Below are 72,089 nucleotides of genomic sequence, written 5' to 3' on the forward strand. Positions count from 1 at the left end.
GATAGTTTTTCTTTTGAGTGCACTCTGTTCTTATGAACAAGTTTATGCAAAACAACTTTGTATGCTTCAACAGGAGCCTCATAGTATAGTTTTTACCCTTTTCACAAAATTTATCATTTTTTAAAATTGAATCTCAAATTGTTTGGCTCAATCATTCCATATACCCCAGTAGGTTCCATCTGGTTTGTAAAAATACTCTAAATATTTCACACAAGGATCAGTCACCCCAAAACCCATGCTTTATAATCTGTCATCAATGTTAAGTGATATATGACTCTAATATATTCCATATATGTAATATTGAGATAATGTATGAAATGTTGAATCATTTGTAATTTGTATTATACTCCAGATATATGATTTATCACTTAAACATGAATTTGTGCCATTTGTCTGAATAATCTTGCACAAAAACTACTTCATGGATTTAGTAGAATTACTTTCTTATGGGGATTTATTTTTAAATCTTGTTTTTCACAGTGCTTGAATTTTGATTCCATTTGTTTCACATCTGTCTCATCTATCTCTAAGAATGCTAAGAACAAGACATGACTGAAAATATGATATTACATATTTACATTTACATTATCCATTATTCATTACTTCATGTGATCAATTTTACAGCAGTGACATAGACAAAGGAAAGGCAAAAAATATACTTCATCTTGCTTGAGTGTTGGATAGTCCTACAACAGACTGAAGTTATATACTTAAACTTTTATCTTTTTCTCTTGGAACATATAAAAAGAATACTTTTCTTAAAAAATATTTGGTCCAGGAATGTGGCCTAGTGGTAGAGTGCTTTCCTTAGCAAGCATGAAGACCCAGGTTTGATACCTCAGTACTACATACATAAAAAAGACAGAAGTGGTGCTGTGATTCAAGTGGTAGAATTCAAGCCTTGAGAAAACCCTAGGACAGTGCTCACGCCCTCAGTCAAGATATCACTGTCAAGTACACATACTTCAGGGATAGTGCAAAGAAATTGATGATTAACTACGTAAAATGGATCTTGATCAATGTCATTTCTTTCTACGTTCTTACCATCTCTCCCCTACCCACCCTGACCTTACTCTCCTGAATTATATAAGGAAACACTTTGACTTCTTCACTACATTCTTCCCCTCTTCTCATTTTCATTTATGTCCCACTCTCTTAACCTCACCCCATCCTCTTAGAGCCCAAACTCCCTGATGTTTATTTTATTGAACTTTGATTTAATCTTTCTAAGAGATTACAGTATTTCAGTTTTTCCTTGAGTTTAACATTTTTCTTGCATTTGCTGCATATTAAACGCAAGTCCTTGTACATGCTATGTAAATATTCTGCCACTTAGTTCCATCCTGCTCCTTCTGTTTTCTCACCATTTATTTTGGAATCATAATCTTCTTTTTACCCATATTAGAGCATATTTAACAACATGGTATCTTTTTTTATTATGGGGAGTGAAAACATTGATTGTATATGGATATTCTTTTAGAAAATGTGTTAAAGGGGAAATTCACTTTTCTTCTTACATTCACTTTTCCAGTTTTATGTGCAAATTAGACTGCATTGTCAAAAGCAAAATGTTACCTATGACTGTCATATGTAGACCAATACTGCAGTTCTGTTAGGTGTTTTCAAAAATTTCTTCCTTTATTTCTCTACCATTAACCGATTATACTGTATAGAGATGCTCTTTATGGAAATTTAACTTAGGGAATGAGTATTATTTCCAGTAAGTCAAGTGACTATTCATTAGTATGCACTCTTCTTTCAACTACAAAAACTATTACAGTATTTGTAAAGTTACCAAAACATTAAAATTTGGCATATCAAAATTTAAGATAATATTTTTAGTCCACTAGATATAACATAAAAAAGACTTAGCATGCTTGCATACACACACACACACACACACACACACACACACACACACGGAAAAACACAGTAGATTTTAAAAACAGTATTGAAAAATACTATTGAGTAATGTTTCATGTGGGCTCCTCAATCTCCACTCTGTTAAAGCATTGTGTGGGTTAGTTTGTTCTCTACATTATAGGATGCCAGAAGCCTTTCCAACTGCCCAATGGCAATAGGGAAACTTGTACCAAATATGCATTCATAAAGAGCCATATGTTCCTCAAAGAAAAATAACCATTTAGATATTGTTCAAAGCCAGTGATGAAAAATTAAATAGAAAAGAAAATAATTCTTCAAATATAAAGTAGATATAAGAAAAAAAGAAATAAAAGTTTTACATTGTGTGGCATGCAAGTTTATAGGATTGTTTTATTGTTATCCTTGTTGTTTGTTTTGTTTTGCTGACCCTTGGGCTTGAACTATGGGTATGGGCACTTTACCTGAGCTTTATTAATGTATTTATTTATGTATTTTTGTATGTATGTATGAATGTATGTATGTATGTATGTATGTATGTATGTATGTATGTATGTATTTATTTATTTGTCAGTCGCGGGCTGTAGCTCAAGGCCTGAGCATTGTCCTTGGATCTTCTCAATTCTAGTGCTCTACCACTTGAGCCACACAGCAATACTCCCTGCTTTTTCTATGTATGTGGTACTGAGAAATGGAACATGAGTCTTCCTCCACACTAGGTAAACACTTTACCACTAAGCCAAACCCCCAGCCCACCTGAGCTCCTTTTTTATCAAGGTTATAGCTATACCATTTGAGATACAATGGTATTAACTGAAAGGTAAAAGACACAAAGTTTATCACAATAAAACACCGGGAAGCAGATACTGGAAAGGGGTGGGTGGGGAAAAGGGAAGATAAATATGTAGGAGAAGGGGGGAGAAGGCAATCACAAAGCTAATGTATATCTTACACAGTGCTTAGGTGAGGATAGGGATGTGTAAGGGAGGGCTAGATGAAAATGTTGAAAGAGGTGACATTAAGTTGTTTGTATTCATATACTGCTTTGTTAATGGCAAAACTGTTATAAAACCGCTTAAAGATAATCATAAAAAATAAAAACGAAAGCTTAAAAGTTGCTATTCATAGTATTAAATTGATTAGTTCCATACTACTACTTTCCTCTGAAAAATAAATTCTCACCAAGCAGACATTTCTGGATGAATTATCAGGTAATAAGATTGTACTGTGCCAGGTCAGCTGGACTAAAACTATTTTTCCCCGAATATTACCATTTTAATTGTACATTAGCATTGTCTAATTGAAATACTTTGAAAGAAAAAAATTGAAAGCAAATATTTTAGTAGACACATTCATTTTACTCTCTGACATTCTTTTATATTGTTTCTAAGTGAACTGATTTTTTTAACAAAAATCTTAGAGAAAGAAAATGACAAGTGAAGGACATCAGTTTTCTAGCTCATATTTTAAAGTTTCTTTTTCGAACATAAAATAAACGTCATTTAATGAAAATCATACCTAAATTTGTAAGGTCTCAGGTAGCTGAATCACAATGCAAATTCAATTATCATGATTCCAGTATGACTTAGGATAAACCTAGAATATTAGTTGAAAAAGAGTAAGGCCCTAAATGAGAATAGTTGAATGCAGAGATATTCTAAAGAAAATATCTCCCTTGCAAAGTGTTGGTGGCCTCCTTCATATCTTCTTCCCAACAACTCTTCCTGCTCAAGCATCTGTAACCAGATTCCATTCCAACACCATCTCCAGGATAATGAAGGGAGAGACGTAATAAAGTATCATCTATAAAAAAAAATGCTACACATTAAGCCGGGTGAGGTGGCTAACACCTCTAATCCCAGCTACTCAGGAGGCTGAGATCTGAGGAACTTGACTCAAAGCCAGCCTGAGCACTAACATCCATGAGACTCTTATCTCCAAATATCCATTAGAAAACCAAAAGTGGTGCTGTGGCTCAAGTGGTATGGTGATAGCCTTATGCTGAAGAGCTCAGGGACAATGCCCAGGCCCAGAGTTCAAGGCCCACAACAGATTAAAAAAAAAAAAGCTACACATACCAAAAATAGCTCACAGTTTTAATGGTTTATATTGACAGAAATTTGTGTAAATGGAGGATTATACTAAGAGTGTAGGACTAAGAAGAAATACCGATTGATTTATACTCAATAGATGATATGCATTCACTCAACAAACATTTTGTAATCATTATACTAAATTTGGTACATGAAATTAGGTTTCAAATTTTTCTTTCCTATTGACTAAATTTTGAGTTATTCAATGGATTTTATTGAGGCAAATTGAAATGATACAGCTTTATTTTTGTTGGCCAGTTCGGGGCTTGAGCTGAGGGTCTGCATACTGTCCTTGGACTTTCTCAGGCCTAGAGCTCTACCACTTGGGCCTTAGCACCACTTCCGGCTTTTTTCTAGGTATGTGGTACTGAGGAATCGAACCTGGGTCTTGGTGCATGCTAGGCAAGCACTCTACAAGTAGGCCAAACTCCTGGCCCCAGCTTTCTTCTTTTTAAGTAAAAACTAACTTTATTATAAAAGTAACCACACTGAGTTCCTATAATTGGATGAGTAAAAGGCACCAAAATCTCAATTACTCAAGGATTTTGATAGAATTTCACATAGTTAAAATTCAAGAAGTTAACCAAATTATTCTTTTCTTTATGTCATAATAGAAAGCTAAGCTAAGTTAGATCAGAATGTTAAATTTATAATGTCAGACCTGTGTATTTATCTCTTTCTTGCACTACTCCTCAGGTAAGTCTAGAATGTACTGCCTTCACTCAGTGTAGAAAGAAAATATGTAAGTGGCACACCTAGTCTCTTTAATAAGTTTCCTTAACAATTACTTTTTATGGGCCTCATATGTAAACAGTTTCTCCAATACAACACCTTGACTTCCAAAACTGAATGCAGACAAGACAGCAGAATGCAGGTGTGAGCAGTGGAATTTGTTCCCAAGAGTAAAGGTGACTATTGGGAAGCTGGGCTGAAAGAGTTCTAAATATTCAGTGCTGAAAAATATCCTGGTTGATCCCTGGAACTGAATTTGAGGAACAATATTATTATATTCAATATGTAAAAGTTCCTAGATCTATTGAATAAATTCTGTGTTAGCTGATAATACATAGACCTACCTTGTTTATACTGAAGAGAAAGCTAAGGCTGAAAAACGACCCAGTGGTTTCCCCTCAAAAAATGGAAATATTCACTAATGTTGATAAACATTGGCATCCAATTTAACTTTACTATGAAAACCATCATGCCACATCTCTAACTCCTTGATAATTCGCAGAAACTAACTAATAATTTTGAAAAATTTGGCTTCTTAAATTGTATTATGTTTCTATGCAATTTTATTATGTAGTTGTACAACATGGTTTGAATTTATTCCATCAGTTTAGAGTACAATAAACCTTGATCAAACTTCATCACTTGCTTTTATATTAAAAACAACAATCTCAAGTAATTATCATTGATGATGAATGTGAAGGTTGCCTTTCCAAGATTGCTAGGCTAAGGGCTTGAACTCAGGAGCTGAGTGCTGTCCATGAGGCTTGGTTTTGCAAATGGCGATGGCAGACAAAGAAAAGCTCACAATAGTGGGTGGGTGAATAGAGAGTGCAACTTCTCCATGTTTCACTACACCCCAGCTGTCTCTGTGTGGGCAAACGCTGGGAGAGTTTCCCCTTTCATAGATTTATTTAGGGACAGGGTATGAGGAGGAGCCAAACCTGCTAGTAGATTGAAAACTACTTTAATGCTAACCTCTTTACAAACGTTTTTGTTTTTGTTTTTTTCTCTTTTTCCTCCATTAGAAAACAAATTGTTGCCTGATGTTGCTAGCTCACTCCTAGAATCCTCGCTGCTTAGGGGTATGATATCTAGGATTACAGTTTGAAGCAAATCCAGAAAGGAAAGCTCAGGAGACACTATTGTCTAATGAAGTTACAAATACAAAGGTGGGAGTGGAGCTGTGGCCCAAGTCTTAGAGTGAAAGTCTTCTGTGTCACCTTTTGAGTTTCAGAATGTATCATCTGATCACAGATGTTCATAAACTGAATTTCCATGTCCTTATTTCAATGACTCATGGAAAGGTGGTTGGTAGGAAAGCCACACAAAACATGGATACAAAATCAGTCCAACATTCTAAAAATCTGTAGAGATGAGTACCACACGCAACACTTAAAAGTGCTGGAAAAGTGATCACTCCTAGTTTGTCCAACTCATGTGTTTTGCCTGTGCAGAAGACTGGTGTAGATGGCAACTAGAAATTAGAAGATGGAGAATATAATCATGCAGTGATTCAGTTGTGTTTGGGCCACAAACATGATCTTACTGCTGCAAGCAATCCTCCTTAACTGATGGTCAGTATTGGGTTGTTTCCTTATATTGTTTAGAAAAAAAAAAGCACCAATTTCTTTCACTAGACAAGAACAAAAATATATTTGTGTGCCTCTTTCACAGTGTTATATTAACTGTGTAACGTTTTCTTTCCACACTTGAGGTTTTAATGACTTAGGATTTCTCTTATTTATGAAAAATGATATTTTTGTACAATATTGTGAACTTCAATTTATTGAACAAGTATAGCTTCAATAGAGATTCTCAAAAGAAACAAAAATCATACTCTCTGTGGTATTACAGACTAAGGTTTTGTCAACACATTAAGCACTATTTTTCATGAAATCAAAGTAGTTATTGACAATTTGAGAGCAATAAACACAACTGTAATCAATACTTGAGGTAGACTATTAGTGATTACAAAGTATAAGTCTATATTTGTAATTTCAAATTAAGCAGGAAATATGATTTCTGAATAAAGAAGCTATTGTCATGGAAATTTAGAAAATACATTTGTAGTTCATAAGAATTCTAATAATACAATAATTTCCAATATTAATGGGTACTGTATCAGATTTAATTATTGTTTTAAATGTTTTAATTATTAACATTGCATGGATCCAAGAATTTAGTAAATTAAACTCAAACCTCTCAACATAAGATATTAAGGACAGAAGGAAACATTGGAGACTTTTGCTCACTGTTTGCAACTCAGAATATATACAGGATATTTATCATTTGATTTATAAAGAATTAAAAAGGCATTGTGAAACAATGAGTTCTTCGTATTATGAATGTTCTATTTGTTTTTATTTTATTTTAGCATCTGATACTTTACTAAGTTACATTATTTTCCATTTTATTTATGTGAGACATAATCATGTTATGAAGAAAAAATCTCAGGAAATATATCTATCCTACAGTTAATTCATTGTGAAGTCATGCACTTAAGGCTGATTAAATTTGAGCAACCAGTATTATGTAAACAGACAAGTTTTACCCTCTGTATGACTGGTGATTTAGTAAAGACTTTTCATAGTAAGTCAAGAAAATTGTAGAATGATCACTTCACCATAAATGAAACAAGAGAATCCATTCTTTACACAGAAAATGGCTAATGTGGAAATTGGATTCTCTGACAACTCATTGAAAAAACAATCATGAGAACCACAATAAAATGTAATTTCCTTTATCTTAGATTCTTTCAAGTTAGCAGTTAAAGCTGGAGCCTTATATATGCCATTCTATATAGTTTACCTTTCCAGCAGATGATTTTATATGTCAAGTATCTGTAGTACAGATAATTCATGAGAAGAGGGTTTAGGGGTGAAGAAAGAAATGCAACATCATCCTGCAGCTTTGATTTTTTGCAGCAAAGTCATAACTGCCTAGTGCTATTTTTCCCAGTTTGTAAGCTCATATAGCAGCAGGAAAACATAATATAATCAAAGCAGCAGGGAGCTTCTCTCTTCAACAAGAAAGGATTTACATTTGACTATTCTGGAAATGATTCACCATTTTCTTACTTCCCTATTGGAAGAGGTGAAAGAGTAAATTTCCATATACACTTATGATAACATTTTCAAAAGTCTTTATGTAGTGAAGCTTTATTTTTTATTAATATGAAAATAGGTCACTCAAGTATTTCTTCAACAATAACAACAGATTTCTTGTTTTCCTCACATATCTTGTACAATCTTTAACTGTAAGGATACGTTTGTAAGATATTTTCTGTTTAACTTGAGATCACAATGACTAGAGATCGAATGGTGCCCATTAAGTGTTTTTTTTTAAAGTAATTTGAAGAGCCTTTCTTTTTTTTTTAAAAGGCATTATTTTAAGGTAAAAATATAATGCGTTTAACCATTTCTGTTTTCTGATATACTCCCTCAAAACTTGTAGAAATTTATCAAATAGAATGTAGCCAGACACAGTGTTTGAATTATTTCACTCTAGTTTCATTCTCATGTGATAGAGTTAATGTTTTAAAGATCAAGCATGAAACATTAATTTCAATCCCAAAAGAAGTTATAATTCTACTTAAAAATTATACTTTTCTATGTATTTCATTTAATTATCATTTTAAACTGAATGAATGCCATGTATTTTTATCCCTAAAATTCGGTTCTGTTTATAGCAGCTACACACATAGTCATTCACTCAGTCAGTCCAATTAATAACAGATGACAGGCAAGTTGTAAAAGTGTTCAAACCATTTATTTTCTATAGTATAGACACTTGGGGCAGTTTGGTATGGCACAGGTTTCCCAATAGTAAGCAAGTTTTTGTTGTATAGTGTTTTATTTTATTTTTCCCCCCTAAGTTTTGTTCAAATGAGAATCCAAGCAGAAAACTTCATTCTTCTTGCTGAATACTTCTCTCAATTATTCATCCACAATTGTTCCCGTAACCCTTACCTTTGTGTTGACAATGCTCAGATTCACAACCAGAGTTCTAAGTTTTGGTTCTCTTTTTTTCATATATTTTTATTGTAATTAATAGAAGGATTACATGATATTTGCCAGATAGATGGTGCATTAATTCCCATACATCGATACCCTTTCACATGTCTTGGTCCCCATTTCCCTCCCCCCCACCTCCACCCCTCATCTTGTTTTCCCCCATTTCCTATCCAATTTCAAGTAACCAAATACAAATATATCCGATATATCAGGTAACAAAGTGAGATACTGTAACAATATGAGATAACCAAGGGACAGCAAAAGAGATGAGAGATAACATAGTACCTTAAGAACAAAATCATTCATTATATGGCTTATGTTAAAAGCTCTGGAGAAACTAGGAATCCATGGAACATTCCTCAATGTAATAAAGGCTGTGTACGAGAAACATACTGCTAGTATTACACTTAATGGTGAAAATCTAAAGCCATTCCCTCTAAAATCAGGAACGAGACAAGGATGCCCACTCTCTCCACTCCTCTTTAACATAGTACTAGAATTCCTAGCCAGTGCAATAAGGCAAGAAGCAAGCATAAAGGGGATCCAAGTAGGGAAAGAGGAAATAAAACTATCCCTCTTTGCAGATGACATGATTCTGTATTTAAAGAATCCTATAGACTCTACTCCCAAGCTCCTTGAGCTGATTCAAAACTTTGGAAGAGTAGCAGGCTATAAAATCAACCCTCAAAAATCAACTGCCTTCCTTTACGCCAACAGTGAGAGGAAGGAGGCAATAATCAGGAAAGAAACTCCTTTCACAATAGCCTCAAAGAAAATAAAGTACCTAGGAATTAGCTTAACTAAGAATGTAAAGGACCTTTTTGCTGAAAACTTTAAAACCCTAAAAAAGGAAATTAAAGCAGAACTAAGGAAATGGAAAAACCTCCCATGTCACCTTGCACTAGAATTAACTCCAAATGGATCAAAGACCTGGAGGTAAAAGCTGACACACTGAAAACTTTACAGGAAGGAATAGGAGATACACTAGGCCTCCTTGGCACAGGTCGAAACTTTCTTAATAAGGACCAAGAATCACAACAAATCAGAGAAAGGCTGGATAAGTGGGACTGCATTAAACTGCAGAGCTTTTGTATGGCAAAGGACATAGCTAGTAAACTAATCAGGAAGCCTACAGAGTGGGAGAAGATCTTCACCAACCAAACAATGGACAAAGGCCTCATATCTATAATATATAAACAACTCAAAAAATTGAATCTTTCTTTATTTTAAAGACACAGACAAGAAGATATTTTGTCTTCTATGACTTTGCCTTCATGTCAAGACTTGAGAATTGTATATGAATTTTAAGTCACCTTGTAACAATTTGAAGAAAAATATAAGAAAATTTTCTTAATGTCTACATTCACTTTGTAAATTAATTTGAGTACTGTAATCTACAAAGAAGATGGGATATGTATAAATGTAGGAGGTCTTTATTTTTTTAATTTTATTTGTTTATTAGTCAATTGTGAGGCTTGAATTTGGAGCCTAGGCACTGTCTTTGAGCCTCTATGTGTTCAAAGCTACTGCTGTATCATTTGAGCCACAGAGCTAGTTCCAGACTTCGACTGCCAGGTAAGAGTCACTCAGGAACTTTTATGCCCAGGATGGCTTTCAACCGCAGTCCTTATATCTCAACCTGCTGAGTTGTTGGGATTATAGGCTTGAGCCATCAGTACCAGGCATAATTTTATCTTTGTTGTTTTACCATTAAAAATTTTCCAGTCTTAACTATTTATGGAGATTTTTGAATCTCCATACTTGAATCCACATTCTGTTGTTTCAATGCGCACTAATCTAGAAGAAGTTAAATAATTTCTTGCATTTGGATATCAGTTATCTGAATTTTAGTATACATGACATAGTTCATTGTTACTGGGTATGATTTCTATTTGCTGAAATTTCTGTTAGAGCCATTTTTCAAAGCTCAATGATATATTTTTACATCATTCAATCTTTGAATAATTTTCTATTTTCTTTCAATTACTTGCATATTGTTTGAATGGCTTTTTTGAGAATAATCTGCTTATACATGGAGAAATACTAGCTTTTTTTCATGGGTTTGGGGTGAAATTATTATCATGGATTGATAGTAAAGTTTAAGAAATATTTCTCTGCATCTTTTGAGATAGTTCTGTTTTGTGTCATATAATTTATTAATGTGGCATGTAGTATGTGTAGATTATATTACCTAATCAAGGATACATTAGGTTGATAAAGCATTCCTGGTTATAAAAATTAATTTTATATATTTCTTTCCTTCACTAATATTTTTAACTATTTATGACTTTTCAAAATGAAGAGTTAGCCAAGAATTCTTGTTTGTACTGAAGGTAAAATAGCGACCTGTCTATTGGGTATGACAAAAATTGTTTACTCAATATATAAACCTGTGTTTTCATGATAATATGCAGAGAGTATGAATACTTATGTTAATAGTGGAAAATTAATCCTTCTTATAAAGAATTTCTTTTGAATGGGGTAGTGGCATGCAATTTCTCTGTTAAGATGAACATTTAAGAGAAAAATTAGGCTTATTTTATGGTGCTTTGCAAAATGATTTGATTTCTTTCAATGTTGCTATTTTAAATCCTATTTATAGTGGCATTTATGCCTTCTATGTGGTTGGCCATAAACACTATTTAAAATATTCGAGGTTTTGCAATAGAGTATTATTTCTTAACCTCTCAACTAAACTTTGTAAGTACCTTTTTCTGGCATTGTGTACATTACAGTATAAATGAGCTAATGGTACAATATGAAGCCCTTACTATTACTGGTCATTAATGTTCACGAATTCTTTATGTTGGAGAAAATAAAAACCTTGACTATCACTAGATAGAAAACAGAAGCATGATTATCCCAGAAAATAGGGCAGTAAATGGTTCATTTGTTCTCTTTCCATTTTCAGAGATGTAATAAAAATGCCAAGTAGATTGATATTTAGGCAAACATCATATCGCAATAAAGTTAAGATTACTAGCAGAGATGCATTAATACAGAACATTCCTCTTTGCATTAGCTTTCTACTTCAATTTCTAGAGGATTTGACTATTTTAATTTTAGCTATACATGCACATTTAGCTTCTGATTCAAAGTAAATTCTCCTTTATAGAATAGAACTATGGAAACATCTAAGCTATCTTTAAAAAATTGTCTTGTTTCCTTTAGTTTATTACTGATACCAAATGTTACATTTGAAGAAGTCGAAGGAAGTCCTGTGAATCATGCAAAGTACTGGATGTCTCCCTGTTTACATCATATTATGTTTTAGCTGGTCCTGAGGCATGAGACATAGCACAATATATGGTGTTTATACTTCCATTTATTAATGAAAAGCTGAATTAGAAATCCCTCGCAACCAACTGGTGAAGTTGCTTAGCAAAGCTATAGCACATATTATGTGTCATTATTAAGTGCTACCTTTTTTTTTTCTTGTGAATAAAAGCATGACAGAATGATGAAAGGATGGTAATAAAGAAAAAATGTAAAGTACAAAAAAAGGAGGTGGGCGGAAGATGGCGGTGGATCAGAGTGACTCATTCTGAGCTCCCACCAAGATACCAGTTCTGGCAGCATAGGGGAAAGTTCACAACCAAAAAATTGATCCTAAGTGAGCTTTAGAGACACAGAGATTTCAGTCACAGAGGAAAAAGGCAAAAACCCGGCACAAAGAAGACAGCGTTGAGTGGTGCCAGCCAACCAGAGCGGCCACAGAGAATAAGCTTCTCTTCTCAATCCAAGCACACACCGCCTCATGGCAGCGCAGAAAGGCCAGCTGCAGACAGAGCCACACAGAGCCTGCTCGAGCCCAGAGCTGACACCCAGCAGTGCACAGACCTGCCAGATTCATGGAACCGGAGAATCCAGCAGTTTGTGAGTCCCTCCTAGGAGAAGTTTCCATTTCTACTCGGGGAATGGCATTGGGAGGGAGCCCCTCCACCACAAGCTGAGAGCAGCGCCATCTAGACTGCTGTCAAGGATCCAGCCAAAGCAATTGGAATGTGAGAGGTGGTGCTGGCAGCGCCATCATTCTAACAGGCAAAGGATTTCTCAGAGATCCCTTAGCCGGAAATCCGGCCCCAGAGCTGCTGAAGTCCGTCCCCTGTGCCAGTCACAGACCTGGTAAACAAAGCCGCCCGCAGTTCTTTCAGCTTTGTTTTCCCAATCAAGCAATCTGATCTAAAAAACCTCAAAGCCAAATCATAAGAGAAAAAGACTCTGTGAAGTGTTTGGATCCCGAATTTAGTGGAGACACGTTTCCTATCCAGCCCCCCCCCAAAAAAAAAAATCCCTGAAGAATATCCTTTTTTGTTGTTTTTTTTCTTTGTATTATTTTTCTTTTTTCTTCTACCCCTTTTCATTTGCATTTTTAGGTGTTCTTATTTCCTCTTTACCATTTTACCTATACCTTTTTTTTCAATGTTATGATTCTTTTCTTTTTTTGTTTTTTTCTCTTTCCTTTCCCGCATTCCTCTGTCACTGTGGTTGTTCCTGGAAACATAGTGACAGCTTTGGATACAGTCTGAATACAAACGATATCTATATTGATACAGTCACCTGCTTTTTAATCTCCTGGGTCACAACCCTAGTATTTCTTGGGTAAAAGCACACAATAATGAGGAATCTCCCTCCACCTTTTTCTTTTTCTTTTTTTTTTTTTTTGTTTTGTTTTTCTCTTTTTCGTTTTGTATTTTTTGGGGGTTATTTGTTGCTGTTTTTGTCTTGCTTTGCTTCTTTTTAAAATTTTGTATTGTTGAAATCTCCTATATCTACCTCCCTCTTTTCTCTATATATCCTTCTTATTACTCTTCTTACTTTCATAAGTTTTATGTAATCTTTTCTAAACACTGTACTCCAATATTCTATTTGCTTATCACCTTAGGTCAGTTATCCTTACGCTATACATCTTCCTCATTACTATAATAATCTTACACTCCTACGTTATTCTTTTCATAATTTGCAGGATATTTCACCAAGCAACAACACAATGTAAGTTTTTTCAGCAACACATGGAACATTTTCCAAAATAGACCACATTTTAGGGCATAAAACAAACCTGGGAAGATTCAGAAACACTGAAATCATTCCCTGCACTCTCTAAGACAACAAGCGCAGCAAATTGGAACTGAACACCAGACTCCACAAACAAAAACCCTGTAACTCATGGAGATTGAACTCTTGAATCACCAATGAGTCATCGATGAGATCAGAACAGAAATTCAACAGTCTATGAAATTCAACAAAAAGGAGCACACAAATACCAGCTCTTTGGGACACAGCAAAGGCAGTATTCAGAGGAAAATTTATAGCTCTGAGTGTCCACAATAACAAATTGGAAAAATTGCAAATGAACAATTTAACGTGTCACCTTAAGCTCCTGGAAGAAGAGCAACAAACCAACCCTAATCCCAGTAGAAGGAAGCAAATTATTAAAATCCAAGCAGAATTAAATGAATTGGAGTCCAAAAAACTATAGAAAGAATCAACAAAACAAGGAGTTGGTTCATTGAAAAAATTAACAAAGTTGACAGACCCACAGCAAATCTTACCAAAAAAAGAAAGGAACATACCGAAATAAACAAAATCACAGATGAGAAGTGTAATATCACAACAGAAATGACCAAAACCAGAGCATCATGAGGGAATACTTTTCAAACCTTTATGCCAACAAATTTGAGAATCTAGAAGAAATGGATGAATTTCTAGCCAATATTAACATACCCACACTGAACCAAGAAGAACTAACCCAACTAAACAGGCCTAATTCAAGCACTGAAATAGAAATGGCAATAAGAGAACTTCCACCTAAGAAAATCCCAGGGCCACGTGGATTCAGAGCTGAATTCTATAAGGTCTTCAAAGCAGAGCTCACACCAATACTCCTCAAGCTCTTCAATGAAATTGAAAATGAAGGCTCTTAGCCAAACTCATCCTACGAAGCCAGTATAACCCTCATCCCCAAACCAGACAGAGATTCATCAAAGAAAGACAACTATAGACACATTTCTTTGATGAATATTGATGCAAAACTTCTCAACAAAATACTGGCTAACCGTCTACAACAACCCATCAAAAAATTATACCCTATGATCAAACAGGATTCATCATAGGGAGGCAAAGCTGGTTCAACATATACAAATCAATTAATATATTTCAACACATCAACAGGAAAAAGGACAAAAATCACATGATTGTCTCAACAGATGCAGAAAAGGCATTTGACAAGATCCAACACCTCTTTATGTTAAAAGCTCTGGAGAAACTAGGAATCCATGGAACATTCCTCAATATAAAAAAGGCTGTGTATGACAAACCCATAGCTAGTATTATACTTAACGGCGAAAAGCTAAAGCCATTCCTTCTAAAATCAGGAACGAGACAAGGATGCCCACTCTCTCCACTCTTTAACATAGTGTTAGAATTCCTAGCCAGTGCAATACATCAAGAAGTAAGAATAAAGAGGATCCAAAGAGGGAAAGAGGAAGTAAAACTTTCCCTCTTTGCAGATGACATGATTCTGTATTTAAAGAATACGATAGACTCCACTCCTAAGCTCCTTGAGCTGATTCAAAGCTTTGGAAAAGTAGCAGGGTATAAAATTAACCCTCAAAAATCAACTGCCTTCCTCTATACCAACAGTGAGAGGAATGAGGCAACAATCAGGAAAGCAACTCCTTTTGCAATAGCCTCAAAGCAAATAAAATACCTAGGAATTATGTTAACTAAGAATGTAAAGGACCTTTTTGGTGAAAACTTTAAAACCCTGAAAAAGGAAATTAAAGCAGACCTGAGAAAATGGAAAAACTTCCCATGTTCCTGGATTGGAATAATCAACATCGTGAAAATGACAAACTTGCCAAGAGCTATCTACAAATTTAATACAATACCCATCAATATCCCAATGTCATCCTTTAAAGAAATAGAAGAGGCAATCCAAAATTTCATATGGAATAATAAAAGACCCCGTACAGCAAAAACACTTCTTAGCAGAAAGAACAGCGCAGGAGGAATTTCAATACCAAACTTTAGACTCTATTACAGAGCTATAATAATCAAAACAGCTTGGTACTGGCACAAGAACAGGCCTGAAGATCAGTGGAATAGAACTGAGGACCCAGATATTAAACCACAGACCTATGGCTACCTAGTCTTTGACAAGGGAGCAAAAGAAATAGAATGGAAGAAAGACAGCCTCTTCAACAAGTGGTGCTGGCAGAGCTGGTTAAGCACCTACAGAAAACTTCAGTTGGATCCTTCTTTGTCACCCTGCACTAGAATTAACTCAAATTGGATCAAAGACCTCGAGGTAAAACCCAACACACTGAAAACTTTACAAGAAGGAATAGGAGATACAGTAGGCTTCCTTTTCACAGGTTGAAACTTTCTCAACAAGGGCCAATAAACACAACAAATCAGAGAAAGGCTGGATAAATGGGACTACATTAAACTGCAGAGCTTCTGTATGGCAAAGGACATAGCTAGTAAATTCATTAAGAAGCCTACCAACCATACAACAGACAAGATCTTCACCAACCATACAACAGACAAAGGCCTCATATCTAAAATATATCAACAGCTCAAAAAATTGAATCGCTCCTAAACTAATCTCCAAAGAAACAACCATCCTATTAAAAGATGTGCCAAAGATTTAGAGTCTTCTCTCAAGAAGAAATAACAATGGCCTATAGACACATGAAGAAATGCTCAACATTTCTGGTCCTAAAAGAAATGCAAATTAAAACAACTTTAAGATTACACCTCATTCCAGTTAGACTGGCCAGGATCAAGAAAACTAATAACAACAGATGCTGGAGGGGATGTGGCCAGGAGGGATCACTACTACACTGTTGGTGGGAGTGCAACTCATTCAACCACTATGGAAAGCATTATGGCAGTTCCTCAAAAGACTAAACATAGAGCTCCCCTAAGACTCAGCAATTCCACTACTTGGCATTTACCCAAACATCCAGAAACAAGGGCATACTAAATCCACTAACACAATGATGTTCATTGCAGCACTATTTACCATATCAAAGATATGGAACCAACCCAGAAGTCCCTCAGTTGATGAGCGGATCAACAAGATGTGGTATTTGTACACAATGGAATTCTATGCTGCTGTCAGAAAAAACGACATTGCCCCATTTGTAAGGAAATGGAAAGACTTAGAAAAAATCATATTAAGTGAAGTAAGCCAGACTCAAAGGAACAGGGGCCCAATAGTCTCCCTCATTTGTAACAACTTTGGGCTCTCCTAGCAGAGATGTACAATTGAACAAAATCTAGAGACATTAGGCCAAGTAGTATGACACTAAATATAAGGAACTCCAGGATAAGGAAACAAAAATCATATAATGAGTGACTGTTGTCTTTAATGTACTATGTTATTGCTCATCTCTTTTGCCATCCCTTGGTTATCTCATATTATTACAATTTTTTAACTTGTTATCTGATATATGTGCTTAATTGGTTATTTGAAATTGTATAGGGAAGGGGGGAAATCAAGATAAGTGGGGGAGGGTGGAAGAGAAATGGGGACCATGTCATGAGAAAGGGTATCAATGTTTGTGAAGTTATGCACCTTCTATCTGGTGAATACAATGTAACCGTTCTATTATTCACAATAAAAAATCTGAAAAAATTTAAATAAAATCAATTACTGTGAAAAAAAAGAATTATAAAATGAAGAAAAAGAAGAAATGTAAATAAAAATATAATAGTTGTCTGTAAGTTTGGCCTAGTTGTAGAGTGCTTGCCAAGCATGTGCAAATACCAGGGTTTGATTCCTTGGTACCACATGCACAGAAAAGCCAGAAGTGATGCTGTGGCTCAAGTAGCCGTATCCTTGAGAAAAACCCAGGGCAATGCGCAAGCTCTGAGTTCAAGTCCCAGGACTGACCAAAAAAAAGGTTGTGGTTGCTAACCCACAACAGTAGCTTTTTAGCAGTTTCTTAAAAATTAAGAGTCATAAAAAGATACTGTTTTTTTTCTGATTTATTGATTGCAGGATGGAGAGTGCATGTGGCAACTAAAAAGATATCTCACTATTTAAGAGTCATGAAAATTTCAGATTAAAGATTAGTGAATATAATACATATAATATGTAATAGAATATATTTATACTAAGTAAAGTAAGCCAGATCCACAGAATCATAGGCTGCATTGTTTCCCTTATTTGTAATAATTAGAATGTACATAAATATTGACAAATAATCCAAATGGATAATAAAATAAAAATAACTACACCTGGACATGATTAAATAAATAGTAATCTAAACAGTCACACAGTGAGAATAAATGACTATATTTATAGGAGATAATCATAAGGTCTCAATAACTATGTGCAGGAGATATCATATAATGATTGATGCTTATCCAAATGAACTCCAAGAAATAAAAGTGGGGTTTTTAATCATACGGTTTGAAGTTCTTTTCTTTGCTTTTCTTCTTTCCCTTTGCCTTTGGTTAATTCCCTTCTGTCACTGTTTTTGATTTCTGTACAATTTGTACATTTTTCATTTAAAATATATTTTTGTAATCTATGAAAATATTTAAGGCCCTATAAAAAAACATATTTTACAATGCAACCCCGTACACTACTTAGGCATCACACATCACATGTGGTTTATTGAAACCACATTTTTATTTTATTCCTGGAAATCTTGAATTACATAAGTTCCCTTTCTTAGTAGATTAAGTATAATTTTCTAAATCATCATTGACAAAATAAAGATTTATTATTACATGACATTTTTGTAATTCTGAGTACTTCTAGAAATTAAATAGTACATGCATATTTAAGTGAAATGTGTTTATTACTAACAATGAAGAAAACTTTTTCATGGATGTAGATGTATTTTGAGTAATATTAAATATCCATTTTTAGAATATTTTTAAAAACATACAACTACCAACTATCTAACATTTTATGATTCTGAAACACAGGAATGTATTTCATTGATTAGATTTACTTTTTATAATTGTATTTTATTATTGGGGTGGTGTGTAGAGGGGTTACAGTTAAAGTCATCAGGTAGTGGGAACATTACTTCTTTTTTATTTGAATATTTTTTAAATTGTAATTAATAGAAGGGTTGCATTATATTCTCCAGATAGTCAGTGCGTTATTTCACAAACATTGATATCCCTTCTCATGTTTTTTCCCCATTTCCCTCCCTCTACCCCTTCCCCTCATCTTGTTTCCCTCCTTCCCTAGCCTACTTAAACTAAACAAATAAACATATATACAATATACCAGATAACAAGTTAAGATACTGTAACAATATGAGATAAGCAAGGGACAACAAGAGAGATGAGAGATAACATAATACATTAAGGGCAACAATCACACATTATATGGCTCTTGTTTTCATATCCTGGAGGTCCTTTCATTTAGCCTCATCCTATATGGCCTTATGTATATAGGTTTTTCCCTATTGTAAACCTCTTCTGTGCTGCCATCAGAAAGAATGACATTGCCCCATTTGTAAGGAAATGGAAAGACTTGGAAAAAATCATATTAATTGAAGTAAGCCAGGCTCAATGGTTTCCCTCATTTGTCATAATTAGTATAAACCTTGGACTCTCCAAGGAGAGGTACATTACTTCTTGAACACTGATACCCCTTTCCATATATTTCTCCCACTTTCTATTTCCCAAACCCCTCATTATCATCTTGATTTTCCCCTTGTATTGTATATAAAATGTATATACAATATACCAGGTACCAAAATCAGATCCAGTAGCAACATCAGACAAACCATAAGAGGAGAATAAATAGAAAAGATATAATTTCACATAACATTAAAAACAGCAATCACTAAGATAAACCTCTTGGTTCCATATCCTGGAATTCATTTTGCTTGGCTTCATTATTTGTGATCATATGTACATAACTTTTGAGCTATTGTGAATCTCTGCTAGGAGAATCGTAGACCTATACTAGTTATTACAGATGAGGGAAACAAGGGGCCTATGTTCATTTGGTTCTGGCTTAATTCACATAATATGATTTTTTCCAACTCTTTTCATTTCCTTATCATTCTTTCTGATGGCAAAATGGAATTACCTGTGTAAAAATACCATCTCTTCTTGATCCATTCATGTATTGAGGGGCATCTGGGTTGGTTTTATTTCTTAACTATGGTAAATAATGTTGCGAGGATCATAGTTGTGTTAGTAGCTTTAGTATGTCCTTGTTTATGGGCATATTTTTCAGTGTACCCTGTCACATGATTTCAGGATTCTGAATAGTTCAATGGGAAAATGTGGCAAAAAAGCTTTAATTAATTTCTTTCCAGTACTTTCTCAGTGCTGAACAATAATTTGTCACATGCCTGTGAATTCAAAGGAAACAGTAAGAACCAACTCAAGCCTGGATCTTTTTTTTTTATTTTATTGTCAAGGTGATGTACAGAGCAGTTACAGTTACATAAGTAAGGTAATGAATATATTTCCTGTTAACACTGATAAGGCAGTCATTGTACAATAAGGTTATTAAGAGAACATTTCAATTTTCTTCATTAAAGTTAATGCATTTAATGCTAACACCATTCAAAAACCATATTGCAGCCCAGCAATTTCATAAAATATTGATTGCTTTGGCATATTCTTATGTACTAACATATTTCTAAGAAGCTCTGTGAGGCAAAGGTTCACATTATTCAGTTCTAGTCTATGAAAGACTAATCTTGTAATGGCTTGAAATAGCAATATTTCAATCCATTGGAAGTAGGAGCTATCTAAATCTAAAATGGAGTACATGCCTTAAAGCTTCTGGTGTATTTTATCTGAAGTTTTTCTTTTCTCTGTCTCAGGGTCACAGAGAGGGATAGGAGATTAATGAGGTGACATCTTACAAAGTTTTATGACTAATAAATATTATCCTTTTTTTCTCTAGGCAAAATGGAGTCATGTGCAGGTTAAGTAACCATTTAAACAGATATCCTTTAAAAAAGACCTTTTTATGCTGCATTTATCTACATTCTTATTACTTATTTCCTTCTGCTATTCTTATCTTGTCACTTTAAGTGCCAAACGTGAGTTGAGACTGAGTATTATGTATAAAAGTATGCAAATTTTCAGTCACTTGTCACCTTTTATACTATCAATAATATCAATAATATCAATAATACAATAATAGCTACTTTTACTGTGATTTTTTTAACATAATGGAGAGGAAAATAGTTTTGCAAAAGGTAGACAGCCCTCTCAGCAATTTTACTTTGCCAAATACTTACTCATAACATACTCATCTACAAAGACACTACAGAAAGATTTCAAAGTTCATATTGAAGTTTGGTTGGAAACTGTCTCAGACTGATAGCTGAAAAGACTGTATTCAAGGGAATGGTCAGAGAGCTGGTACTGGCTGACACATGTGATATTTCTATCCTATGATGTATAAAAGTGCCCATAAAAATGTGGCGATTCGAGGCCAGGAGTTAAGCCTAGTGGTAGAGTGCCTGCCTAGCATGCACAAAGACAGGGTTCAATTCCCCAGTACTACTTACATAGAATAAAAGCTGTAAGTGGTGCTGAGGCTCAAGTGGTAGAGCTTTAGGCTTGAGAAAGTCCAAGGACAGTGCTCAGGCCCAGAGCTCAAGCCCAGGCCTGGGCAAGAAAAAAATGTGGTGATTATGCTGGGTGCCAGCCAGTGGCTCACTCCTGTAATCTTAAATACTCAGGAAGCAGAGATCTGAAGATTGTGGGTTCAAAGTAAGCTAGGGTACAAAAGTCCATGAGACAGTTATCTTCAATTAACCACTACAACAACAACATAAAAAAACCCATAAAAATAGAAATGGCACTATAGCTCAAGGGGTAGGGTCATAGCCTTGAGGTGAAGAGCCCAGGCCCAGTGTTCAAACCATGTAACTGCCAAAAAAAGTGTGGCTATTTGCAGCTAATTTACATAAATGTTACAGTAGTTTGGAAACCAGAACTGATTATGTCTTCCTGTACTAATTGTGTGTTTTCAATCTTCCTTTCAAAAGAGACTCTTTCTTGTCAACATTTGATCATGTTCTAGCCTTCTACAATTAAGAGTTGAGGACAAACTTTTTGTTCACTATCAGTTACCAAATTTGTACTTCATTAACTATTTGGAGAAGTTTTGTGTTTTTAATATTTACCATTCTTTCTCCTCACCTTGGTGAGTTTGCTCCATCCTCTTTTCCGATGATCTTAGGGGAACATTACTGTTCCAGTTTGGTTTCTCCTCCACCTGTATCAGCAGTAATTGTGACTTTGTACATTGTTTTCCATTCAGAATGATATGCACAGATTTCCAGCTCAGATCAAAATTCAACTGTGAGCTATAGGTTCTAAACAAGAGAGGAATTGAGAATATACATGAGTAGAAACTGACTTGGGATAATTACCAATAATCCATAATGTCTCAGAGGGTGGTGAATGAAAAATGTATCACATGCTTACTTGACAATTGTTAGTAGAATAGGAATGGTCAAGGTATCCACAGAAAACTGAATCAATCTGGGACTCTGAAAGGTTTACATTCTCAAGAAAAAAATGTATATTTGGGGAAATGTATACTTCTAATGGAAGATATTTGCTGATTTGGCTGGAACAATGGAGAAATTAAGGGAAATTCAGATAACTACAATAACATGCGTAGGAGCAAACTTTGGGGGAAATTTAGAACATCAAGGTAAAAATATTCAGAAATATTTAGCTATTATGATTATTAATATTGACTATCAACTTGATTTGGATTCAGAAAAATCCTAGGACATTATTTTCAAATATTTCTGGTGTATCCGTGAGGGTGCTTCCAGGAAAGATTATGGAACGAAACTGATCTGGACTATGAGAGAGAAAAGAGGGGAGGGGGAAGGAGAGAAAGGGAGGGTGAAAATGCTGGGATATGTATTAGCCTTGCTTTTCATCATCATATTGTAAGACACTCAGGTCTATTCATGGTTTGCATACAATAATGGACTGATAACTTTGCAACCATGAACCAAAATAAGTTGTTTCCATTTTAAGATTCTTTCAAGTTATTTTGATGAAAAATCATAACAAATACAGTCCTCAAAATCTACTAAAATGTTACCAAAAGGCCAGGAACTCAGGGCCAAATGCTTCACCACAATGCACATACCATAGGACACCAAGTTCCAAACACAACTGAACAATTAAGTTTATCTCTTTTTATTCTGCATACTGAGTTCTAGGACATCACCCTATCCCCTCCACAGATAAACTAGAAAGAGCATAAAAATATTGAAAATATTCTCCTCTCACATTATGATTATCTTGGGTTTTACTATTAAAATGTCCATGTATCCCCAATTTAATTGTTCTGGTATCATTGGTCTTGTGGGTCAACTTTATATTCTATGTAATGTCAAGATTGACCAGGCTTTCATGAATTGCATTCTCTCACGGAAGATAAGATAATATACTCTTCTAGCAAGATAGATAAAACTTTAAAAATAGAGTGGTGGAAGTAAGATAAGACCCTGTCGACATCTTGCTCATAGACAAACAAGTCCATTTGTTTTCACTATCCAGATAAGATATAAATTATAGGGCCAGGAGTTTGGCCTAGTGGTAGAGTGCTTGCCTAGCATGCACGAAGACCCGTATTCCATGGTACCACATACTTAGAAAAAGCCGGAAGTGTTGCTAATGCTCAAGTGGTAGAGCTCTAGCCTCGAGAAAAATCCAAGGACAGTGCTCAGGCCCTGAGCTCAAGCCCAGGATTGGCAAAAAAAAAAAAAAAAGAAAAAAAGATATAAATTATATAAGACATTTTCTCAAAAGATAACAAATTTCACAAAGGTTATTTAACAGACTATCTGCTTTATCCCTGTCAGTTATCAGGGTAACAGACATTCAGAATTCATGCTGTAGATAGATCTATAGCCCCTGATTTTCATGAGGTAGGGTGTGTGAGGTTGTGTAAATCTAGACTCACTGGAGATTCTGTGCTATGCCATGACTATCAATGTTTGTTTTATCAGTCAGCACCTAGAACAGGGAAGATTGCTTAAATTCTGGAAAAAGGAGGAGGAGGAGAAGGAGGAGGGGGAGGAGAAGGAGGAGGAGGAGGAGGAGAAGGAGGAGGGGGAGGAGAAGGAGGAGGAGGAGGAGAAGGAGGAGGAGGAGGAGGAAGAGGAAGGAGGAAAAGGAGAAGAGGAGAAGAAAGGAGGAAGAGGGGGAGGAAGGAGGAGAAGAAGGGGAAGAAAAGAGGAAGAGGGGGAGGAAGGAGAAGAAGAAGGAGGAGAAGGAGAAGGAGAAGGAGAAGGAGAAGGAGAAGGAGAAGAAGAAGAAGAAGAAGAAGAAGAAGAAGAAGAAGAAGAAGAAGAAGAAGAAGAAGAAGAAGAAGAAGAAGACTACGAAAGAAGAGGAGGATGAGAAGGAGGAAGAAGAGGAAGGGAGGAGGAGGAGGAGAGACACTGGCACATTCTGTTTGGTTTGTTTGTTTGCTTGTTTTTTGTTTTCATAGGTCATGGGGCTTGAACTCTGAGCACTTCTTTGCAGGCTACTGCCCTAACCCTGGATCTGAGCATTCTCCCCGATCTCTTCAGCTCAAGGCTATCGCCCTACCCTTGTGATTCCATTTTCCAGTTTTCTAGTGGTTAATTAGATATAAGTTTCTCACGTGCTTTAGTGCTCAGGCTGGTTCTGAACCATGATCCTCATGTGGCAGCCTCCTGAGTAGCTAGGATTACATGCATGAGCCATTGAACCCAGCTGGCATAGTTCTGTTTTTAAGGCTGAAATGAGTTGTGAGGGAATAGAAGACAAAAATAAGTTTGACTTTGAAATCTCCCAGAAGATCTTGGACTGTACTGATTTGTTAATCATCTTAGGGATAAAAGCTACCCATTTTCTAATTATAGTTTTGCATACTATAGGAAGACTTAAATACCATTTATCTAGAATGAAGGCAGAAATACAGGCTCAAGGTAGCACTTCAGTTATTTAAATCTTATTAACACCAGGAAGAAGAGAAAGATTGCATAGTTTTGGCTTTAGTGTACCATTTCTGAATATCCCAGTGGTTAACTATTAGTTATGCCAACTTCAGAATCTAAACTAACTGGGCTGGACACAAGATGCACTGAAAAGAAATCTGACTCTCTTTGCAGTGGTCCAATTTAGGTGAAGTATTTTACCATACAATTGTTGGTTAATAAAAGACAGGAATTGTAAAAGAACTAGAGAGAAATGGATTCCTTTCCTTTCTTAAATGGAGCTATTTCTGAGGTGCTGACTTTCTCAAGCAGGTGTCATCATAAATTTAGCAGTCACCATTGTGACATTAAATCCAAATGAAACTTTCCAATTTATTACTTATCCTTACTTTTTCATAACTTACTTTTTTATTATCTTTGCAATATCAATAAAAATTTAACATATGAGATTTGGCTCAATGCTCTCTATGAAACAATGGCCAACATATAATATTTGTGGGATAGAGACATAAGAAGAAATTTAAGGAAAGATTTTTAAAAACTATTTATGCATTTATAATTTTATGAGGCACAAAAAGCATGCCTTCTGTTACTAACACTAAATTCTGTGATACTGAGTATATCTAAGCAACAAAATCATGTGCCTTCACTGTAGAAAAGCCACTTATAATTAGATTGTTTTTCAAAAGTATATTTCTTCTAGAACGTTTTACATATTTTACAAGATTAATTTTTCTCCTCTTGGATGTATAAAAATATTGTAGATAATTTGTCAGTAATGGCCTAAATCTCAGACTAGTGAAAATGCTCTAAAATGTGGTTTCATTTAAAACAATCTTAAAGTCACTCACGGGAATGGTTGGAGCAAAACTAAGGAACAAGATGACATTGGTTGCTCATGGCAACTGTATCCTAGGAGGGAAAAAGTTAGGGTGGCAATTACTTTTCACATCCAAAAAAGAAGTGTGCAGTTGTGAAAATCTTGCTGCTATAATATGTACTACTAATTTTTTACACTATGTTCAGCAACATCAAACAATTTATTTTAGGAATAAAAGAAGCTTGTATAAAAGGATTATATGATAATGAAACACATTTGAAACTGTGAAAAGTTAACACTAAAAGGATTGCTTATATTACAGTGAAGTTTTTATTATAATACCAATGGAAAAGCTGGAAAGGTCTCTTTTTTATATATTAGAGAAGTTCTGGATATTATCTGCTATTTTTCTAAAGCTTAAGAGGGAATCTTCTACATCAGTCTATTCTTCCATAAAAATACATAGTTGTCCTTAGTGTACTATGTAAAGTTATTTCTTTACTCTTTTTTCCACTTTATAGATTATGTCATGTTGTTACTGAGTCTGACTTTGGTACCTGTTATATAGTATATATGTTAATTTGTTTATTTGAAATTGGGAAGGGAAGGGAAAAACAAAATGGTTGGGAGGTGTTAAAGAGAGGGAAAGTGGGAGAAAAAGGGGATCTATGTTCAAGAAGTAATGTACCCACCACTTAAGGAACATAACTGTAACCTCTTTATATATAATCCTGATGATAAAAATACAAATACATAGATTACATATGAATGACAAACCTAATTTTAAACCTGTATCTCCCTGACAAGGTTCCAGTTGCATTTCCAAGTTCTTAGATAGAAAAAGAGACTATCAGGACATCTGTCAGTACTGACACGCCTTCCTTTTGGGTTATCATATCCAGAAATTCTGAGCATTTGATCAAGCAATGAGAGATTTATGGAAGATAGCAAAACAGTATGGCAATATCAAATGTGTTTATAACATTGCTTCCAGACACTTAAATTCAAATTAAAGTGATGTTCCCAGCCAGGAGCTTGGTGGATCGTGCCTATAATTAATCCTACTTAGATGCTGAGATCTGAGGATCAATGTTTTAAGCCTGCCTGAACAGGAAAGTCATTGGGATTCTTATCTCCATTTAACCACTACTCTGGCTCAGAGAACTATGAATAAGAACTCAGGGACAGAGCTCCCACCCTGAGTATAAGCCCAATGACCAACTGAAAAAGAAAAATCATGTTATCATCCAATTCACACGTTTCTGCCTCTGGTGTAGGTGAATTGTAGCAGTGGAACAACTCAGTTTAATTACAGACAACATTAAAATGTTTGTTATATAAATCATTCAACTACTGAAGTTTTCTAACTGATAGGGAATGCTTTCACTCATTTGACTGTAATACAATAAGCTTTCAGAAAATGAAAAATCTATAGTATAAACCAATGCTCACTTAAACATAATACATCATCAAAAGTAATTACTATGTCTCTCTACTTTTGCGACTATGCTTTTATCTGTGCAGAAACTTTTTATTTTTAGGTAGTCCCATTTATTGAGTCTCCAATCTGTTGTGACCCTGGGGTTCTGTTCAGGAATCTTTTGCTTGTGCCTATGAGTTCCAGTGTCTCTCCTACTCTATCATGTAGCAGTTTCACGGTTTCCCATCTGACATTGAAGTCCACTTTGAGTTAATGCTTGTGCATGGTGAAAGGCTAGGGTCAATTTTTAGTTTTCTGCATGTGGCTGCCCAGTTTTGCCAGCACCAATAATTGAATCGACTCTGTTTGTTCCACTGTATATCTTTGGCTCCTTTGTTAAAGAGAAGTTGACTATAGGTATGTGTTCTATTCTGTTCCACTGATCTTCTGGTCTGTTTTTGTGCCAGTACCATGCGGTCTTTGTTATTATGGCTCTACAGTAAAGCTTGAAGTCTGATATTGTAATACCACCTGCATTGCTCTTTTTGCCTAGAATTGTTTTGGCTATTATAGGTCTTTTCTTGTTCCATTTGAGCCAAGCAACTGGGAAAGGGTATTTACAATAATACATATGACAAAGGCTTATTATCCAGTATCTACAGGGAACTCAAGAAACTAATCCCCCCAAACCCAACAAACCATTCACTAAATGCACAAGGGAAATAGAGACTTATCAGAAGAAGAGATAAAATGGCTGAAAAGCATATGAGAAAATGTGCATCATCCATGGTCATAAAGGAAATACAAACAAAAACAACCCTAGGATACCACCTTACCTCAACAAGAATGGCCAAGATTTTAAACTCAGATAATGACAGTTGCTGGCGGGCTTGTGGAGAAAAAGGAATCCTACTACACTGCTGGTGGGATTGTAAACTAGTTTAGCCACTCTGGAAAGCAGTGTGGGCGTTTCTTAAAGAACTGAAAATTGACTTGCCCTACGATCCTGCCATACCACTTCTGGGCATCTACCCTGAACACCATAACCCAAGATATGATAAGGACACCTTCGTAGCTATGTTTATCTCTGCACTATTTACAATAGGCAGGTGATGGAAACAATCCAGATGCCCTACTGCAGATGAATGGATACAGAAAATGTGGTATAGATATGCAATGCAATTCTACATAGCTAACAGGCAAGATAAAATAATGGCATTCACAGGGAAGTGGATGAATCTAGAGCAAATCATGTTGAGTGAGACAAGTCAAGACCAAAGGAACAAAAAGTGCCTGGTATCCTTAATATGTGGCTATTAGATCCATTAGATCCAAACAGTACAAGACAGAGGACTCAAAATTTGCATACCCAATACTAAGGAAATATAAACATAACTACGTAGACATAAAAACCTATGACTCTATAACATAATGTTTTATATCATAAATCAATATGTATCTATGATATACAAATCCTTAGCCTGATTTTGATTATGTTCTAGAAACTAAATACCAGTGACTGTATATAGTTTCCCTTCTTGAACACTCGTTTGTTAAATATGTCATTTGAAATATGATTTAAAAATCAATGTTAATAAATTCTTTATTTAAAAAAAACACATTATAGTTATAGGCAATTCAGGAAGATAACGGTGAAAATACAAGGCCAAAAAGCAACACAAGTAATTAGTATGGTTCATTGGCTCATTTTTCTCTACCTTGGTCAAAACAATTTCCAAAAAAATAAGCTGAAAATTCAAATTTCACTGTTACTCAAAATACCATAACACTTCAACACCAGAAGCCAAAGTTGTATTCTACAATGAAGGACATCATAGCATTTATTTTAATGAGTATGCACATGATTAGAATTAGAAATGAAAACACGTCCTAAACATGTTTGAAGACTATGAAAATTTTAATTTAGTTATTGTTAAAATGTAAAACACACCACAGTATGAGTTGGTATGTAATTGATAGCTCAGAAGTACGTATGTGTATGCATGTGTGTGTTTCACAAGTGCAAGAGTCTACAGATAGCTGTGTAGTTATGTGTGTGTGTATGTATGTATGAGAGAGAGAGAGAGAGAGAGAGAGAGAGAGACAGAGACAGAGACAGAGAGACAGAGACAGAGAGAGACAGAGAGTTAGTGAAAGAGAGACAGAGAGAGAGGGGGTGGGGGAGAGAGAGCGCAGCATGGTAAGTAGTGATTCAAAAGAAGACATACATAGAAAAACATAGAATAACAGACAAGTTCAACAAGCTGCCTTATGTCAAATTCAGGCCAGTGTCACTGAAGACAGATTTTGATTGCTTCACAAACTTGCATAAAATGATGCTTTATTAAAGGTAGGAGAAATTGCATGAGCAAATGAGCACTGCTATAAATATCACACAAATGCAACCATTTTCTTCTGTGTGTATGAGACATAGACAGCCACTGGAAAAGAAAGGAAGAGAGAAGATATACGTGTGTTTGACATTCCCTTCTGTCCTAATTAACAGCCATCTTACTACCTTCATACCATCTCCTAGGTATATAATACTGTGGAAACTTCAGGCTAATGTGCAGAAGAGACAGGTCTGAGCAGCACAGATTTCCCCTGAGAGCTAACATTTTCAGAACAAATCGGACAACTGACAAATATTCAGTCTCCAGATCTCACAAGACAGTTAAAACTGGTAATCTCAGAATGTCTGGAGAAAACAATTACCAAGGATTGTCTCAGAACCCAAACATTTGTTGTAACTGTACTCAAAGGGCTCTTCCTTGACACTTTTGTCAAATAGGTGTTTGTGGGTTTTGTGAAGTTTTCTGAATTCCACTGTCAAAAACAATCAAGTACTTTTTCAAGGAACAATAATGTTTTCTGAAGACATTTTGGTATGAATGAATCAAAATAACCAAATTAAAAATAAGTTATTTGATTCAAACAAATGTCATCTTTAGAATACAGAATGTGAATATATATTTCATATTATTATTTCTTGATATGTTGTTTCCTAGAAATCTGCAAATATTAATTGTTTCCTCATCAGTAAATATTTCCATTTAATGGAGAATTAATGATAATCTTGTTTAAAACAAGATTATTTACATTTCACTTCCTTTCCAAAAGAGATTTTATAATGTTCCCCTCATGTAATGTACTCAGGCTTAAAGTTTACACCGAGATGAGATTACTCAGAACATTTTATCAAAACATATTAAGATGACTAATATGCTTGAGAACCTTAAAAATAAAACTGAAACATAGTATAGCTTATCTTCTTAGTCTTATGCCAAAAATATTAAAACATGAAGCATATTTATTTATTCTGGTTGATAATACATGTAACTAACAGCATGCATTATCCTCTAATTTTTAGGAATGCAGTCTTATGGCCAATTTTTTGTTCTAAAATAATAAGTCTGCCCTGAATTGGTTGCTTGCTTTGGCAAGTTGTTTAAATTTTCTTGTGACCAATACCTCATTGATCAAATGGTTCCAATGTATGTATGCTCTGAAGGCTCATCCACTTGATTACAAAAACACTTTAAATGTGGGCTGGCTATTATAGTTTTTATGGTACAATGATTTCATTATAGTGTTATCATATGGCCAAACAAAATCATTTTAAAATACAGAACAAATATAACTTCTTAGAATAATTTTATTTTGTTACTGTCTATTTAAAAATTATATAGAAGTTGGGCCGTAGTGGCTCATGCCTTAATCCTAGCTCCTCAGGAAACTGAAACATGAGGATTGTGGTTCAAAGCCAATTAACACCAGACAACTGAAAGTGATGCTTTATCTCAAATTGTTAGAGATCAACCCTTGATCAGAAGATCTCTGGAACAGTGCCCAGGCCCAGAGTTCAAGCCCCATCACTGACCAAAAACAAAGAGCTTATATTCCACTAGACTGAATGGGGCTCCAATTCACATGGCAGTTCATGAGTACATTACATGTTGATGAATGCCAATACTTTTATTTTTCTTCATCATTTCTCAAATTCATCTATCCCTTCAAATTATCTAGTTTCTTTTAAACACACATACACACAGACACACACACACACACACATATATGTATATGTAGAGAGAGTGACTATTATGAGTTTTCAACTACACTTCTCTCCACTTATCTGACCTTCCTCCCCTTGATCTCCCCCTACTCAGCTAACAAGAAATGTTCCAGCTTCTTAGCATTTATTTTGTTAAACTAAGTTATTACCCAATTGGACCCCTTCTGTGAAAGCATTCTACAACAACTATATTCCAACATCTTAAGTATAAGTTGTTGACTCATGATTTATATTATTTATTTTGCTCATGCACTTATGTTTCTAATTCCACAGCTAATTGATTCTAATGCTGGTAAGCCTATATCACCAAAGCAAAAAAAAAAAATAGATAAATTTTCCTCTCAACTTTAAGTAGAGAAGTTTGCATTATCACCCTAAAGCTTAGCTAAATTCCTTTGTATCAATTATCATCTCTTCATCTTAAGAAACTGGAAGATCTGATATAGCACAAGTTACATTCTGCTTCACTTCTGTCATCTATAAACAACTTAGTTTTTAATTCATTAACATTCAGTTGATTCATACTTTATATATCTCTCTCATATATACAGATAAAGAGAGATAAAGGATAAATCAACTGAATGCTCAAACCCTGAGTTCAAGCCCCCGGACTGGCACAACAAACAAAAAACAAGTGATATACTAAGCGGTTACATTTATAAAACTCAAGTAATGGTTACACTATTTTCCTTTCTTTTTTTTTTGCCAGTCATGAGGCTTTAACTCAGGGCCTGGGCACTGTCCTGGGGCTTACTAACAAGAAAAAAGGTAGTGACAACCAAAAGAGCAATATAAATAAAGTTCTTCTTTCCATTTCTTGTAGCTAATTTCAATAAATATTATTTTTTGATCACATCAGTGTAAATTTTATGATGCTGTTAAATCAATTTAGATTAAATCAAAATTGAAAAAGTAATATCAAGTATAGTCAAATTATCTTCATATTTATGTTGTTGTACTACTTCAATAGTGTGGTGCTAAGCATTCCTGTTTTCCAGAATGTTTTTCTTTGTAAATACTGAAATATTTGTATACTTACTAATGATTTAATTTTCAAAATTACTGATTTAAAGTTTTCAGTGTGTTGGGTTTTACCTCGAGGTCTTTGATCCATTTGGAGTTAATTCTAGTGCAGGGTGACAAAGAAGGATCCAACTTTAGTTTTCTGCAGGTGCTTAACCAGTTCTGCCAGCACCACTTGTTGAAGAGGCTGTCTTTCTTCCATTCTATTTTTTTACTCCCCTATCAAAGATTAGGTGGCCATAGGTCTGTGGTTTAATATCTGGGTCCTCAGTTCTATTCCATTGATCTTATCTTCAGGCCTGTTCTTGTGCCAGTACCAAGCTGTTTTGATAATTATAGCTCTGTAATAGTCTAAAGTTTGGTATTGAAATTCCTCCTGCGCTGTTCTTTCTGCTAAGAAGTGTTTTTGCTATACAGAGTCTTTATTATTCCATATGAAATTTTGGATTGCATCTTCTATTTCTTTAAAGAATGACATTGGGATATGGATGGATATTGCCTTGAATTAGTAGATAGCTCTTGGCAAGACTGTGATTTTCACGATGCGGATTCTTCCAATCCAGGAGCATGGGAAGTTTTTCCATTTCCTCAGGTCTGCTTAAATTTCCTTTTCCAGTGTTTTAAAGTTTTCATCAAAAAGGTCCTTTACATTCTTAGTTAACACAATTCTTAGGTACTTAATTTGCTTTGAGGCTATTGCAAAAGGAGTTGCTTTCCTAATTGTTGCCTCATTCCTCTCACTGTTGTCATAGAGGAAGGCAGTTGATTTTTGAGGGTTAATTTTATACCCTGCTACTTTTCCAAAGCTTTGAATCAGCTCAAGGAGCTTGGGAGTGGAGTCTATCGGATTCTTTAAATACAGAATCATGTCATCTGCAAAGAGGGAAAGTTTTACTTCCTCTTTCCCTCTTTGGATCCCCTTTATGCTTACTTGTTGACTTATTGCACTGGCTAGGAATTCTAATACTATGTTAAAGAAGAGTGGAGAGAGTGGGCATCCTTTTCTCGTTCCTGATTTTAGAAGGAATGGCTTTAGCTTTTCACCGTTAAGTATAATACTAGCTGTGGGTTTGTCATACACAGTCTTTATTATACTGAGTAATGTTCGATGGATTCCTAGTTTCTCCAGAGCTTTTAACATAAGGGGAGTTGGATCTTGTCAAATGCCTTTTCTGCATCTGTTGAGACAATCATGTGATTTTTGTCCTTGCTCCTGTTGATGTGTTGAATTATATTAATTGATTTGCATATGTTGAACCAGCTTTGCCTCCCTGTGATGAATCCTGTTTAATCATAGTGTATGATTTTTTTATGTGTTGCTGTAGACGATTGGCCAGTGTTTTGTTGAGCAGTTTTGCATCGATATTCATCAAAGAAATAGGTCTATAGTTGTCTTTCTTTGATGAATCTCTGTCTGGTTTGGGGATAAGGGTTATACTGGCTTCATAGAATGAGTTTGGTAAAGAACCTTCATTTTCAATTTCATTGAAGAGCTTGAGGAGTATTGGTGTGAGATCTGTTTGGAAGACCTTATAGAATTCAGATCTGAATCCATGTGGCCCTGGGCTTTTCTTAGGTCGAAGGCCTCTTATTGCCATTTCTAGTTCAGTGCTTGAAATAGGCCTGTTTAGTGGGTTAGTTCTTCTTGGTTCAGTGTGGGTATATTAATATTGGCTAGAAATTCATCCATTTCTTCTAGATTCTCAAATTTGTCCTCGTAAAGGTTTGAGAAGTATCCAGTAGGGATACACTAGGCCTCTTTGGCAAAGGTCAAAATATTCTTAATAAGGACCAAGAATCACAACAAATCAGAGAAAGGCTGGATAAGTGGGACTGCATTAAACTGCAGAGCTTTTGTATGACAAAGGACATATCTAGTAAATTAATTAGGAAGCCTATGGAATGGGAGATCTTCACAAACCATACAATGGACAAAGGCCTCATATATAAAATATATCAACAGCGCAAAAAGTTGAATCACTCCAAATCTAATCTCCAAAGAAACAACCATGCTATTAAAAGATGGGCCAAAGTCTTAAAGTGAGTCTTCTCTGAAGAAGAAATAAAAATGGCCTATAGACCCATGAAGAAATGCTCCACATCTCTAGTCCTAAAAGAAATGCAAATCAAAACAACTCTAAGATTCCAACTCACTCCAGTTATAATGGTCAGGATCAAGAAATCTAATAAGAACAGATGCTGGAGGGGATGTGGCCAGGAGGGATAACTACTACACTGTCGGTGGAATCTAGTTCACCAATATAGAAAGCAGTATGGTAGTGCCACAAAAGACTAAACATAGAGCTCCCCTATGACCTAGCAATTCCACTAGTTGGCGTTTACCCAATTATCCAGAAACAAGAACATACTAAATCCACTAGCAGAACAATGTTCATTGCAGCACTATTTATCACAGTGAAGATATGGAACCAACCCAGATGTCCCCCAGTTGATGAGCCAATCAACAAGATGTGGTATTTATACACAATGGAATTCTATGCTGCTGTCAGAAAGAATGAAATTGCCCCATTTGTTAGGAAATGGAAAGACTTAGAAAAGATCATATTAAGTAAGCCAGACTCAAAGGAACATAGGCTCAATGGTTTCCCTCATTTGTCATAATCAGTAGAAACCTTGGGCTCTCATAGCAGAGATCCGCAATAGAGCAAATCCTAGATACATAAGGCCATATACTATGACACTAAATGAAAGGACCTCTAGGATATAGAAACAAAAGCCATATAATGAGTGATTGATGTTCGTAATGTACTGTTATCTCTCATCTCTTTTGCTGTCTTTGGTTATCTCATATTGTTACATTATTTCACTGTGTTTTCTGATATATTGTATGTATTTGTATTTGGGTATTTGAAATTGGATCGGGAATGGGGTAAACAAGATGAGGGGTGGGGATGGGGGGAATAAAAAACAAAAAAAATTAAAAAAATTACTGATTTAACTGTTGATTTGCAAGTGATTGTATGGCTTTGAATATTACTCTGATTTTACTTCTAGAGTATTTTAGATTTTAAATATTTTTGCAATATTATAAATACTACACACAAGACTGGTTTAGCTTTAACTTTTTGTTTTATTTTGTTTTGTTTTGCCAGCCCCAGGACTTGAACTCAAGGCCTTGCACTGTCCTTGAACATTTTTATGTCCCAAGCTAGCATTCTTCCACTTGGGCCAAAGCTCCACTTCTGTTTTATTTTTATTTATATATATTTTTATTGCAATTAATAGGAGGTTTGCATTATATTCACCAGATAGATGTTGCATTACTTCACAAATATTGATAAGCTTTCTCATATTTTGTTCCCCATTTCCCTCCCCCCAGCCCTGCCACTCATCTTGTTTTCCCCCTTCACTATCCTATTTCAAATACCCAATTAAGCACATATAAAATATATCAGATAACAAGGTGAAATACTGAAACAATATGAGATAACTAAGGGCCAGCTAAAGAGATGAGAGATAACAGAGTATATTAAGGACAACAATCACTCATTATGTGGCTTTTGTTTCTATATCCTGGATGTTCTTACATTTAGCATCATACTATATGGCTTTATGTATCTACATTTCGTTCTATTGTGAACCTCTGCTAGGAGAGCCCAAGGTTTCTACTGATTATGACAAATGAGGGAAACCATTGAGCCTATGTTCCTTTGAGTCTGATTTACTTCACCTAATATGATTTTTTCTAAGTCTTTCCTTTTCCTTACAAATGGGGCAATGTCATTCTTTCTGACAGTAGCATAGAATTTCATTGTGTATAAATACCACACCTTGTTGATCCACTCATCAACTGAGGGGCATCTGGGTTGATTCCATATCTTTGCTATGGTAAATAATGCTGCAATGAAAATCATGGTGCTAGTGGATTTAGTATGTCCTTGTTTCTGGATAATTGGGTAAATGCCAAGTAGTGGAATTGCTGGGTCATAGGGGTGTTTTATGTTTAGTCTTTTGAGGAACTGCTATACTGTTTTCCTTTATGTTAAGCAATTCATGTTATTATCATTATTGAACTATTTTGAGAATAAAGGCCATTCACACAGAATTTATTGGTTGAATGTAAAACAGGTATGACAGAGGAAAAGCATTGCTTTCATCCTTTGCCTACAGCTTTGTGTTATAAGATAATTCTTTTTTATTTACAGGAACACTTTAATGAAGATTTTCCATTTCAAAACCTGTCTTCAAAAGGGATTTCTTTTCTCAACATTCCAGCTCTATTTGTATTCACTTATTCATTTGAGATTTGAGATTGCTTTTGGAGCACACATCATGATGAGATTTGTCTCAACGTAATTGGAATCTCCTTGTTGGAAGGAAGGTTTTATGATCTTTCATATGCTTCTGAATTTAAAAATTAAAGTCATGGTGTTTATACTGAAATGATTTGAGCTTTGTTATAGGAACAATGGCTCTAGATTCAGAATACTGTTCTGCATGTCAGAAAAAATTTAAATGCAATAACTAACAACAAAATAATTATTTTGATATGATTGGATATAATAATCTACCCCATAACTGTCTATGTCACTTTGAGAACATTTTTACAATGTATTATAGCTATCTATACATCCTTACACAAATATATTATGTACAATTTTATATACACATATGCACATATGAAACTACAGATAAAAAATTATGTAAAAATACATGTATTTCTGGGCTTTATCATCTTAGCTTCAAAATGCATTTGTCTCTATGCTTCTAATAATAACATAAAGAATTCTGTCTAGTAGAATATAACCATTATTTATTCATTGTAGCATCTTCTTGGATCTTAATTAATGAGAATCATGTAAAAAGAGTATAATTTATATCAGGTTGTCAGAGCCTCACACTTGTAATTCTAGCTACTTATGAGGCTGAGGTCAGAGGATTATGGATGATGCAGGCCATGTAGGAAGGTGCATGAGACTTTCATATCCAACTATCAACCAATAGCCTGGAAATGGCACTATAGCTTAAGTGGTAGAACACTAGTCTGAGCAAAAAACTCAGTGACAGTGCTCAGGCCAGAGCACAAAAATAAATAAATAAATAGAATTTAAAAGAATGTACTTTTATTAGAGAAATAGTGAAAACACTAGCATCTGATGAGCCCTGACACACTGTGGCATAGACATCATTAATAATAAAAAAAAAACAGTATTTTACAAAACTTCACATGTGCAAGTTTATCCCATTCTATTGACTACATTTCATTCATTTATAACATTAATTTATATCTGAATTTAGGTACCAGTTCTTTTATACTGTGGAAAATTTGTTGAAATTTGCAAAAAGCAATAGTTCCCGAACTCAGAGTTACCATCATTTTGGTTGCTTTAAAGATTGCATTAGTGCTTTACTGAAATAGACCACCCTCCAAAGGACTGAAATTTAATTTTGCCATTTATCTGAAACTGTAAAGAATTTAAAAAAACAAATGTGAGAGAACACCCTGTGCATCTGACAGACAAGATGGTCAATTACTTCAGTTCATGAAGAATAAAAATGGTTAGGCTTTACTCACACTTCCATGACCTTCATGATTTCAAGAGAAAGTGTTCCTGGCATTTTTGTTCTTACTAAAAGCAAATTTTTTTCTGTGTTTTCACCTGATTTGTGCAGCACCAGGGTATAGAGTAATCAAAGTCCTTTACCAGAACAGCCAGCAGTATAGAGATACTGCCTACACCTGCACTTACCTCTGAAGTCTATCAACACAGGATCTTTCTGTAATACAGAGAAGCAGATCAAGTAAAGTGAAATTTCTGCCCTTTCACTTTTCAGTAGAAGGAAACTGGTTCTTTCTCCCCATTCCTGTTAAAGGTAATAGATTTGATCCTGTTCTAGCCCAGAGTTTTGATGGACATTCTTCTAAACAACCCCTATACACAAAAAGCTTTCTCCTCAACTTAATTAGCTTGAATGAAATATTGCAGCCTAAAGGAGATTGAAACTATTTCTTGACAAATCAAATATTAGCTAAAGTTACTAATGATCCTCAATAATGTGTGCATGTCCCAGTTCTAAAGCCTGAAACTCATGGCTTACTATTCATAGCAAAACAAGACAAATCCTTTTGTGGACTGGATTCAGGTAGACATTTTTAGAAAACAGATTTTCCTGAAATGTCCTAGTGGGCCTAACTTCTCATTATTTGTCTTCTCAGGTAGGGACACACAAAGAAATTTGATGAATGTAGGGAAAACATTTCAGGAAAACAGAAGAAACTTCTTAATTCTAAATCTGAGAACTAAAAATGCCCTTTGTATGATAGGAGTGTGGAAGCCATTAGTAGCTACTGACATTTCTGCTTGGCTTGTAGGGTTTCCTGTTTTCTCTTGCAGACCATTTTTGTGTCTCCATGAGAATCTATGGGTTGCCATGAATATAACCTCTTATTCTTTTATGATAGGGAAAATGATGCTAAGCTTTCTGGCACTATAGAAAATACAGATAGGCAACTGAAAAACTCACATAAGTTATTTTGACATTGTTTTTGTGGTTCTTGTACTATTAACTGGTTTGAAGTTTTGCTTTGATACCTCTGCCAAAATGGTCATACGTCATGACTAAAGACAAAGGTAGAAATAGCCACACCTTGTACATTCAGGAAGGGAAAATTTTAAAAAAAAATGGATTTGATCCACGAGCGCAACGATGTTCATTGCAGCTCTGTTTACCATGGCAAAGATATTGAACCAACCCAGATGTCCCTCAGTTGATGAGTGGATCAACAAGATGTGGCATTTATACACAATGGAATTCTATGCTGCTGCCAGAAAGAATGGCATCGCCCTATTTGTAAGGAAATGGAAAGACTTAGAAAAAATCATATTAAATGAAGTAAGACAGACTCAAAGGGACAGAGGCCCAATAGTCTCCCTCATTTGTCATAATCAGTAGAAATCTTGGGCTCTCCTAGCAAAGGTTCACAATAGAACAAAATCTAGATACATAAGGCCATATAATATGATGCTAAATGTAAGGACCTACAGGATATAGAAACAAAAGCCATATAATGAATGATTGTTGTCCTTAATGTACTATGTTTTCTTTCATATCTTTTACTGTCCCTTGGTTATCTCATATAGTTACAATATTTCACCTTGTTATCTGATATATTTTTATATATGCTTAATTGGTTGTTTGAAATATAGGAGGGAAAGGTGGAAATCAAGTTGTGAGGGGGAGAGGGGAGGGAAATGGGAAACAGGACATGAGAAAGCTTATCAATATTCGTTAAGTAACATACCTTCTATTGATGAATATAATGTAACCCTTTTATTAATTACAATAGAAAATATATGAAAAAAAATATATGAAAAAATGGATTTGATTGCAAAGTTTCCACAATGGCATACCCTCCACTGACAGGAAGACTTCCAGTAAATCTCACAATTGATCACTTCCAGAAGGGTGACAGTAAAGAACATAAATTTATCATGTGGGTTTCTGGGGAGTTTTCAGGTACAAACTATCTCATGGATAAGTGAGAGAGAGGAGTTTAGCCCACTTTTTTTTGGATAACATTTTAACAAAAATGTCCCTTGAAAGAAGTTAACTCAAAGTCACAATATAAGAATGAATTCAAGAAATGAATTTTGAATTTAACCCAAATCTAAGAATAAGAAAACAGCTTTATCATTGAAATATCCAGATCTAAAATATTTAATGTTGTAGTCTCTTCAAATACAGGTTTATGTTCAATTTTTGTATGGTGTTCATTTTGTTAGTAAGTTATTTTTTTATTGCTGCCAAAAATATGTTATCAGTTTAACATTTAAACTCTCTAGTTTATAGCCATTATTCTACTTTCTGGATTCTGAAATTGCTGAAACTTGAAAAACAATAAATTATTTCAACCATATTTATCTATCATTTATGAAGTTATAAGCCTGATTATTCAGTATTGTTGATTAGTAATGAAATGTTGTGTTTCTCTGAGCCATATGTCTATTTTAAATGGTTGCAATTTTTGCTCTCAAATTAATTTTCATTATATATATATATGGATAACTTTCTCATGAATTATAAAATTTTCTCTATGTATTGTTTTGCAAGTTTTCCTAATTGCAATGAATGTAGCTTCTAAGAGTCTTATTTTTCATATGTTTTTTATTGTAATTAATAGAAGGGTTACTTTATATTCACCAGACAGAAGGTGAATCACCTCACAAACATTGATAACCTTTCTCTTGTCATGGTCCCCATTTCCCTCTCCACTCACCCCACCCATCTTGATTTCCCCCCTTCCCTATCTTATTTCAAATAACCAATTAAGCATATATAAAATATATAAGATAACAAGGAGAAATACTGTAACAATATGAGATAACCAAGGGACAGCAAAAGAGATGAGAGATAACAGAGTACATTAAGGACAGCAATCACTCATTATATGGCTTTTGTTTCTATATCCTGGAGGTCCTTACATTTAGCATCATACTATATGGCCTTATGTATCTACATTTCGTTCTATTGTGAACTTCTGCTAGGAGAGCCTAAGGTTTCTACTGATTATGACAAGTGAGGGAAACCATTGAGCCTATGTTCCTTTGAGTCTGGCTTACTTCACTTAATATGATTTGTTCTAAGTCTTTCCATTTCCTAACAAATGGGGCGATGTCATTCTTTCTGACAGAAGCATAGAATTCCATTGTGTACAAATACCACATCTTGGTGATCCATTCATCAACTGAGCAACATCTAGGTTGGTTCCATATCTTTGTTATGGTAAATAGTGCTGCAATGAACATTGTTGCGCTAGTGGCTTTAGTATGTCCTTGTTTCTGGACAGTTGAGTAAATGCCAAGTAGTGAAATTGCTGGGTCATAGGGGAGTTCTACATTTAGTCTTTTGAGGAATTGCCATACTGCTTTCCAAGAGGTTGAACGAGTTTGCACTCCCACCAGCATTGTAGTAGTAATCCCTCCTGGCCACATCCCCTCCAGCATCTGTTGTTATTAGATTTAAGAGTCTAATTTTTATAATTTTGTTACTCCTAATTTTTGGCATGTTCATGTTTAAAAACATTGTAGAAGCTATATTATTTAACAGAATCTATACAATGTTCTTCAATAACTTATGTTTAACAGTTTTATTACTACTAATGATTAATTTGCTTTTAAAACAATTTATAGTTGTAATTGTTTTGCATATTAGTATTATAGTGGGATAATGGCTTATCAGTATAATTGTATTTGCTTGCTATAATGAAAGTTATTTTTACATATTGAAAGCCAAAACATAGTAGTGGGCAATTACCATCCAAATATGCAAACAAAAAGTGTCCTTTCATCTTCTTTTTAGAATGCTTGGGTTATTTATTTTTAATTTGTAGTTAATTCTTTACACACAGATGTCCTTGTGAAAACTCTTTTCATATCTTTATAAATTCATTGGCTCATAATCTGTTTGGATTCTAGATATCCAAGTTTAGTTTTCTGATGCCCTCATTCTGTTTGTAGAAATAATTAGGACTGTTTAACTAGATAGTGTTAATCATACACTGAAAACACATATTAAAGCGAATCTAAAATTTAATGAATAAAAGTAAAATAAACCCAAACATTAAGCATTATACACTACACTATATTATAAATTGGTAGCTTACTTTAATATGTACTTAATCCAAATTTTATTGTGTATCTCATAATTATTTTTTCTATTAGATATTTGTTTATTTTGACATATTTAAACATAAGAGTTTCATTTGAAATTACCTTGCATTTTTCTTATTTTTTGTGTTTTATATTTTCACATTTTTAAAATAATTTATTAACATTGATTTTTTGCATCATATTTCAAATGATGTGTTTAACAAACAGGTATTCAAGAAGGGAATCTCTATACATGATCACTGGCACTTAGATTTTAGAATACAATCAAAATTAGGCTGAGAGTTTGTATGTCATAAATACATAATAATCTATGTAATATAACATTATTTTGATAGAGTCATAAGTTTATATAACTATGTAGTTGTGTTTATATTTCCAATACCATGTCCATAGCATTGGGTGTGCAACTTTTGAACCCTCGGTCTTGTACTGCTTGGATCTAATAATCACATATTAAGGATACCAGGCGCCTTTTTTTCCTTTGGTCTTGACTTGTCTCACTCAACATGATTCACTCTATATTCATCCACTTCCCTGCAAATGCCATTATTTTATCTTGTCTGTTGACTATGTAGAATTCCATTGTGTATATATATGTATGTGTATATATATATATATATATATATATATATATCACATTTTCTGTATCCATTCATCTGCAGTAGGGCATCTGGATTGTTTCCATTGCCTGGCTATTGTGAATAGTACACAGCAGGTATCCTTATCATATTTTGGGTTATGATGTTCAGGGTAGATGCCCAGAAATGTTATGGTAGGAAGGTCAATTTTCAGTTCATTATGAAACTAACACAATGCTTTCCAGAGTGGCTGAACTAGTTTACAATCCCACCAGCAGTACAGCAGGGTTCCTTTTTCTCCACAACCCCTTCAGCATATGTCATTGTCTGAGTTCAAAATTCTGGCCAATGTTGTTGGGGTAATGTGGTATCTTACCATTGTTTTTATTTGCATTTCCTTTATGAGCATGGATCCCATGAAATCTATCTGATCACAGTGAAGTCAGACTAGTTCTGAACAATGCAATAAAAGTCAAAAAACATTCAAATAATTGGAAGCTGAACAACACACCTCCAAATAACTCCTGGGTCACAGATCAGATCAAAGAAGAAATTCAAAACTTTCTTGAATGTAATGAAAATCAAGAAACATCACAAAGGAACTTATGAGACACAGCAAAGGCAAATTTATCACACTAGGAATGCATATTTAAAAGACAGAAGAAGAGCATATAAATAACCTAAAAACAAAATTGAAACACCTAGAGGAGAAAGAAAAAGTTAATTCTAAAACAACTAGAAGGACAGGAATAGCAAAAATGAAATTGGAAATATCAGAGATTGAAATAAGGTCCACTATACACAAAATTAATAAATCAAAAAGTTGGTTCTTTGAAAGAGTCAACAAAATAGACAGATCCCCGGCAAGATTAATAAAAAAAAGAGGGGAGACTCAAATAAACAAGATTAGAGACCTCATGGGAACAATCACAACCAATATCCAAGAATTTCAGTTCATTATGAATAAGTACTACCAGGGCCTATTTTCTTGTTTTTTAAATGTTTTCCTGGATCCCTTTAAAAATGTCTGTCTAGAACATTGTTTGTATTTCCATAGATTTTTATACACCAAACTTAAATTATGACATCTGAAATTATAAACACCTACTGCCAACTGATCACATGTTCATATGCTGTAAAAAATGCACCCACAACTATTGATATAATTTCCCTCATAGCAAAAACATTTAAGATGGATGTTTTGTTTGTTCAACTCTTCATGCTTTTCCAAAGTCAAGGTTAGGTCATCATATTATCCAAAATAATCTATTTATTTCTTATCTACCACAGAACTAATAGCCTTTCTCTGCTTCATGGTTCATCTACTATGATAATCTCCTGGCATCGAGACAAACACCAAAGACTGAACCCTTGAAGCCATAGCTTAAATAAATCCTTCCTCTCTTAAGTTCTTTAAGTCTGGTTATTGATCACTATGGTAAATTAATAACCAGCAATGATAACTGATTCTTAAGAAATTATTTCCTCAAAACTCATCTTGTTTCATAGTGCCTTGTCTGCTGTTGTTCAAAAAGACAACAAAAGTCAACATTTGTTTTGTATTTTCTTCTTGGTATTGGGGATTGAACTCAGAACATTGAGCTTGTTGTGTAAACATTTTGCACTCCCAGCCCAGTATCTTCTGTTTGATACTGGTTTTGAAGCCATGCAGGAATGAAAAATTACAAAGTCTACCAAAGTTTCAGTGGATAGCCTGATAAACCAGACAATGTGTAACAAGATAGAGTCGCTGCTGGAAGCACGGGAGAGGATGATTTGTGTGGTCAAAGTAGATATCCAATGAAATTAAATATGTTAAGAAAAGGGACTAAAGAAAGCCTCAGGAGCCAAGGAGAGGAATCTAAAGAAGAGATAAAGTTCAGTAAAATTCCAACTCACAAATTCAAGTTCCTTAGTTGCTAGTTGCACAGTTGCAGGATAAATATTTTCCTCTTTATTTAGGTCTTTACTATATCCTCTTCTTTATTGCTAGGTGCACTATTCCTTCATCTTGAAGGGAGAAATTATAATCACAGTTTTTTTTTATCTTTCAGGTGTTCAAAGATAGCAATTTGGCTTGAGCCTTCAAGGAGTCTGCCTGTTAAGTAATTGGATATTCTTGGAGATGGACTAAATTCACTTTGTGTTATGAGATGATGTGAGCCTTTGGGTACCATGGATGCCCTGCTTTGATTTGCATGTTATGTGCCACACACCAGCTCATTTTAAGAATATTTGGTGTCCAGCTAGTGGTCTTATTTTGGAAGGTGGTAAAAATTTTATGAAGAAGTGGGAAAGAAGATGGCACCGAGACAATAGGGACGCTGCCTAGCTCTCTCACAAAAAGAGAGAACCAGGGAGTCCCACGAGCCAATTATCTTAAGAAATCCACAAAAACAAACTCAAGAAGCAACGGACAAGGACTCAAACTGGAAAAGAAATCCAGATAAAGCTCACATACAACTTTCTCAAAGAATTAGGAACGCGAAGACCCCTCCTACACCTTTCTCCGCCGGCTCCAAGCTGAGAAAGCCACGAAAAGCCACGAAAAGTGGCAGTGGGTGGAGGGCGCCCAGCTGGGCAGCCTGGCTGCTGCAGAAACCAGCACCAGCGAGCGGCGGAAGCAGTGGAACCCAGACACGGAACACAGGTGGCCACGGAGACCCGAGAGGAGCGAAAGACTCCCCACCACCATGCAGTGCGTCCCCAAACACATAGGGAAAGCAGAGCTCATGCCAAGGAATAGAACTTAACTCAGACCCCAACACCCCGCCCAAGAAAGACTGGTGGGAGCAGGGGCAAGGAATTTAGTATCCTGTCCTTCCTCAACAGCCTCCCCCCTCAGGCCATTGACTGGAGATTGACAGGTGAGCTACCTAAGACCCAACACCCCACCAAGGGAGACGGAGCTGTCCCAACTCCCACCCGCCCAACGGGCTCAACCCCCAGCCCTCTGACTGGAGACTGACAAGCAAGCGGACCCTAAGATTTGGCACGCCACCAGGAGAGACAGAGCTGTCACAGCTCCCACCCGCCCACCAGGCTCCTCTCCCAGGCCACTAGATCTGGAGAGTGGAGGGCACTGGGACCCTGCCTTACAACAGCGGGTAGGGTGTGCAGGAAAATAGAAGCCAGCATCTGCCCCCCCTCAATTATTGAGCAGGGCATCCTCCAGTTGGGAATCCTGAGCAAGACAGCACCAAGGGGCCCCCCACAGTCACAAATTCTCTGACAAAGCAGTGGAAACACAGCAGGGTTCTGAAGGGCCTACCAGCAGCCAAGCTCATCTTCTGAGAATCAAAAAGGCGAGGCCCCACCCTTGGAGCCCACATCCTCAGCTGGGCCCCGCCCCTGGGAACAGAGGGGTCTCCTGCTGGTCCTGCTGAGAGCCCCTGGAAACTCTCAATCCCCAGACCCTTGGCTGGGGGCAGCCCCTGGAAGCAGCACAGGAAAACATCTGCCTAGCACGCTCAGACTGAAGCTTGCAGATCCATCCCATGGTCCACTGTGAGGCCACTGGTTGGGCTAAGAGCTAGTCATGCAGCAACACATAAGTTTTATTCTAATACTTTCCAAACTTTGTACTTAAATATGCTGCCTACTTACCAACTTAGGTCAGTTATCCTTACGCTATACATTTTCTTCATTACTACAATATTCTTACACTCCTACGTTAATCCTCTTGTACCTCACCTGACCTCTCTCATTCTATTTTTCTATCTCTGGACTTCTCGTCATTCAACCCTTATACTGCATGGATCTACACTTGATGGCTGTTGAGCAATATTGTCTATCTAGGTGTTTAATTATTTTCTAAGCTCAGAGGGACTTAAAGACAATAGAGATTGGATTGAGAGGCATATTGTTTTGGGTAAAAATCGCTTATCCGTGGATGTATTAAACTGGTCAGTAAGTGCACAAAAAGAAAGAGGGATAACACCAAACAAAACTTGTGAACTTCTAGTATCTGCCAGCTACAGAGGTCTAGGTTGGTTATATCTGAAAAACTATAGTCGTGTTTGGTATTAATCTTGCTCCCATTTTCAAATGGGCAGAACAAGAAACTCAAGAAAAATGTCAAATCAAGAAACAACATCCCCCACCCAATGTAAACAGACAATGGAACAGTCACTGGCAAACCTAGAGGAGAGTCTTCCAAGTGCTATACAAATGCAATTGATAAACATCATTAATGAAAAATGTGAAAATATAAAGAAAGAGATAATGGAGGAAGCCATAGCTAAACAAGAGGAAACCATTAACAAGGTGATAAGTGAAAAAGAAGCAGCCATAAAGGAGGCCATAATAAAGGTTTTTCAAAGAAAGATGGATGAATTCATAGAATCCACAAATGTAAAAGTGACAGAACTCCAGCAAATGTTCAAAGAAAATAAAGCTACTGAGCTAACCACCCAAATGGAAATCAAGGAGCTAAAGAAATCCATACATGATCTAAAACAAGAGATGCAAGGCATCAAAAATGAGCAATTAGAAGCAAGGGAGATGAAAAATAAAGTAGATAGCTTTGATAGCAGGTTAGACAATGCAGAGGAGAGAATTTTCAGGGCTGAAGATAATTTAGTTATTATAGAGAAAGAACAGAAAATGAGTCAATCCAAATCTAGGAAATATGAGTGAGCGCTTCAGGAGGTCCAAGATACAATTAGGAAGCCTAATTTAAGGCTAATTGGCATTGAGGAGGGTGTGGAGAAAGAGGTCAATGGTATTGGAAATATACTTCAGGGAATCATCTCAGAGAATTTCCCAAATATTCAGAAGGGCAGGCCCATCCAGATACAAGAAGCTTTTAGAACCCCAAACAGACCTGACCAGAAAAGAACATCCCACCGCCACATCGTAATCCGAACTGGATCAATAGAAACCAAAGAAAAGATCCTAAAGGCAGCCAGGGAAAAGGGATCAGTAACCTATAAAGGCAAACCAATCAGAATAACCCCAGATTTCTCAGCAGAGACCATGCAAGCAAGAAGTGACTAGAAGCATATATGTCATGCCCTTAAGTCAAATAACTACCAACCAACAATACTGTACCCAGCTAAGCTCTCATTCATAACTGAGGGAACAAAAAAAAACATTCTATTCCAGGGAAAAGCTGCAACAATATGTCACAACAAAACCAACACTACAGAGAATTCTCAAACATGTTCTATACATAGAAAACCAAAATAAATGCAATATAGGGGAAGAAATGGCATCTAAACAGCATACCATCTAAGGACCACAAGAACTATCAAGACACAGGCCCTAATAAAAGCTTTTAAAAATGGTAGGAACTAATAAATATCTCTCAGTCCTAACTCTCAATATCAATGGACTTAACTCTCCAATTAAACGGCATAGGCTGTATAGTTGGATCAAAAAGCAAGAGCCATCGTTCTGCTGTCTTCAAGAGACACATCTTACCCAAAAAAAAAACAATCATCTTTTGAAAGTGAGAGGTTGGAATAAACTCTATCAAGCTAATGGCCCCCATAAACAGGCTGGAGTTGCCATCCTCATATTAGATAAAATAGACTTCAAACTAATATTAGTAAAAAAAAAAAGACACAGAAGGTTACTACATACTACTAAAGGGATCTTTCCTCCAGGAAGACATAACAATTCTAAATATTTACACACCCAATCCCGGAGCTCCAAACTTCATCAAACAAACTTTACTTACACTGAAACCATACATAGATCGAAACACAGTGATTGTCGGTGACTTTAACACCTATGGATAGATCAACAAGGCAAAAACTCAACAGAGAAACCTTAGAACTGAACAACTATATAGACCAACTAGATCTAACAGACATCTGCAGAATATTCCACCCAGCAACAACACAATGTATGTTTTTCTCAGCAGCACATGGAACATTTTCCAAAATAGACCACATCTTAGGCCATAAAACAAACCTGGACAGATTCAGAAACACTGAAATTATTCCATGCACACTCTCACACAACAAAGGCATCAAATTGGAACTGAACACACATCTCCACCAACGAAAACCCTGTAACTCATGGAGACTGAACAACACATTGTTGAATCACCAATGGGTCATCGAAGAGATCAGAACAGAAATCCAACAGTTTATGAAATTTAACAATAAGGACCACACAAAATACCAACTCCTTTGGGACACATCAAAGGCAGTACTCAGAGGAAAATTTATAGCGCTGAGTGCCTACAACAACAAGTTGGGAAAATTGCAAACCATCAAGTTAATGTCTCACCTTAAGCTCCTGGAAAAAGAGCAACAAACCAATCCTAATCCCAGTAGAAGAAAGCAAATTATTAAAATCAAAGCAGAATTAAATGACTTGGAATCCAAAAAAACTATAGAAAGAATCAACAAAACAAGGAGTTGGTTCTTTGAAAGAATGAACAAAATTGACAAACCCTTAGCAAATCTTACCAAAAAAAAGAAGAGAGCGTATCGAAATAAACAAAATCGCAGACGAAAATGGTAATATCACGACAGAAATTACCAAGATCCAGAATATCATGAGGAATACTTCTCAAACCTTTATGCCAACAAATTTGAGAATCTAGATGAAATGGATGAATTCCTAGCCAATATTAACATACCCACACTGAACCAAGAAGAACTAAGCCAACTCAACAGGCCTATTTCAAGCTCTGAAATAGAAATGGCAATTATAGAACTTCCACCTAAAAAAAGCCCAGGGCCAGATGGATTCACAGCTGAATTCTATAAGGTCTTCAAAGCAGATCTCACACCAATACTCCTCAAGCTCTTCAACAAAATTGAAAATGAAGGTTCTTTACCAAACTCATTCTATGAAGCCAGTAAAACCCTCATCCCCAAACCAGACAGAGATTCATCAAAGAAAGAGAACGATAGACCTATTTATTTGATGAACATCGATGCAAAACTTCTCAACAAAATACTGGCCAACCGTCTACAACAACTCATCAAAAAAATTATACACTATGATCAAACTGGATTCATCACGGGGAGGCAAACCTGGTTCAACATACGCAAATCAATTAATATAATTCAACACATCAACAGGAGCAAGGACAAAAATCACAGGATTGTCTCAATAGACGTGGAAAAGGCATTTGACAAGATCCAACACCCCTTTATGTTAAAAGCTCTGGAGAAACTAGGAATCCATGGAACATTCCTCAATGTAATAAAGGCTGTGCATGAGAAACATACTGCTAGCATTACACTTAATGGTGAAAATCTAAAGCCATTCCCTCTAAAATCAGGAATGAGACAAGGATGCCCACTCTCTCCACTCCTCTTTAACATAGTATTAGAATTCCTAGCCAGTGCAATAAGGCAAGAAGCAAGCATAAAGGGGATCCAAGTAGGGAAAGAGGAAAGAAAACTGTCCCTCTTTGCAGATGACATGATTCTGTATTTAAATAATCCTATAGACTCTATTCCCAAGCTCCTTGAGCTGAGTAGCAGGCTATAAAATTAAACCTCAAAAATCAACTGCCTTCCTTTATGCCAACAGTGAGAAGAACAGGGAATAATCAGAAAGCAACTCCTTTCACAATAGCCTCAAAGAAAATAAAGTACCTAGGAATTAGCTTAACTAAGAACATAAAGGACCTTTTTGATGAAAACTTTATAACCCTAAAAAAGGAAATTAAAGCAGAACTAAGGAAATGGAAAAACCTCCCATGCTCCTGGATTGGAAGAATCAACATTGTGGAAATGACAATCTTGCCAAGGGCTATCTACAAATTCAACGCAATACCCGTCAATATCCCAATGGCATTCTTTAAAGAAATAGCAGAGGCAATTCAAAATTTCATATGGAATAATAAAAGACCCCGTATAGCAAAAACATTTCTTAGCAGAAAGAACAGTGCAGGAGGAATTTCAATTCCAAACTTTAGACTCTATTACAGGGCTATAATTATCAAAACAGCTTGGTACTGGCACAAGAACAGGCCTGAAGATAAGATCAATGGAATAGAACTGAGGACCCAGATATTAAACCTCGGACCTATAGCCACCTAATCTTTGACAAGGGAGCCAAAAAGAAAACAGAATGGAAGAAAACCAGCCTCTTCAACAAGTGGTGCTGGCAGAACTGGCTAAGCACCTGCAGAAAACTAAAGTTGTATCCTTCTTTGTCACCCTGCACTAGAATTAACTCCAAGTGGATCAAAGACCTGGAGGTAAAAGTTGACACACTGAAAACTTTAAAAGAAAAAATAGGAGATACACTAGGTCTCCTTGGCACAGGTCGAAACTTCCTTAATAAGGACCAAGAATCACAACAAATCAGAGAAAGGCTGGATAAGTGGGACTGCATTAAACTGCAGAGCTTTTGTATGGCAAAGGACATATCTAGTAAATTAATTAGGAAGCCTACAGAGTGGGAGAAGATCTTCACCAACCAAACAACAGACAAAGACCTCATATCTCAAATATATCAACAACTCAAAAAATTGAATCCCTCCAAAACTAATCTCCAAAGTAACAACCATCCCATTAAAAAATGGGCCAAAGACTTAAACAGAGTCTACTCTGAACAAGAAACAAAAATGGCCTACGGACACATGAAGAAATGCTCAACATCTCTGGTCATAAAAGAAATGCAAATCAAAAAAACTGTAAGATTCCACCTCACTCCAGTTAGAATGGCCAGGATCAAGAAAACAAATAATAACAGATGCTGGAGAAGATGTGGCCAGGAGGGATCACTACTACACTGTTGGTGGGAGTGCAACTCATTCAACCACTATGGAAAGCAGTATGGCAGTGCCTCAAAAGGCTAAACATAGAACTCCCCTATGACCCAGCAATTCTACTACTTGGCCTTTACCCAACCATCCAGAATCTAGGGCATACTAAATCCACTAGCACAACAATGTTCATTGCAGCATTATTCACCATAGCAAAGATATGGAACCAACCTAGATGTCCCTCAGTTGATGAGTGGATCAACAAGTTGTGGTATTTGTACACAATGGAATTCTCTGCTGCTGTCAGAAAGAAAGACTTAGACCCATTTGTTAGGAAACGGAAAGACTTAGAAAAAATCATATTAAGTGAAGTAAGTCAGACTCAAAGGAACTTAGGCTCAACGGTTTCCCTCATTCGTCATAATCAGTAGAAACCTCGTGCTCTACTAGCAGAGATCTGCAATGGAGCAAAACCTTGATACAGAAGGCCATATAGTATGAAGCTAATTGAAAGGACCTCCAGGATATTGAAAGTAAAGCCATATAATGAATGATTGTTGTCCCTAATGTACTATGTTATTCCTCATCTCCTTTGCTGTCCTTTGGGTATCTCATATTGTTACAGTATCTCACTTTGTTATCTGATATATTGAATTTATTTGTATTTGGTTATTTGAAATTTGATATAGAAGGGGGGAAAACCAATACAGGGAGTGGGTGGTGGGTGGGGGGAGGATAATGGGTAACAAGACATATGAAAGGGTATCAATGTATGTGAATTAATGCACCTTCTATCTGGCAAATATCATGTAACCCTTTTATTAATTACAATAAAAATATATTAAAAAATTTTATGAAGTGGGACCAAGTTCTGAAATTTAGAAAGTAGCCTATCGAGACCGGGGTTTGAGCCTTACTCTACTGTAGTATATCCACTGGGAGGTAAACTGCAAGAAAAAAATTGAAACAAAACCTTTTGTCTACCAGTTATTTCTCCTAGCATTGTGTTCTGCCCCAGACCCTGATACCAAGCAACTATAGATAGGACATTCTGAAGCAATAAGACAAAATAAATATTGCAGCATTTGTTTTGTGTTCTAGGCTATTTGACAATGATAATAATGAGAAAACAAGTAACACACATATTTTAAAATAGCTAAAAGTAGGGGCCAGGAGTTTGGCCTAGTGATAAAATGCTTTCCTAGCAAACACAAAGACCTGGGTTCGATTCCTCGGTACCACAAACATAGAAAAAAGCTGGACATGGTGCTGAGGCTCAAGTGGTAGAGCACTAGCCTTGAGAAAATCCAAAGACAGTGCTCAGTCCCTGAGCTCAACACAGGACTGGCAAAAATACCTGTATATTTAAAAATGCAACTGACACACATATTTAAAAAGAACTAAAAGTGAATATTTTAAATTGTTCTCCAAAATATATGAGGTAATGGATGGCTTGGAATTCCTTGTACAAATGTATAAAACATCCTATTGTAAGTGCCTTCAGGAAATATTGGTCTAAAAGCCAAAAACTGAAAAACCTGAGTATTCTTAAAAGTATTGAATAAAGTATAATATTCATTATAATATATAAAATAAATATTATGCACCTTTTAAATAAATGACTGTCATATACTTCTTGATTGTTGTCTCTGATTACTTTTTAAAAATTATTCCATACATTTTTATTGTGATTAATAGAAGGGTTACATTATATTCACCAGATAGAACATGTATTACTTCACAGACATTGATACCCTTTTTCATGCCTTGGTCCTCATTTCCATCCCCCAATCCGGCCCCTCATCTTGTTTTTTCCCTTTCCCTATCCAATTTCAAATAACCAAATATGCATATATCCAAAATATCAGATAACAAGGTGAAATAATGTAACAATATGAGATAACCAAAGGACAGCAAAAGAGATGAGAAAGATACTTTTATCATGCAGTTTTCCTATGAAGCAACAAGTTTCACAACTTCACATGGTTCACTGCTTTAGAATTTTTGAAAGTGCTTCATTCTTTCATTGTTGATTTTTTATAAATTTGTTTTTTATTATTTAATTTAATTTTTGATTGTCAGGGTAGAGTTAGAGTTACATTCACCAGGTAGCAGGTGCATTACTTACAAATTTCTTTTTTTGTAAATTTTATTTGATTAGCAGTGTGATGAATAGATGGGTTACAGTTACACTTGTAAGGTACTTCTTGAATGTTACCCCTTCCCATGTTTTTATTCCAATTTCTACCCTCCCGCCGCATCCCAGATTTAGAATATATTTCCAACATATAGTCTTGTGAATATGGCTGTTACACTGTTTAATTCTTTGTCTTTTGTGTCATCATGCTGTTTTTTCCCCTTTCCTTCTCTGATACAAACAAAAAAAAAAAATATATATATATATTATACTGCAGTCAGTATAATATGGTTCCCTTTTGGCCACATCCCCACCAGCATTTGTTATTGATAGTTTTTCTGATAATGACCATTCTAACTAGAGTAAGGGAGTTTCTCAGTGTTTTGATTTGCATTTCGTTTATGGCCACAGATGCTAAACACATCTTTATTTGTCTATGGTCTTTTCTAGTTTCTTCTTCTGAAGTCTCTCTTTTAGTTGTTAATCAACTTATTGATTCAATTGTTTAGTTTTTGAGGATTTTTTTCAGTGGAAGGGCCCAAGTTGCAGTTGATTTATATTTTTATGTAATTCTGATATTCCATCAATTTTTCTCAGTTATAGATTATTAAATATGCAATATTTCTCTCTTCCTTCCCTCAATTTAAGTTATTCTTATTTTTGAAATGTAAAATAAACCTGTAATAAAATTGGATCTATAGTAAATTTTTCACTTTGAACTTAGTTGGCACTTAGAACACTAATCGTTGAGTCAAATATTTACATGTGGATTTTATATCCAACAGAATCAACAGAAACACCTAGTATAGTGATACTTACTAGGCTTTCACCTGCAATTTGGATGAAATTCAGATGGATCAGGTGAGGACATAGAGAGTGAAAACCTTTGGAGAGAATGACAAAAATATTATGAAGTTTGTGAAGTAAGTTAGCTTTTGACCTTCAGAACATAAATACATCTTGGTTCCTATTTTAATCCATTTTTTAATTTTTAAAACATGATCTATCAAAAATTGAATGTTTACTCTTATAGACCATTCCCAAATAGTCTCTAAATTTTAATATTTGTTATGCCGCTGCTCTCTCTTTCTATGCACATGCAAAAGATGACAAAATGTATCTTTATTAAGGATCTATTCATGACTTAAAATTAGGTTTTAAATAGTTCATTTGGTAGACCATAATTCAGGCTATGTTGCGTAATAGTCAAAGTCATCCCATTTCTAATAAATCTCCTCAGTGGTGAATATAGCCTCAACATGATCATTAATCCCTACCAATAAAGGTGAGTAAGTCCCGACAGCTCCTACAGCTTGACTGCCTCATTGGTTGGTCTGCCCTTATTCTATGTGAAGGTATATGTTCCCTTTGGCATTTGATTTTGCTTCAGATAAGCCTTTCTCTGTTAAAATTCTGTACATCTGCCCTTGAATTGTTTCTTTGGTGAGACAAAGTACTTGCGATTCATCTCCAGTGACAGGTGGAATTAAAAATGTATCAACTTACTAGTTGTTTTATATTTACTTTACTCTATTTTTTCCTGCTTTTCTAGTCTCTTAGTATTAAGGACCAGCAATAATAATAATAATTCTCTATTACTGAATCTTATCCCCTGACTTAATACTTGCACATATTTTATTAGCTGTTGATTAAGCATCATAACCTCTTTATTAGTATTTTTTCTAATCAGTCAGTTGTGACTCCAAATATTATTACACCGCTTTAAACCTTCCTGACTTTGTCTCTTTCTTTGTACAAAGGTTTTTTTTTTTTGTGTGTGTGTGTGTGTGTGTGGTGAAGGCAGAGAGGAAAGAAGCTTCTTGTCATTTATAAATATATCTCTCTCTACTCAGCATGGGAATTCCCTATTATATTTTTCAGACTTTTTCTGAAAGAGGGTGGAGGTATTTTTGGACAGAAGTATTTATCAAGGCAACTAGATCTTGCAAATTCTTTGGGCTTCCTTCTTCCTACCAGCTCATAGGCAGGTCTTCGCCAATTTGCTATTGTTCTAGCTAAGCTTCTTTTCGTGTGTTTGACTCAGTTCACCAGTTACATTTTGTGTTTTAAGAATGAAGCTTGTCCTTTCCCTTCTTCTTTCTTATTATTTTATTGTTTGTCACTTCTAGGGATGGAACTCTGGGTCTGGGCACTGCTCCATGTGCCTAGCTTAATTTATCTATCTTTAACAGCAATATGTAACTGTTTAGAACATTGATCTCTTTTGTTCACATCCTAAGAAACATGCCTTGAAACGTGATTACAAATTGTGTTATCAAATTTACATCATCTCCAGGAAATCTCCCACAATAAATGGCACAAGTGACAATGGATATAACTTATGGGAGAAGTTTGCACTTGTGGTATTTACACAAAATTTTATCATTTGTAACTGATAAGGAATTAAACAAATGTGTTTAAAGCATTCTTGCCCAATTGACATACTTCTAAAAAAAAAAAACCAATTAAAATAGTTGCTTCTTTCTTAAACATCCCTATTTTGAAACTACAATATTGTTGGGAGCCAGAGTGGAATCAAACTGTACCTTGACTTGCATCAGACGATGGCTATATTGTCTTATTGCTTTCTGGCCCTATTCTATGTAAATGACCTGAGAATTACCATATGAATGTAACACCTGGAGGTTCCCTGGGAGAGGAGGAGGGAAGAAGGGGGAGGGGAAAATAAACGCGGCTGTCTAGTCAGTCTTTGCCTGGACTGCGGACATCCCGGACCTAGTGTGTCTGTCTCTCTTCTTTTTCTTCCTAGTCCTTGTCCCCTATTTCAGGAACCCCAATCTGCGAACCCTGGTTTGCTGCCGGTTGGCCCCGGCACAATATTCCATGAATAGCTAAAAATCAATTAACCAATTGACTACTCATGTGGCAAAGTACAATACATTTTTAATAAATCATTAAGAATGACATTTAGCCTTGAAATTCAGGTAATACTGTGTGTATTCAAGATCTTTTCTATAGTAGAAAATATTTTTGTTCTTAAATGATGCCAAATTTCTGATAGTGTTCCAATATTAAGCTTTGGAGAATAATTGTTGTGCATTTTATATTTTATTACCCACAATTTCCACTATGCCAAGTGTAGACAACACAACATTGAAATAAAAAGCATCCAGACATGACAGCATGGAAGTGAAAGGCACCATTAGTTTTTCTGGTCCACTCTAAGTATTCCATTAACTTTCATTGATTTAGAGTTATATACTTTTAAGTTCAAACACTAAGGTTTCTGAAAGTCCTAAATGACATGCTTCTAGTTATTGGTTACACCAGATGGCTTCTACTATAGTTTTATAGCTACTGATTAGCCAGTATTGAATATCACATCCATCAAATGTCTAAAGAGGATATGAATTAGAGCTCAAATTTAATTTAAATGACATCACAAGAAAAATGTCAATAATAGTATAATAGGAACAGAAATTTATGTCAATTAAAAACTACATATAAATTATAGTTTTGAGATGAAAATAAAACAGTATACATTTCTGTTGTTCTGCTTTGGAAATACATTGTCTATGTCCATTACATAAGGATTTTGGGGTATTTCTTCCATGCAAATTAAATGTCATATTCTGGACACCACGGACAATTCAGTTCAGTCTCCTGTGTTTTTACTGTTAAATGCAGAACAAAAATATTTCAGATAGAAAATACTATCTTTCAATATGAATGGTACATTAAATATAAGGATATTTATAGACTCAATCTATGCAGCTACTGGGCATAATTTCTTCTCTTAATTATCCTAGGTAGTGTAGTCCTCACAATGAGGTGAATGCTAATTATCAAAAAGAATTTTTAAAGTAATTTAAAGATTAATGATGCATTTACATATTATCCATATTGTCTCTTCTTCATGTTCAACACAATGTGACATCAAAATATCCTTTCCTTTCTACATATGGAGGAGAAGCCCCATTCCAATCATAGCAGAGCAGGCAGACACAATACACTTGGGTGTGTGAAGGCATCAGCAAGGAGATAGAACGCCTAGAAATATGTTCTACCATATTTGTCAATCTGTGAATTAGACTCTTTGATTTGGCTTTGTTTATCAACTGAATTATAAATGTAACTTTTGTCTGTCTCAGTGGTACCGAATAAATGTAGCATTTTTACTATTTGTCTATACATTATAGCCACATTCATTTATTTAGTAAAGTGATAAGAAAGTGTCATTGTTTTATATATCCCAGGTTTCCAAATAACTAATGAGGTACTTAAAACATAAGCATATCAAATGTTCATGTAAGGTATATATTCCTACTTATAAAATTTAAACAATAGCAAAATTAAATTTTAGCTCCTAAATCATCAACCTCTTTAATTTTCTGATCAAATATCCAGTGACCACTCACAGTATAATATATAATGGTCATGACATTTTGAATTTGAAAATAAAGTCACAGAGTTTAAACAAAATGACTGACAGTTTTCTGCAAAGTACAGCACATTCATATGCCTAGTGAAGATTAAATTCCAGTCTAGTGAAATATGAAAGAGAAAATTTTTAAATCCAGCCATTTGTGTTTTATTGACTTCCTGGATGGGGAAAAATTAGTGAACTTGGCTAAGAGCAGATGCCATATGGAAATATTCATTATGCTTAAGTGAGAAATAAAAGAGCATTTAATATGACACATTAGATTATTTGGTCACTTTTTCATTGACATATTTACAATGCAAAATGCATCCATGATTTCAGTATAAATTTTAGGGAGAACGGGAGACAAGTTGTACATTCTGAGTGAAAGAGACTAAATTCCACACTGTCAGTACACAGACTACAATGGGACATGCAAGTATCATGGAAACTGCCAAAAATGACAAGAAGTTTAGCAGAGGTGTGGACTAGATTAGTTTTACAGAGCATGCTGACAGAAATGACACTTAAAAGCAGTGAAGAGAACATCAGAAACAGCTTTAAATATATTGCCAAAAATGCATTTTACTTCAAGCTAGACTAGGAAATCAATAATGGATGTAAATTGCAGAGATATTTCCCTATTTCCATTTCAGAACAATCACACTGACAGTGACATGGAGGAGGATAGTAAGAAAGATCAAATTTGAAGTATGCACCTGAACTAAAAATAATGAGTGCTAGCATTGGCATAGTGACAGGGGAAATGGGGAGGAAGAGAGCTTTGCAAACAATTTAGAGTTGAGAGTATATCTCAGTGAGAGTACTTATGGAGCATTCATGAAGGCATGGGATCTGTATCTAGCTCAACAAATGGAGAAAGAGGAAAGTAAAGAGTTGGAGAGAGAAAGGTACAGTGGAGGGGGAAGGACACAGTGAGGGAGAGAGAGAGAGAGAGAGGGAGAGAGGGAGAGAGGGAGAGAGAGGGAGAGAGGGAGAGAGTCAAACTTAGAGTCACAGAGACAGAAACAGAGATAGATATAGAAAGACATAGAAGGGGAAACGGAAATAAAGGGAGTGAGAGAATCAGAGACGGAGAGCAAGAAGAAAGAGAAAGGGGAAAGAGGGAAAAGTGATGGTGGGAGAGAGAGAGGGAAAGAGAGAGAGGGAGAGAGAGAGGGAGAGAGAGGGAGAGAGAGAGAGGAGAGAGAGAGAGAGAGAGAGAGAGAGAGAGAGAGAGAGAGAGAGAGAGAGAGAGAGAGAGAGAGAGAGAAGGGGGAGGGGGGTAATGAAAACGAAAGCTGCATTTTAAGATAGGGATTTGGGAAGACTAATGTAATAAAAATAAGAAGAAACAGTGAAAAGAAAATTTAGGAGCTACACCTTATTGCATATAGTTAACTCTTTGCATAAACTTGTAACATAGACTGAGGCTAAGATGAAAGGAAACTTATTTACATTTAAATTTTCAAGATTCACCTAATCAGATCTGAAGCAAATTTACTTGTAACTTATGCTTTCTTTAATTTTCTTTTTTAGCACTTAAAAGCGATAACTACATTTTCCCAATCCTAGCATATTGTGGCAAATAGGAAGCATAGAATATTCCCTTCAACCAATCTTTCTTCAATATATTTGAATATTTTAAGTATCATCTGCAGCAATAATAAATAAGACAGATACATTTAAGTTCTAAGGGCAATAACTATGGAATGCAAATGTGCAGTCTATTATCAGCTTTGACAATAAAATATAAAAAGTATATTTGTCCATATTAATTTTCTGCTATGTTATATAAAGACTTTTATGTAATATACTTCAGAATGTTTCTATATAGTCCGAGACTAAAGATTAGGTCTTGCACAATAATTGAAATTATTGTCTTGATGATGTACAGTTTAGATTAAGATCTTCAGAAGATATAGGTAGTCAATGAATGTTGCTAGATTACATTATTTATTTCCACTTTAAGATGTCAATGATTCTTTGAATTTTGATGAGATCTTGAAATACTTGATATTTAAGTTATAGAAATAATATATAATTTGGAAATATATACACATATACATATACAAAGCAAGATGAAAGAAAAAAATAATTATCCATGATCTAGTATAAACACATACATGTGTCTATTAGCCTGTAGAGACAGAGTTGAAAGATTAGGACTGAAATCTAGCAATGGGTTGGATATCTACTTCACTACAGTACTTAATGATTAAAAAAGGTAATTCTCTCCTGCCTTTAATTGTCATCATTGGACATGACAACTTACCAAGGTCAGAGGAAAAGATGCCTCAATTGTTGTTTCTGGTAAAGAATGAAACACAGAGCTCCTTGTTTGTAATTGATGAAGATTTGTACAACCATGGCACAGAACATGAGAAGAAGCCTGAGATAATTCTCATATGAAGCCTATGGCTGCCAGTGCCATAGATCCATGAACCTATACTGCCTGTAGGTTCTACAGGGCCTGAGATTTATCCTTAGCACACAAATCTCTAGCTAGGGGAGCTGTACTTATCCATTGGTTAAATTAGACAAATATCAAATTGTGTAATGAAAATACACAATTAAGTAAAGGATTGAGTATGAGGGATTTACCAATGTCAAAATTTTAGCTGTAAGACTGACAAACCACACTGATGGCTAACAATTGTAATCTTAGATGCTCATGAGGCTGGAATTCTGAGGATCCCTATTGGAAGTCAATTTTGGCAGAAAATTTCATGAGAATCTTATCTCCCGTTAGCCACCCTCCAAAACAAAAACAAAAAGCCAGAATTGGAGTTGAGAATCAAGTGACAGAATGCTAGCCTTGATCAAAAAGTTCAGGGTCAGTACCCAGTCCTCAAGGGAATTTCTGAGTTCAAGTGTCAGGCGAGGTATACACGCACACACACCCACACACACACACACACACACGAAGATGAACTGCACATTGCAACTTATTGTTAGTACTTAAAGGAGATAACTACAATTGAATTTCATTTTTTTAATCTTGTTACTTTGTTTCCATATGTAAATTAGTCCATTTCATAGTAAAATTTGTGATTTCTTAAACATTAACATATTTTTTAAATTTTGTGATTAAAATAATTGAATTAAAAATGAGTCTCCAGACTTCATACTCTCCATTAAGGTTTGAAACTTTTTATAAAAATGAACTTAAAATTCAAATTACCATAAAAGAAATGCAAAAATGTCGAACATTTCCTCATGTGTCTATAGGCCAATTTTATTTCTTCTTCAGAGAGGACTCTCTTTAAGTCTTTGGCCCATCTTTTAATGGGATGGTTTTTTCTTTGGAGATTAGTTTTGGAGTGATTCAATTATTTGAGCTGTTCATATATTTTAGATATAAATCCACCAGCCCAATGATGTTCATTGCAGCACTATTTACCATAGCAAAGATATGGAACCAACCGAGATGCTCCTCAGTAGATGAGTGGATCAACAAGATGTGGTATTTATACACAATGGAATTCTATGCTGCTGTCAGAAAGAACAACATTGCCCCATTTGTAAGGAAATGGAAAGACTTAGAAAAATAATATTAGGTGAAGTAATCCAGACTTAAAGGAACATAGGGTCAATGGTTTTCCTCATTTATCATAATCAGTAGAAACCTTGGACTCTCCTAGCAGAGATTTGCAATAGAACAAAACCTATATACATAAGGCCATATAGTATGATGCTAAATGAAAGGACCTCCAGGATATAGAAACAAAAGTCATATAATGGGTGATTGTTGTCCTTAATGTACTATGTTATCTCTCATCTCTTTTGCTGTCCTTTGGTTATCCCATATAGTTACAATATTTCACCTTGCTATCTGATATATGCTATATATGCTTATTTGGTTATTTGAAATAGGATAGGGAAGGGGGAAAACCAGATGAGGGGTGGGGCAGGGCAGAGGGAAATGGGGACCAAGACATGAGAAAGGGTATCAATGTTCGTGAAGTAATGCACCCTCTATCTGGTGAATATAATGTAACCCTTCTACTAATTACAATAAAAATATAGGAAAAAAGAAAACAAAAAAGAATTAAAATACATAATGAAAAATAGGAGATTTATAGAAAAAAAACAAAAAATCCTTTCAATAGAGGAATATGTTCACTCCATAATTACTGCAAGTAATTAATAAGTATAATCAATTATCTTGCTCTTCTTGGTAGGTTATAATGCATTTCATCATATATATACACATATATAGATTCTAACGAGTGATTAAAACAAAAATTTTAATGAAAAATCATTTTTTGCATTTTATAATGGTTATTAGTTATGTCTGGATCTTCACCATCGCTCCATTTCCTGGTTTCCATAACTAAGAAAATTTTTTTAGGAAACATTTCAACCTTTGTGAGGAAGAATTTCTGTAGTCAGAATTTAGAGCCATTTTGACATTAGCAGTATATTAAATAGCTTAACTTCAACCTCACACTTATATAAGTGACTTGGAAGAATAGAGATCAATGTGTGGAAAAGACATTTTCACATAAACAAATGTTCTTGTGTGATACAAGATGCTAACATAGAAATTTAAATGGGGCTATGCTTTGGAAGATTAACATGAGGACATAATTCTTCCCTAGGAGTTGTTAGTAAATTATACCTGAAGTGAAGTGTATGTAGGTAAATATTGATAAATTGACATATGTAAGCAGTATAATAAGCATGAAACCATGCTATGTAATATATGTGTTTATGACAATCATTCAACATAATTGTACTGAAAAATGAGGAAAGGTGGAAAGAATGGAATTTTTTTCAGGATTATTATTCTATTTATACTGAAGTGATGGCTGTGTATGGACATTGGACTTAATTTGTCCAGCTGGAAATTCCTGCTTCTTTCTTTGAAAAATATATGTTAGAGTTCCTATAAAGTAAAAGGAGATGAACTGTGTATATAAATACTTGTAATCTCTGTGCCAAATATAACCAATATTTTACTAAAATAAAAATATATTTACTAAAATAAAAATAGATTTATTATTCAATTTTATATGCCTATGCTATGTTTCAATGAATATTTATCAGTTTTTTTTGACTCTTACTCAAGGGCTGATTGTTACTTCTATTATTATGCATGCTTTCTTCCCTAGCTCGTGATAAATTAGACATTCTCTTACTAATTGGAAACTCACAGTATTTTAGTCCAATGAACTTAATTGTAATGCAGAAACTACATACTACAATATTTCCAGATTTTATTTTAGCAAAGATAACAAGATTAAAAATACTCTGCAAGGAGCTAGGTTAATGTTTATTAACTCTTAAGATGTAGATAAGTACAAGCAGCAAATTTTAGCCTTCACCTGCAAGCAGCTTCACAATTCAGTGTTGTAACATTTCTAGACAAGGGAGAAGGAAAGATCAGGGAGGTTAGATTTCATCCTTCCTGAATAGAGAGGGCTTTTGTGTAAGGGTAGAAACATGAAGAGGATAGTTAAAGTCCTCCCTCTTGTGGCTGAGTAATAAAGATTATTTAGCCTGTTGTTGTCTCTGTTAAATAATATGTAGTAGTCCACCGGAGGGAATGCAAGTGGAAATGGTTGTTATGGTAGTGAGAAAAAAAGTGCATTAATCAAATAAAAGGAATTCTCTTCCAGAGACATGAACTTGGGACTCCACAAATATATCATCCAAAGGATTCCACAAAAGACAAGATGGAGTAGTCCACCAACCTAGTATACATCCCAATGTCACCAAAGGCAGAATGTTAACATGGCAGTGACCCTTTAAACAAAATTGGAAGCAGTACAAATTATACATCTTAACTGAGATGGAGCATAACAGGTGGATCTTGTGACAGGGATCATAACAGGTAGATCACATGAACAGAGAACTTCACAAGCATGGCTCATGAGCCATAAAATCGACTGAGAACTATAAAAAGACAACAATATAACCACAATGACAATACAGTTCAAAGTAAAAGTGCGTGAGAGAAAATTAGAAAAAGGTATCCCAAAATTTTAGAGAGCAAAATTGAAGTTACTGAAGATTTTTCACATAATGATTTAACTAGCAAAAGAAATGCAATAAACTGGGAGTGAAAATTGAAAAGAAAAAAAGTCTAGAAACTTCTGGACCATAAAGCTAACATCAAACGGAAATAGTAATGGTTAGACATGACAAGGAAGAAAACAGAAGCACCTGCGAATTGAATTACTGGCAAAGAGTTAAGTAAAAATTGACAAAATGACATAGTTTGAAGAAATTAGGAAGGGGATAACAGATAGTGAGCATAGAAAATATCATTTAATTTATAGGTAATTGGTGTTTCTAGAGGACATGCTAGTGAGAAGAAAAAGCATCTAACATTTTTTTCTGAAGAAGTTTCAAAAAAGAAGATATAAATTAATTTGAATCCTACAAGAATACACTGGAAATGATTCAGTTAATTCACAGTGAGACATATCAATTTCAAGTTTCAGAACTGTAAGAATTATTTTTTCTTTTTGATTTAAGCAGGCAGGCAGAAAGTAGCAATTTACTTTCGTGGGTGGAATTCAAGTTGGGCCCAGATCTCTTGTGAATGTCAATCAGCAAAAAAGATAAAAAGAACTATCAGTATATTTCTCAAATAAATAAAATATGACCCAATATTATTACCAAACCAAACTGTTCTTCCACTATAAAAATAGAAAATATACATTGTCAAACTGAAAATCCTAGAAAACGTAAGAGTCACTGGCCCTTCTTGAAATAAAAAGCTTGAACTAAATAAAAGGCATGCAAAGGAAGAGACTAGAAAAGTGTCTATTTGCGCACATAAGATAATGGGAGCATTTTAGAAAAGTCTCTCAGAGAAACTGTGAAGAAATACTTTTGTGTTAAAGGAAGTACTTACAATATTGGCAAACAGCCAGTAACTCAGACACCTGCACACTGCTTTTACAATTTTACCTTGTTATCTGATATATTGTATATATGTTTATCTGGTACTTTGAAATAGGATAGGGAAGGGAGGAATCAAGAAGAGAGGTGGGGGTGGTGGGGAAATGGGGACAAAACATGAGAAAGGGTATCAATGTGAAGTAATGAACCTTCTATCTGGTGAATATAATGTAACCCTTCTATTAATTACAATAAAATTACATGAAAAAAGCAAAGCAAATTCCAAACTAACAAAAAAGTAGATAATCAAATCTGTGAAAATAAGAGATGCTTGTGACAAAACTATTCATGACAGGGGAAGCTGGGCAGATACAGAAAAAATTTCCTTCCTGTTCACTAATGTCAAGGAATACTGAGGGATGTGGAAAGTTTGGGATTTGAAGAATTACTATTCATGTAATGGCATATGGCAGAAACATTGTTGCATTTATTATCAGCAATGGAACAAATTTTAAACCAGGTGAAAAAGAAATAATATAGATTTTTGAATGTCAGTTGGCTCTATACAATAAAATGACTGATGTATTTTAAAATATAATTTATATTAAACAGATGCAGAATTTAAAGTTAAAACATAAGTAACTGAATAGCAAAATTGGGGAATAATGAGTGGACATGTGGGAAGAAATTTAGGTGGACTGATTACCTGATCACTCAAACAAATGTGTGAATGATTCAATTTCAGATGATAGAGTTTTTTCTACTAAAAAAAATACTGATCAAAACTTTTTAATTTTTAAATAATCTATTTTTTTTGCCAGTCCTGGGCTTGATCTCAGGGCCTGAGCACTGTCCTTGGACTTTCTCAAGGCTAGAACTCTACCATTTGAGCCTCAGCACCACTTCCGGCTTTTTCTATATATGTGGTACCAAGGAATCGAACCCGGGTCTTCGTGCATGCAAAGCAAGCACTTTAACCACTAGGCCAAATTCCTGGCCTTAAATAATCTATTTTAAGAAGAAAAATATCTCTTGCAATGCGCAAATTTGTACTTGAAAACTATTTTTAATATTACTTCAGTTTGATTCAATGCTTTAAATCCAAATAAATACATTGTATTAATAAGCCATAACTCTGACTGAGTTTTTAAGAAATAACAAGTTCAATACGATGTATAAATTCAATATTGGAGATATTATCTCAGGGAAAAACTGTCTGGAGTATTAGTGTAAAGTGAAATTCAGAGAGACTAAACAAAGATTTATTATTTTGACCACCATTGAACAATTGATAGCACAACAATGTGAGTAACTGAGCAGGAGTATGAAGTGTTTATCAAGGCCGTAATTAAGTAGTTTAGCAAATCCCACATGGCATTTTTACAGAGTTACTCCCTTAATATTAAATCTCACTTTGAGATAATAAATAAACGGGAACCACACAATGTATTTAACAGTGATCCACTCTGGTAGCTGTTTCTGGGTCACATAGTGGGGAGTTTTTAATATACTTTTGTTTCAAGAAACAGGAATACATTGAACAAAATGGAATGAACTGGATTGTCACCTTAATTGAATCACAGCATCTTCCTTAATAACGATAAAGAACTGACAGGATACAGGTCAGAAACATATGATGTGGAATTAAAGTGGGCTCCCTTTTCATTGTAGAACAATTCAAAGTTGGTGACAAGAATGAAAGAGTCTGTGAATTTGTTTGGTGAAGGTTTAATTTGTTCAGCTCTTAGTATATTTTAGATATGAGACCCTTGTCTGATGCATTGCTAGTAAAGATATTCCCCATTCTGTGGGCTTTCTATTTACCTTGTTAGGTGTGTACTTTGCCATGTAGTCTTCCTTTGACTTGTGATTCTGGGTTTCTTTCTTAGGAAGGTTTGACAAGTGTCAAGGAGTCCAACCCAAGTGTTTCTCCTATTCCTTCTGAAGGTCTTTGATCGTTTTGAAGTTTCTGGTCCAAGGATCTGATGCACCTCTTCCAGCTTTTGTGTGTGTGTGTGTGTGTGTGTGTGTGTGTGTGTGTGTGTGTGTGTGTGTGTGTGTTACCAATGAATTGAACTCAGGGCTTTGCCCTTGTTAGGCAAGCACTAGGCCACTAGTCCACACTACAGGTCCCAGAGTAGAATCATTTTACCCCGGCATTGTGACTATTTCTCACTTTACAAAATGGGGCTCAAGGTGCTAGGACTTTGGCCAAGTGGTAGAGTGTTTTCCTATCATGCATGAAGACCCAGGTTCAAGTCCTTGGTACCACACACATTAAAAAAAGCCAGAAATGGTGCTGTGGCACAAGTGGTAGAGCTCTAGCCTTGAGAAAGTGCTCAGGCCCTGTGTTCAAGCCCCAGAGCTGGAAAAAAAAGGAGCTTCATAGATAAATTTGCCATCACTTCTCTGTTAAAAGATGTAAGCAGCCAGTCTTTCAATATTTTCAGTCAACCAAATGAATAGAGAATAGCAGGTCAGATTGCTCAAAAATCATTCGGAAAGCTAAATGGTATATGACATCAATATGCAAATGCTTTACATACTTGATTGGACCTAATCATGAACATTAAATTTTCATTTTATTACTGATTTCTACACCACTTGTTCACTTTGTGTTCTTACATTACTACTTGTGGTAGATAACCATGATTCTATTATCATGGGATGTACTAGAGTCAAACACAGAACCAAAAAGAAGATGTTATTCAAATATATTCAAATTCTTCATAATACAAGACCATCTTCCCCAAAGACTCTGTGGTTGGTAAAGACTTGCTAATTTTCATTATGGTATTGTCAGTCTAATTGAGTTCTCCAGTGTCATAGGAAATGCGGTTAAATAATCTTTGAGAAAGGAACTCTCAATATAGCGCAAAGCATACAGTATGGTATTCTCCAAGACATCCATTTAACAAGTATGGTAGACAGCGTGGTTCCAGGGACTCATATTTATAATCCTAGCTACTCAGGTAGCTGAGATATGAGGATCGTGGTTCAAAGTCAGCCCATGCAGGAAAGTCCAGGACACCCTTATCTCCAATTAAGCACAGAAAACCGGAAGTAGATCTGTAGCTCAAAGTGCCATAAGCTGAAGAACTCAGGGACTGGGACAGTGCCTGAGTTCAAACCCCTGATCAACAACAACAGCAATAATAACAAACAAACAAACAAACAAAGTATGGAAGAATAAAAGAGGAAGATTATATAAATTTGAACCAAACTTCAAAACACATAAACACATGAGAGCAATATCTCTAAAGTGAAAAAGACATTAAAACATGCTTTCTCATCAGAGATAGTGCAAACTTAAATTTTCATTTTCTTTATTGAATATGTCAACTACACATTGTTTTTCTTTACTGTTATACATTTACTGATTATAGCATATTTTTATTCAACATGATTATGCATACTCTCTAAAATCGATCTCTTTGCATTTCCACTAAGAATTCTTTCCTATGAATATAGAAACAAAAGCCATATAACAAGTGATTGTTGTTCTTAATGTACTATGTTAATTCTCATCTCTTTTGCTGTCCCTTGATTATCTCATATGGTGACAGTATTTCACCTTGTTATCTGATATATTGCGTATATGGGTATTGGGTTATTTGTAATCGGATAGGGAAGGGGGGAAACAAGATGAGGGGCAGGGTAGGGGGAGGGAAATGGGGACCAAGACATGAGAATGTGAAGTAGTGTACCTTCTATTTGATTAATATAATGTAACCCTTCTATTAATTACAATAAAAATATGATAGCAAATTAATGTCATCAATACAATTACCATAATAATGTCTTAAAGAATTCTTAAAATGATGCTGGAGAATACAATAGAGAGCAAGAAATGTATAATATCATCCTCCTCATATAAATAACCAATTTTGGATCATAGTTGTTACATACAAAAGACATCACATTCTAAGTTGATAGAACCCATATCCTGTCTCAGATACTGACAAGATTTAAAAGATTTAAACAAGATTTGAAAGTTCACTATCATCCTTCATGACTTATATCTATGATTTGAGTCAATATATTCTTGATAGGAACCAACATATGCTTTTGAAGAAGGTGTTATTCTTTATGATTTCTACCAAGACAGCATATTTCTTATGATTTGCTGTATTTGAGAGGCTTGAAGTGTGATCACTGGATATTTCCTGAAACAATGACATGAAAAAATTCTCAAATGTTCTCAGAGAAAATGGAGAAATAACCTTAAACTATATAGTCATAATGAAATATGACTATCTTCTTAGAAAAAAGATAACGGATCCATTTGGACAATAAAAAATAGGAGACACACTAGGTCTCCTTATCACAGGTAGAAACTTTCTTAATAAGGACCAAGAATCACAACAAATCAGAGAAAGGCTGGATAAGTGGGACTGCATTAAACTGCAGGGATTCTGTATGGCAAAGGACATAGCTAGCAAATTAACTAGAAAGCCTACAGAGGTGGAGAAGTTCTTCACTCACCATACAACGGACAAAGGCCTCATATCTAAAATATTTCAACAGTAAAAAAAAATTGAATCACTCCAAAACTAATCTCCAAAGAAACAACCATCCCATTAAAAGATGGGCCAAAGACTTAAGAGTCTTCTCTGAAGAAGAAAAAACAATGGCCTAGGGACACACGAAGAAATGCTCGACATCTCTGGCCATAAAAGAAATGCAAATCAAAGGAACTCTAAGATTCAACCACACTCCAGATAGAATGAGCAGAAATAATAAATATAATAAGAACAGATGCTGGCAGGGGATGAGTCTAGGAGGGATCACTACTACAGTGTTGATGGGAGTGCAAACTGGTTCAACCACTATGGAAAGCAGTGTGGCAGTTCCTCAAAAGACTAAACATAGAACTCCTCTATGACCCAGCAATTCCACTACTTGGCCTTTATCCAATCATCCAGAAACAAGGACCTACTAAAGCCATTAGCACAACAATGCTCATTGCAGCACTATTTACCATAGCAAAGATATGGAACCAACCCAGATGTCCCTCAGTTGATGAGTGGATCAACAAGATGTGGTATTTGTACACAATGGAATTCTATGCTGTTGTCAGAAAGAATGGCATTGCCCCATTTGTTAGGAAATAGAAAGACTTAGAAAAAATCATATTAAGTGAAGTAAGCCAGACTCAAAGGAACATAGGCTCAAAGGTTTCCCTCATTTGTCCTCCTAGCAGAGATTTGCAATAGAGCAAAACCTAGATACATAAGGCCATATAGTATGACGCTAAATGAAAGGGCCTCCAGGATATAGAAAGAAAAGCCATATAATGAGTGATTGTTGTCTTTAATGTACTATGTTATCTCTCATCTCTTTTGCTATCCCTTGATTATCTCATATTGTTACAGTATCTTACTTTGTTATCTTATATAGTGGATATATTTGTATTTGGTTATTTGAAATTGGATAGGGAAGGGGGGGAAACAAGATGAGGAGTGGGGGTGGGGGGGAGGGAAGTGGGGACCAACCATGAGAAAGGGTATCAATGTGCATGAATTAATGTACCTTCTATCTGGCAAATATAATGTAACCCTTCTATTAATTACAATAGAAAATATATGAAAAAAAGAAAAAATTATATTAAGTGAAGTAAGCAAGACTCAGAGGAATATAGCCTCAATGGTTTCCCTCATCTGACATAATCGGTAGAAATATTGGGCTCTCCTAGCAGAGATTTACACTAGAACAAAATCTAGATACATAGGCCGTATGGTATGACACTAAATGAAAGACCTCCAGGATATAGAAGCAAAAGCCATATAATAAGTGATTGTTGTCCTTAATGTACTATGTTATCTCTCATCTCTTTTATTGTCCCTTGGTTATCTCATATTGTTACAGTATTTCATCTGGTTATCTGATATATTGTATATATGTGTATTTGGTTATTTGAAATAGGATAGGGACGGGGAAACGAGATGAGGGGCAGAGTGGGGGGAGGGAAATGGGGACCAAAACATGAGAAAGGGTATCAATGTATGTGAAGTAATGAACCTTCCATCTGTGAATATAATATAACCCTTCTATTAATTATAATAAAAAGATATGAAAAAAAGAAATCGATCATGGAAATTGAGGAAATTCTTCACTAATTCCTGTTAACTTAGACAGCATACTGAAATGTACTTTGCACAGACTTAGGCATCTGCTTTCTCTTGAGCATAGCCTCTCAAAATGATGCACACCTTTTCCAGCATGCCTAAGTGAATATTCACACGTTCCCAAGACAAACCAGGCACTTTCAATTTTCTTTTTCACATTAATCTTTTTTTCATATATTTTTTATTGTAACTTATAGAAGGGTTACATGATATTTGCCAGATAGATGGTGTATTAATTCCCATACATTGATACCATTTCACATGTCTTGGTCCCATTTCCCTCCCCCCCCACCCCCACCCCTCATCTTGTTTTCCCCCCCTCCCTATCCAATTTCAAATAACCAAATATAAATATATCCGATATATCAGGTAACAAGTGAGATACTGTAACAATATGATATAACCAAGGGACAGCAAAAGAGATGAGAGATAACATAGTTCCTTAAGAACAACAATCATTCATTATATGGCTTATTTTTCTATATCCTAGAGATCTTTTCATTGATCATCATACTATATGGCCTTTTGTATCAAGGTTTTCCTCTATTGCAAATCTCTGCTAGGAGAGCCCAAGGTTTCCTCTGATTATGACAAATGAGGGAAACCGTTGAGCCTAAGTTCCTTTGAGTCTGGCTTACTTCACTTAATATGATTTTTTCTAAGTCTTTCCATTTCCTAACAAATGGGGCAATGCCATTCTTTCTGACAGCAGCATAGAATTCCATTGTGTACAAATACCATATCTGAGGGACATCTGGGTTGGTTCCATATCTTTGCTATGGTAAATAGTGCTGCAATGAACATTTTTGTGATGGTGGATGTAATATGTCCTTGTTTCTGGATGATTGGGTAAATGCCAAGTAGTGGAATTGCTGGGTCATAGGGGAGGTCTATGTTTAGTCTTTTGAGGAACTGCCATACTGCTTTCCATAGTGGGTGAACAAGTTTGCACTCCAACCAACAGTGTAGTAGTGATCCCTCCTGGCCATATCCCCTCCAGCAATAACAACATATGAATCCTTTGTATACTTTTTCTCTGAAAATAGAATCTATTCTTCTGAAGAAAGAATGGAGGGAAGTAATGCTATCATGGAGAATTCAAGAGAATCTAGATATTGCCCAGTAACCCATCTGAGGCCTGTAGGTCACATTGTTTATATCAGATCACCTACTGGAATAAGACTTGCCAATCAATGCTGGCCATTGCAGTCTCTTTGGCAGCTTTGTCACCTTTAAAATTAGATCTGGCCTGAATCCTCACACATTCTGCCAAGTAACTACATGAGAGGAGTATTTCAAAGCTGCCATGGTAATTTTCCAGCTTTCAAAATATGCATGAAGTTGACATATTTTTGTCTTGAGTCTACATTTTTCCTCCTAGTTTCTAATGCTATTAAAATAAACACATCTGCCTTCCTATGCCCTGAAGTTTGTAACTGCACCCATACTGACAGATTATATGCTCAGATGCATGCATGAGCCTTTCCCCAGACAGGAGGTGATGTGCAGGTTATGGAACTCTAGCCCAGAAGCATGGAGAAGATGTTTGGCATCTTTCACCAAGAAGTCCTAAAATCCATAGCTAATTTTCTAACACTTACTAGTCCTCCTCAAATGAAAAATCTCAGAAACAAAAGGTGCTATGTCGCCTGTTTGTCCCACTCCTAATTTAGAGCAAATCCCAAATCCTA

This window comes from Megascapheus bottae, chromosome 4 (genome assembly GCF_031878675.1).
Source record: "Megascapheus bottae isolate mThoBot1 chromosome 4, mThoBot2.hap1, whole genome shotgun sequence".
NCBI classification, from domain to species: domain Eukaryota; kingdom Metazoa; phylum Chordata; class Mammalia; order Rodentia; family Geomyidae; genus Megascapheus; species Megascapheus bottae.